The sequence below is a fragment of the Myotis yumanensis genome, unplaced genomic scaffold (assembly GCF_028538775.1).
Source record: "Myotis yumanensis isolate MYYU_CA2020_CCGP unplaced genomic scaffold, mMyoYum1.0.hap1 SCAF_5, whole genome shotgun sequence".
Classification (NCBI taxonomy): Eukaryota; Metazoa; Chordata; class Mammalia; order Chiroptera; family Vespertilionidae; genus Myotis; species Myotis yumanensis.
Genome location: NW_027223756.1, coordinates 88,316,661 through 88,387,680, shown reverse-complemented (window position 1 = coordinate 88,387,680; position 71,020 = coordinate 88,316,661). Strand labels below are relative to the sequence as shown.

Sequence of the window (71,020 nt, the reverse complement as noted above, 5' to 3'; positions counted from 1 at the left end):
TGAGTCTTAATTTCTAGCGAGCTCCCATGATGCTGTTCCTTCTGATTCGTGACCTACATGAGTACCAGGCTTTTCCTACAGAAAACGGGTCAGCAAACTCAATAAAGGGCCAGATAGCAAATATTTTAGACTTTGCATGCCATAGGGCAGTGGTTCTCAACCTTGGCTGCACATTAGAATCACCTGGGAATCTTTTTAAAATCCTGATTTCTGGGCCCCATCCTCCGGAAATTCTGTTTCTTTGTTACTAATGTTGTGGCCCCACCCCATAACAAAGAAACAGAATTTCTGGAGGATGAGGCTCAGAAATCAGGATTTTAAAAAGATTCCCAGGTGATTCTAATGTGCAGCCAAGGTTGAGAACCACTGCCGTAGGGTCTCTGTCAAAACTACTCAACTCTGGCCCCAGCTGGTTTGGCTCAGTGGATAGAGCGTCACTCCTGTCCAGGACACGTACTTCCGTTGCAGGCTCCATTAGCGCCCGGACATGTGTGTGTCTCACATAGATGCTTCTCTCTCTCTCTCTATCTCCCCTCCTCCCTTCCACTCTCTTAAAAAAATCAATGGAAAATTGTTCTTGGGTGAGGATTAACAAAAAAAGAAAAAAAGACTACTCCACTCTGCCTTGTACCTTGCAAGCAATCATAGATAATATATAAACAAATGGGCTTGGCTGTCTTATGGGTGCTAGCATTAGACTTTTATATAATTTTGATCTGTCACAGGATAGTCTTCTTTTTAAAATTTCCCCAACCATTTAAACATGTAGAAACCATTCTCAGCTCAAAGGCTGTGCCAAAACAAGCTCTCAGAGCCTTAGTTTGTAGCCCCTGGTCTAGGTGCTGAATTCTAGACAATATTGTGTGTCATTAAGACCTGGGACTCTGAGGTGGATCCTCTGTATGAACCTTGGCTACCACTTATTAGCAGCTTCCCTTTTTCATGGTATTTTTTTTTTTTTTTAACAATCTTTTGTATTTCTGTGGGGTCTGCTGTTATTTCTCCTCTTTCGTTTCTGATTTTGTTTATTTGGGTCCTTTCTCTTTGTTTCTTAGTGAGCCTGGCTAGAGGTTCATCAATCTTGTTTATCCTTTCAAAGAACCAGCTCTTGGTTTTGTTGATCTAGCAGCTTCCCTTTTTAAGCCTTGGTTTTGCCATCTGTACAATAAGGAGTTACATTACCTACCTTGTAAGTGTTGCTGTTGAAAGTTTGATGAGATGATGCATATAAAAGGCTTAGCCCCATGCCAGGTACATAATACATCTCAGCTGTTGGTGTCATTGTCGTAACACTAAGATCCAGGAAGTGAATTGGCGCATTTAAATCCCTTATTGTTTTATCCAGTTGCAGCCCAGACTCCCATAACCAGAACACTTGGTAGGTCATGAACTTGAGAGGGTGTGTCTGGGCATGGTTTTTGCATGGTGCCAGCCCTCCCTAAACTAACTGTATGCATTTGCCAGGGCCGAGTAACCAAGTGCCATAAACTGGGTGACTTACACAGAGAAATTTATTCTGTCACGGTCTGGAGGCCAGAAATCTGAGATCAAAGTGGGCAGGGTTGGATCCTTCTGGGGGCTCTGAGGGAGAATCTGCTCTATGCCTCTCCCCGGGCTTCTGGGGTCTGCTTGCAATTGTCATTTCTTGACTTGTAGAAGCATCACCCGATCTCTCCCTTCATCTTCACATGGTGTTCTCCCTGTGTGGGTCAATATTATTCCTTCTTTTAAAAAATCTATTTTTATTAATTTCAGAGAGGAAGGAAGAGGGAGAGATAGATAGAAACATCAATGATGAGAGAGAATCATTGAATAGTTGCCTCCTGCATTGGGGATCGAGCCCACAACCCGGGCTTGTACTCTGACTGGAAATCGAACCATGACCTCCTGGTTTATAGGTCAGTGCTCAACCACTGAGCCATGCCTGCCAGGCCAAATTCTCCCTTCTTTGAGGACACCAGTAGTCATACTGGATCAGAACCCATGATCAAATTCTGAGGTCCTGGAACTTAGACTTTGACACAGTTTTTTTTTTGAGAACACAATTCATAACCTGAACTCTCCGGCATCCCAGGCCACCCCGTCTGCTTGTTGCTGATCATGCCTGTAGAATTATACTGGGTTTGGAGTCAGTTAAAGGACATCATAGGAAACACATGGATTCTGGAGCTCACCCAGGGCCTGTGTCCTCAAACTGTGGCCCATGGACTCCCCACATCAGCCGCCTGGAGAGTTTATGAAGAAGGCAGATTCTTTTAAAAAATATATTTATTGATTTCAGAGAGGAAGGGAGAGGGAGAGATAGATAAAAACATCAATGATGAGAGAGAATCATTGATCGGCTGCCTCCTGCACGCCCCCTATTGGGGATCGAGCCTGGGCATGTGCCCTTGACTGAAATTGAACCTGGGGCCCTTCAGTCCATAAGCTGATGCTCTATCCATTGAGTCAAACCAGCTGGGGCAAGAAGGCAGATTCTATTTTTTTATTTTTTTTATTTTTATTTTTAATATTTTTTATTGATTTTTTACAGAGAGGAAGGGAGAGGGATAGAGAGTTAGAAACATCGATGAGAGAGAAACATCGATCAGCTGCCTCCTGCACATCTCCCACTGGGGATGTGTCCGCAACCCAGGTACGTGCCCTTGACCGGAATCAAACCCGGGACCTTTCAGTCCGCAGGCCGACGCTCTATCCACTGAGCCAAACCGGTTTTGGCAGAAGGCAGATTCTAAAGTCCAGTGTCAGCCCATTGAATCACAATCCCCTGAGCCCATGTCATGGTCTCCTCGGATCCAGTGTGCGGCTGGGAAGGCATGCATTGAAGGACTGTTGATGACAACAATCCCCACCCAAAGTCATGGCCACAAGGCCCTCAGTGATACCTGGTGGCTGCTGAAACCACTTACAAGAGAGATAACCTAATCAGATACTATCAAAGTCTTTCCCCAAGTCACTAAGGAAGCAAGGCTAGGTAGCTGGCTTTATCAATATTAAAATGAGAGTAGCCAATCTTTTGTTTGACTATTATTATCCATATAGCAATCTTATAAGGCTGATACCCCAGAGAGGGCTAATTGGAAGTCCTCTGATACTGTGATCTTCACGGGGAAGATAAAACCAGGGAAAATGCATACCTCTCCCTTTGGGTTCCTGTAGCTTTTTATTCATCTCTTTGTGATGCATTTGTCATATTGTAATGATTTATTTACATGTCTCTATCCCCCACTAGATCTGAACACCTTGAGTGCATCTCATTCTCCCCAGCACCCTACTGTGGTCCTGGAACACAGTAGGTGCTCAATACCTGTTCTGCCCTAGGACTGAGAGGAGGTTGTTCTGCTGAGGAACTTCCTCAGGGCTGCCTTTATGTCCTTGTTCCTTAGACTGTAGATAAATGGGTTCAGCATGGGGATGACCACCCCGCACATCAGGGCAGCTGCCTTGTCCTTCTGGGAGGAGGTGAGAGATGCGGGATGCAAGTACACGGCGAAGACGGTGCCATAGAACAGTGACACCACGGTGAGGTGGGAGCCACAAGTGGAGAAGGCCTTCCATTTGCCCTGAGCAGAAGGGATCTTGAAGATCACCCGGAAGATGCAGGTGTAAGAGAGGAGAATGCATGAGAGCGGGCTGATGCCCATGAGAATGCCAAAAGCAAAGATCACCAGCTCATTGGTGTGGGTGTTGGAGCAGGAGAGCTTCAGCAGGGGTATGAGGTCACAGAAGAAGTGGGGGATTTCAGAGCCTGCGCAGAAGGTCAGCTGAGCCATGAGGCAGGTGTGCACGAGTGACTGGAGGTTGGTGACCAGCCACGGCCCACCGACCAGCAGCCCACAGACACGGGGGCTCATGATGACCAAGTAGCGCAGAGGGTAGACAATGGCCACAAACCGGTCAATGGCCATCGTTGCCAGGAGGAAGCTGTCCATGGTCCCGAACAGGTGGAAGGCATACATCTGGACAAGGCAGCCGGCGAAAGGGATGGCTCGGCTCTGGGACCAGAGGTTTGCCAGCATCTTGGGGACAGTGGTAGATGAGAAGAAGGCATCGACGAGGGACAGGTTGGAGAGGAAGAAGTACATGGGCGTGTGGAGGTGGGAGTCTGAGATGATGGCCAGGACGATGAGCAGGTTCCCAAAGACAGTGATCAGGTACATGGAGAGGAACAGCCCAAACAGGAGGGTACGATACTCTGGCTTTTCTGAGAGTCCCAGGAGAAGGAATTCTGAGATGACTGTTTGATTTTCTGGTTCCATGAGCAGTCTTTCTCTACCGGAAAAAAAAAGGGGTGGGTGGGAGGGTGGGAGAGGGAAGCAACATAAGCTGGGAGTCAGAGATGCAGGCCTAGTCCCAGTTCTCCATTGAGATCTGTAGGAATCTGTGAAAGTCCATGGGATCCTTACAGCAAATCTCTTTGTTCTGCTACCTTCAGTGGATTTCTGTTTCCCCAAATTAAACCACCCATGCCTGAAACAGTCTGAATCTCAAAGACCTGAGTGGTTTAAAGACAACTTGCATATTTTTCATAAACATCTCTGTGTCTCTTCAGAAGAGCAAAGATTTGTAAAAACAAAACGAAGTGGAACCAAACCTAAACTAGCACAGTTTTATTTTTTTTAGAATTAAAAAAATGTTTATTGATTTTAGAGTGAGAGGAAGGGAGAAGGATAGAGAAACAGAGACATGGATGAGAGAGAACCATCTATCAGCTGCCTCCTGCATGCCCCCTACTGGGGATTGAGCCTGAAACCTGGGCATGTGCCATGACAAGGAATCAAACCTGTAACCTCTTGGTTCATGGGTCAGTGCTCAACCACTGAGCCACACTGGCCAGGCAGCAATTGTTTTTAATGATGCCTTTTTATCAAAGCTTTCCAAAGCATTCAACTTGTGTTTCATAAAACCACATTTTCCTCTCCCTCTCTCCCTCCCTCCCTTTCTTTCTTCTTCTTGTAGTTCTTTCATTTAGGTAACATCTAATTAAATGATACAATTGCAACAGCAACTATAACCAGCATAACCGGGTTGAGGATTACCTAAAGCAATTCAACTCAACCGATGAGAGTAGAATGGCTTCAGTGAGCTGGCATCGAGTTTTCTGGCCCGTGCATGCTGTATGCTGGTACAGCAGTCAGTGTATTTTCAGGGGAAATGGAGACCATGGATGGACCCAGAAAGCTAGTTACATGGAGGTGTTTTTTAAAAAAAATATATTTTTATTGATTTCAGAGAGAAGGGAGAGAAAGAGAGAGATGGAAAGATCAATGATGAGAATCATTTATTGGCTGTCTCCTGCACTGGGGATTGAGCCTGCAACACAGTCATGTGCCCTGACCAGGAATCAAACTGTGACCTCCTGGTTCGTAGGTTGATGCTCAACCACTGAGCCACCCAGGCCAGGCTAACCAGATTTTTTGCAGAAAAAAAAATAACACATGGAGTTTTAAAACTAATGGCTTTAAATATATGCCTTGGAAATATATTGGCCATCAGCAGTAGCTTTGCAAGACAAGAAATTTTATATTTTCTCATGTTTTACACAGACTGTCACTATCAACTGAAACAGCTTTGCACTCTCAGTAAAACAACGGTTAAAAAAGTTTGTTCAAGCCCTAGCTGGTTTGGCTCAGTGGGTAGAGCATTGGCCTGTGGACTGAAGGGTCCTGGGTTTGATCCGGTCAGGGGCACATGCCCGGGTTGTGGGCTGGATCCCCAGTAGGGAAAGTGCAGGAAGCAGTTGATCAATGATTCTCTCTCATCATTGATGCTTCTGTCTCTCTCTCCCTCTCCCTTCCTCTCTGAAATCAATTTAAAAAAATATAAAAAAAGTTTGTTCAAATTGAAAACTCTGAGACACAGCCCAGACTGTTCAAAGGTAAGCCGTTTTTATAAAAAATGACAAAGGTGTGAGCAAATGCCTAATTGATAGAGAATAAAGTGTGCTATGTGCTTATCCCTGTAGTTGATATGATGACAGGAAAAGGGAGTTTATAAAATAGCATTCTGCTATAAACTAATATGAAAATAACAATGAATTGCTAAAGCAATGAATATGGGAGAGCATGATTTAACGAAATGCAAACACGTAGGTATGTTCTTACCATATTCTCATTTACCCATTTTAAATTGCGACGACCCTGATTGTATTTCCCCATCCATTTAGGAAGGGATATGGAGCTCATCCTAGGCTATCTATACTAATAATAAAAGGGTAATATGCTAATTAGACAGGGAGACCTCCTTCCGGACAAAGCCATGGCTGGGAGGGCTAAGGCAAGCTGCCAAGGCTGGGAGGGCCCATGGTAGAGCCCCAGCCGGATGGGCAGGGCCTCTGTCTGTGCAGCATTGATCACAGAGCCCTGGCAGGGTGGGCAGGGCAGGTAGGGCCTCCCGTGGGCAGTGATTGATCACAGGGTGGGCACCTCCCATGGGCAGTGATTGATCACAGGGCGGGCAGGGCCTCCGTGTGGGCGGGGATTGATGGCAGAGCCCAGGCCAGGTGGGAAACGCCTGCCTCTGTTCTGCCATTGATCACAGAGCCCCAGCAGGGTGGCCAGGGCCGCCCTCTAAGCATCATTGGTCACAGAGCCCTGGCAGTGTGGGCAGTGGGGGGAAGTTGGAGGTGACCAGGCCAGCAGGGTGGGGGCAGTTGGGGGCGATCAGGCTGGGGGGTTGGGGGGCAGTTGGGGGCAAGCAGGCTGGTGGGAGGGACAGTTGGGGTCAATCAGGCCAGTAGGGGTGACATTTGGGGGTGAACAGGCCAGCAGGGGGGGCAGTTGGGGGTGATTAGGCTGGCAAGGGGGGAAAGTTGGGGGCAAGCAGGTCGGCAGGCAGAGTGGTTAGGGGCGATCAGGCAGGCAGGCAGGTGAGTGGTTAGGAGCCAGCAGTCCCGGATTATGAGAGGGATGTCCGACTGCCGGTTTAGGCCTGATCCCTGTAAAACGGCAGTTGGACATACCCCGAGGGGTCCCAGATTAGAGAGGGTGCAGGCTGGGCTGAGGAACAGCCCTCCCCGCCCCCCCCAGCACAAATTTCATGCACCGGGCCACTAGTATATATATATAAAAGAAAGAAGTGTCAAAACAGGGGTTTTCAGGAAGATTAGCAGCACGACCTCCTCTTTGGTAACCCCAAGAGATCTCCAGCAAAGCCTTATGTTACTACTTAAGAATTTTTGGAGTTGGGTTTGAGGATTTTGTCAGGTGACGTTAAGGTTTCTCTGGGCTGCCTATACCACGTGAGCAGTCCTCAGTTGGTGACATGAAGTCCTGGGTTGCACTAGGGCAGTGGTTCTCAAACTTGAGCGTGCATCACTGTCACCTAGAGGCTGGCTAAGACAGGTAGCTGGACCAGTGCCTCAGAGTACCTGGGGAGGTGCTTGAGAATCAGCACTTCTAGGAAGTTCCCAGGGGTTGCTGTTGCTGGCATGGGGACCACTCTTAGAGAACCCCGCATTGGAGAAAGCAGGTTTGCAGTGTCTCTCCCATTTGTGCAGGTGTCTGCCAACCACAGACACTAAATGCCTCCCCCCCCCCCCCCCCCCCCCCGCCTCCCCCTACCCCCCCAGGACCTTGTACAGAGGCCTGGCCTCTGTGCCTTTGTCCACTCAGCAGGTATGGTATCAACCTCAGTCATTTCTCTCTTTCTCTCTGGCCATCCAGGAAGGAAAAGGGGTCCTCTTCCCAATCCCATCCAGTTTACTCCCCTTCTCCATCATTCACTGACTTACCAGTATGGTGTCACCAAGGGGATGGTCTCTCAGGCCTCCTTCTCCACTGGCTGCCAGAGGATCCTGAGGTCAGCACTAAACCCACAAAAAGGGCAGGGGGCGACGACTCCGCTGTGATGCTGGGGCCAATCTGATGTCTGTGAGCGAAAAGCATGTGTCCCACCCCCCAGCCTGGGGTAGGTGAGCAGGGAGTCAGGGACACAGCAAGGTATTTACTGTTTGGGGTCTCTTGGGGTCTCCAATCCCATGGCTCCTTGTTAAGAAGGAAGATGCTAATTATTTTGTTTCTACTCAAGTCACTAGGGGTTCACGCTCACGAAGACACCCTCCTAGTGGTCCCCCCCAGCTCAGACGGAGACCATGGCGGGCCCCAGGCAGGGTGGTCTGGAGGTCCAAGCGCACTCAGATGTCTGCATTCCAGGTGTTCTTTCATTCGTTCCATCACAATGGAAAATCCACGAGGAAAGGGAATTTATACTGTTGGGTTCACCAATGAGATCTCCTGGAAAGTGATAAACAATCAATAAATGTATGTTGAGTGAATGAATTTATCAAGTGTTTCTTGGTCACCTGCCATAGGTCAGGTGCTATGCTTGGCCCTGAGGGTTTGAACCATGTTCTTGTTAAAATTGCCTTCCTGTCAGTGACACAAAAGGGCTCAGTCTTTATTAACCTACTGTAGTCCCTACCACACCCACTTTGCATGGGAATGAGGGAATCTCTCTTCTGCTTTTGCCCACCAATTCTGATGGGTTTTGTTCTTTGCCGTTGGGGTGCCCACATCATGACTCTCATTTCTGTTTCCCCAGGAAGCCTCTGTATCTTCTAGAATCCTTCTATTTTTTACCTTCCCCTCCATTAGCTCCCTCCACAAGTCTTTTGTTTTTTAAAAATTGAATTTATTGGAGTGATGTTGGTTAGCAAAACCATACATGTTTCAAGTGTACAACTCAATAAAACATCATCTGCACACTGCATCATGTGCCTATCACCCCAAGCAAAGTCTCTTTCTGTCCCCATTCCCCCACCGCCACCTACTCCCATTCCCTTTCCCTCTGGCTGTTACTACACTGTGCCCGTGTCTATGTGTTTTGTATATATGTCTTTTGTTTAATCCTTCACCTTCTTTTATCCTGTCTACCCTTCTACCTCCCTTCTGACAGCTGTCAGCCTGTTCCATGTATCCATGTCTCTGTTTCTATTTTGTTGGTTTATTTTGTTCATTATATTTCACATATAAGTGAGATCATATGGTATTTGTCTTCCTCTCACTGGCTTATTTCACTTAGCATAATAAATCCAGGTCCATCCATGCTATCACAAAAGGTAAAATTTCCTTCGTTTTTACTTTTTGACGTCTTAAAAATTTCACTTTTAAAAATGTGTAATATTGACTTTGTTTAAGAAAGGATTCATGCCATGAAATAATGAAATGCCATCCCCCAACTTAGGCACTCCTAACCCTCCAGTTCTTAGCAATCTTTGCCCATTTACCTTTCCATTTGTTGATCTTTTTCTTATTAATTTCTAGGAGCTCTTTATATACGAGGTGAATTGGCCTCAATGGTTAATCCCTGTTAATGGTTTCTTATGTAACCTTCCAGAATCTCTACACACACACACACACACACACTTATTCTCCACTCCCTTTTGTACATGAAAGTAGCATACCATAATACTGTTCTACACCTTAATTTAGCTTGGTGATATTTTAATATCCTTAATATTTTTAAAGCTCCTTATTTTTCATTGAACAAATGGTACCATAATCCATGTAATTAATTTTCTATTGATGGTGCCATAATTTGTGCAACCAATTTTCTATTGAGGAATGTTTCCAGTATTTGCTAAAATGAATACTTTGTATACATAGTATTTCACATTATAGTTTTGTCACTTCCAACATGTTATATTAATGGAATCATACAGTATGTAGGTTTTTGACAATACTTGTCTTTTTTCACTCAGCATCATATTCTCGAGACCCATCTGAGTAGTGTTGCATATATCAATAGTTCATTCCTTTTTATGGCTGAGCAGTATCCATGGTATGAATGAACCATAATGTGTTTATCCAGCTATTCATTGAAGGTTGTTTTTAGTTTTGGCTATCTTATATTATAAAAGCCTAACATGCAAATTGACCAAACGGCAGAATGACTGGTCACTATGATGCACACTGACCAGGAGCTGCCCCCAGCCCGCAGGCCCCAGGCCAGCCGAGGTGGGTGTCAGAGGGGGTCCCCCCACCCCGATCGCCCCGCTGGTCACCCCACAGATCAGCCCTGATCACTGGCCAGGCCTAGGGACCCTACCCGTGCATGAATTTCATGCACTGGGCCTCTAGTTGAAAATAAAGCTGCTATGGACATTCGTGTGTAGTTTTTTTTGCATGGACATACATTTTCATACTTTTAGGAGTATGAATTCTGGGTTATATGTAAAGGGTATTTTTCACTTCATATGAAACTATTTATATGATAGAATATACAAAAATTCTTATATGTTTATAAGAAACTATATATAAAACTATATTTATTCTCCTCTCTCTCTCTCTCTCTCTCTCTCTCTCTCTTTCTCTCTCTCTCTGTTTCTCTCCAGCACCCCAAAGCCCATTTATGGCTCCCACATCCTTACTCTATCTCTTCTCCCCACTGATAACCACTTTCCTGGTTTCTAACAGCGTATGTGAGTTGTGCTTTTTCTTGGACTTTATTTAAACCCAGTCATATAGTATGTGTCCTTTTTTTCTGATGCCTTTGACCTAGCTTTATATTTGTGAGATTCATTCCAGTTGTTGTATTTAGCAGTATTTTATTTCTATTTACTGCTTTACAGTACACTTTGGTTAAGATATTTTGAGTTGAGGTTTTTTTTTTTCTTGGAATAAAGAATCCTGAAAATTGATATCCAATATTTAAGCGAGCTTCATAAATAATATACTCCAGAGATCTAAAACCCTACATCATAGGTGCTCAATAAACGTTCTCCAAGAGAGGTTGGCTCAGTCAGTTGGCTGAAAGGTGAGAGAGTCTGAATTTTGCCCATTTCATTGGACCTCTTTCTTTCTTTTTTTTAAAAAAATATATTTTATTGTTTTTTTTACAGAGAGGAAGGGAGAGGGATAGAGAGTTAGAAACATTGATGAGAGAGAAACATCGATCAGCTGCCTCCTGCACACTCCCCACTGGGGATGTGCCCGCAACCCAGGTACGTGCCCTTGACCGGAATCGAACCCGGGACCCTTGAGTCCACAGGCTGACGCTCTATCCGCTGAGCCAAACCGGTTAGTGCTCATTGGACCTCTTTCTATGGTAATGTACATTTTCCTCTGTATATGGCTGTGATCTCTGGGAACCTTGGGAGGTAAAAGAGTATAGTGGTTAAATTCAGACAAGCCTTAGTTCTGGGGTCCAGCCCCAGCGGGTCCAGGGGTTCCCAAAGGTGTGGACAGAGTCCGCGAAGAATGAATGACACAGAGGCAGTGTTCAGGTGATCATCATAGCCAGGTTCCTCTCTTTATTGTCATCTAACATCTGTATTTATACTATTTGGTCCCAATCCTATCCATTCTATACAAAAGGCCAGGGGGCTTCCCGTCTCCATTCAAAGGTTACTCTATTGTTCCACCAAGCTACAAGGAAGTAACTGAAGGAGGTCACTCCAAGCAAAGATCAAAGCGACCAAGCACCCCTCTGACACTCAGTTAAAGGGTTTGCTGATAAAAATCCTCACCTGGGGAAACAACCTGTCTTCTCCAAGCCAGGTTCCTCCCCTATTGTCCTCTTACATCTGCATTTATCCTATTTGATCTTAATCCCATCCATTCCATTCCAAAGGCTAGGGCATTTCTCATCTCCATTTCAAGGTTACTTGAAACATCCCTGCAGAGACTGCCTCAAGCAGCCAGGGTGGATCGGCTTCCAGCACCTTAGCACTCCCACTTTGCAGCTGTGACATACTTTGGAAGTGGGTAAATACAACGGAGCCTTCCTTTCCTCACCTGGGACAGGAGGGTGGCACGATTACTGGCCTCACAGGCAGGTTGTGAGGCTTAAATGGCACAGTGCGTGTAGAGCTCAAAGGGCAGCTCCTGCACACAGCAAACACTCAGTAAAAGTGCCTGTGGTTATGTCACGGTAGCTTCTAGAGCCCAGCGGGCTTGCCTGTGTTTCCAGCCCCTGGGATGTTCCCCCGGAGCGAAGCTGACAGTGTTGCATTTTCAAAGTCACAGCCATTAGTCAGATAGAGCCAAGAGGGACTGAAGTCCAGCTGGGGGCAAAAGGGAAGGGAAAGGCTATTCTGACCAGTCTGATGAACTGTGGCCAGTCCTATAGTCAGCAAGGAATTGATTCACTTGAGGCAAAGCAGAAAGTTTCAGATGGTGCCACACCTCAATGCGGGTTGTTGTGACTGATCCACATTGAGGAGCACTGAGCAAGCTGTCCTGGGCTCTCCTGCAGGTGGCAGGCGCACCTCGCCGTGAAGAGCTGGCCAATCGCCTGTGCCTCCAACTTGGTACATTTGCAGCTCTGGGCTTCTAGAGGCTGAGGATTCCCTCAGAGGAGATGCTAGGCCATTGCAGCACCCGGACACAGACAGTTAAGAATTTGTTGCTGTAATCGGGCATCTCTAGGCTTCCTCATCGGCTGCAGTGGGCCCAGCAGGGAGAGCTCTGGCTTTGTAAACAGACCACATTAGATAATCCTTGTTACCTACACGGTGCAGGAATGTAGGCACATGATGTCACCTCTCGAGTCTCTTTCCTTATCTGCGAAAAGGATTGATAACCATCGCTGTCTTCTCTCAGGATTGTTTCTGTGCACCCTTCAACCTCTCAAGTCTTGATCCTTTGTCCTGACTGAGTATCCAGTACACTCTTAGCACATCCCACTCAGGACAGCCCAGCCCTGTAGTGAATCTGCTCAAGGGAGAAGACAGGCATAGAAGCCAAAACACTCCATTACAGTAAAATAAGTGCTATAACTGAGTAAGTGACGAGGAGAAGACACTGGGTCTGGTCGCTGCTGTATTCACAGCTCCTGGAGGAATGTCAGTGCTCAACTGATATTTGTGGGATGAAAACAAAGGAGTGAACAGAGTTCGATAATGGAGGAAGGAGCAACTTGTATGACCTGAAAGGGCCAGGGACGCATCACAGAAGGGGTGGTGAGAGCCAGCACTTGAAGGAGAAGGGAGTGTTTGAGTATGTTTGTGTGTGTGTATTGTGTGGGCACATGTGCATGTGTGTATATGAGTGCACATGTGTTTGTGAATGTGCACATACGTGCGTATGTGTATTCTGTGGGCTTAGGTACATGTATATTACTGTCCCAGGGCTGCCAAAACAAGTTACAACAGACTGGGTGGCTTAAACAACAGAAATCTATTTTCTCAAGTTCTGGAGGCTGAAAGTGTGAGACGGAGGTGTTGACATGCTTGGTTTCTTTGGCGATGTCTCTCCGTGGCTTGTAGATACCGTCTTCTCCTGTGTCCTCACAAGGTCTCTCCGTGTGTGTTCTAATCTCTTCTTATAAAATTGACAGTTATATTGGATTAGGGCCCACCCTACGGCCCCATTTTACCATAATTACCTTTTTAAATATCTCGTCTCCAAATTCAGTCACTTTCTGAGACCCTCGGGGTTAGGACTTTAACATATGAATTTTGGGAGGACACAATGCAGTCCAAAGCAGTGTGCTCAGGAGTATATACATGTGAATGTGTACTTATGTGTGCATGTATATGTATGCATGCATATAAATGTGTACACGTGTGTGTCTGTATGTGTCAGAACATTCCAGGCAGAGAAAACAGAATGTGTGAAAAATAATGCTGCATTTGAAGAGTCTTGCACAGTATAGTTTTCTTTTACTCTTGGCCTGTATGCATATTTATTTGTGCATAGTTGGAAATGCATGGGAGATATCATTTTCCTCTGAGCTTTCCTCTACCCAATATTCTATGATCACTCTCCCCTCTATGGCCACACATTCTTCATAAATGCCACTTCAATGGCTGCTTAATATTCCATGGAGTGCAGAAATCATGGTTTACTTAACCTTTTTTGTTTTGTTATTCCTCACCCAAGGATATTTTTTTCCATGTTAGAGAAAGTGGAAGGGAGGGAGGGGAACACACACACACACACACACACACCACATACACACACACACACACACACCACACACACACACAGACATTGATGTGAGAGAGACACATCAATTGGTTGCCTCCTGCACACTCCCCAACCAGGGCTGGGGATTGAACCTACAACCCAGGTACCTGCCCTTGACCTGGATTCAATCTGGTAACACTCTAACCACTGAGCACACTGACCAGGGCTACCTAACCTCTTGGTTGCTTTGAAAATTGTAGATAAGGCTGAATTAACCACTTACATTTTAAAAAAAAAAATATTTTATTGATTTTTTACAGAGAGGAAGGGAGAGGGATAGAGAGTTAGAAATATCGATCAGCTGCCTCCTGCATACCCCCTACTGGGGATATGCCTGCAACCAAGGTACACGCCCTTGACCGGAATCAAACCTGGGACCCTTCAGTTGGCAGGCCGATGCTCTATCCACTGAGCCAAACCGGTTAGGGGGGTATCTTATTCTTTTCATTGCAATGGTGTATTAAAATGCCATTCGTTTCTGGAGGTTAATTTTGTATCCTGCTACACTGCTGAATTTTTCTCCATTGTATTTAGCACTACTAAAAATAATGTTATATGATAAAAATCATATTATTGTGTCATTTATTAGTTTATGTCTTCCCACCAGAATGTAGGTTCCATGAGATGAGGGGCTTTGTCAATCACACTATTCTTGTTGTATAGCAAATCAGTGAGCTAGACAAGACACCTTAATGATCCAATTAGTTAGGAGTCATCTTTATTACGTGCAGGTTCAGAGCAGATTACCTCTGTCAAATTCTGAACAAACACAGGAAGGAGTATTTCCTTTTTATATCCTTTTAGTCCTTTGTGTAAGTTATTTTTTGCAGACAGCTTGTAACCTTGAGTACATATCATATCTAGCAAACACCTGTCATATCTATACAGACAACTTGTAACCTTGAGTACATGTCATATCTATACAGACACCTGGCATCAGAATCAGCATATCAGTCCCTTATGTTAGATGGCTAGCTTGCAAGGTCAGACAATTAAGTTTATCTTTTCTTTTATTCAAACTAAAACAGTTATTTTACAGAATAAGAGACTATCTAAGAATAACAGAGTAGTTCAAACAGCAGTTTTCCAAAGGAGGGATTACTATGCTTCATCCCCAGTACCTAGGACAGTATTTGGCATTTGACAAGGTTTGATATATTATTTCAGTGTAATGAATGAGTGAACACACCTATCAAAATAAAAATGCTTGTATCTTTGACTTAGCAATTCTGCTCTCAGAGAAATGTTTATATGTGTGCACATGGAGGCATACAGCAGGACACTGGTCATGGTATTGAGAGGCAGTGTGTGGAACTCATATTGGTGAACATTGAGATAACTTTGGTGGTTCAGATGTGAACATTTAACATTTTTATTGCATATTTTTATTTATATGCTTATTTCCTACTTATGGCAAGTGATACTATTATAATAGGTAACCGTTTCATTTTTAAAATATCAGTTTTACTGATATATAATTCATGCACCATAAAATTCATCCTTTGAAAGTATACAACTCAATGGTCTTAGGAATATTCAAAGAGCTGTGCAACTGTCACCAGTATTCAATTTTAGAACTTGTTCATCACCCCAAAAGGAAATCCCATACCCACTGAGCAGTCACTCTCCATTTCTCCCTCCCTCTCACCCCTCCAACCACTAATATGCTTCCAGTCTCAATGTTTGACCTCTGGATTGACCTCTGCTGAACATTGACCCCAGGCACCTCTGGCGGACACCACAGAGGTGCTATTAGACAGCCCCCTGAGTCCGAGGGAAAGGGCTGTCCCCACCTCGGTTCCTGTCATGCTTGTAGGAATGAATGCAAACAAGTGACTCCAGATCATTGCTTTGTGTTAAAGTGAATGTATTAAAAAACTAAAGTGTGCACATTTATTAAAAGAGCAACACAAGCACATCCATCACCTGGCTTATGAAGCGCAGGTGGGCTCTCTGCTAATCTGAAGAGTGAGTTGGGTGGGGGTTCTTGGCGTTATAAAACCTCCTGTCTAAAAAAATTCCTGTTAGATATTCTGGTATAGATTAACTCTGAAGGTCTCTCCCCTTTTATCTGTAATGGTTTCCAGGAATTTATGAGAAGCACCTGGCAATGAAATCCTGAGACTGTGGGCTTCTCTGTCCAGCGGTTCTCAACCTGTGGGTCGCGACCCCTTTGGCGGTCTAACGACCCTTTCACAGGGGTCGCCTAAGACCATCCTGCATATCAGATATTTACATGACTATTCATAACAGTAGCAACATGACAGTTATGAAGTAGCAACGAAAATGATTTTATGGTTGGGTCACAACATGAGGAACTGTATTTGAAGGGCCAGAAGGTTGAGAACCACTGGTAAACAGTGGGACGAGCTAAGATTTCGCTCTTCCTCCCCCCTCCTCCCCTCTCCCTCCTCTCTGCTATCGTATAGTTGGTTTCAGGGTGATTTAAATTATGTATTTCCAGTTGCATTAAGGTTACTCCTTGTCTCCCTCCTCCCTCCCCCTCCTCTCCTGCATTTTTTTGTGAGGAGAGGTTTTAACCCTTTGTTCTCAAGACAAGGCCCTGCTACAAGTGGCCGGCAAAGCCTTTGGGCTTTAACTTTCTTCTTTCAATTTCCCTATTCCAGTAGTCCCAGGATTTTCCTAAATTTTCATTATCCTACAACAATTTCATAGAAAATGTGTTCCCCCCTCCCCCCCACTTAGCATAATGTTTCCAAAGTTCATCCATGCTGCAGCTCATATTAGCTTTCATTCCTTCTTAATTGCAAATACTATTGCATTGTCTGGGTAATTGCCATGTTCCTAGTGTCCTTTTCAATAAAAAATAAAACTGCTTTAAAGAAAAATATCAATGAAATGATAGTACAGTGATATGTAGATATGGATGAAGGCAGCATGCAGAAGGCCAAAGTTTGGGAAACTGTAATATAGAAACCCCGTTTGGATTCATATACAGTCAACATGAACAACCAGGGGTGTGTCTTCTGAGTGGGCAAACGTTCTTTTAATTTTGTGGTTTAAGTGGGTGGCCCATTCATTCAGTCTTCCCACCAATGCTGGTTTCACCCACTTCTCCAGAGGAGGAAAATGCTGGGTGTGGCCAGGAAATGCTCAATATCTGTTCCCTAGTCTCTCCCAACCCTCCCCTCTCCTCAACCTGCCCAAAGGAATAGGTGTGTTGCCTTAAACCCGCCCAGGATGGTGTAGAGTGGCTGAATGATACTTCGTCTGGACACAGCATCGTTCTAGCCAAGCACCAGGGGAAGAATCTCCTTTCTCAAGTTAAGTCTCATATCAAAACTTAACATGATCTCACTTATATGTGGAATCTAAAACAGAGCACACAAAACAAAATAAAAACAAAAACAACACCCTGCCCCAAACTCAATGAGATCAGCCTTGTGGTTACCACGGGTGGAGTTGGGTGTGGGGGAATTGGAGGGAGGTAGTGGAATGGTACACACTTTCAGTTATAGGATAAATAAGTTCTAGGCGGTAGTGTATAGCACAGTGACTATAGTGAACAGTGCTGTATGGGATATTTGAAAGTTGCTAAGAGAGTGGATCCTAAGAATTCTCATGACAAGAAAAATACCTCTTTTTTTTGGTATGTATATGAGATTATAGATGTTAGATAAACTTATTGTGGGAATTATTTCACAATATACGTAAGTCAAATTATTATGCTGTACACCTAAACCTCCACAATGCTGCGTGTCAAGTATATTTCAATAAACCTGGAAAAATGTTGAAATGCTAAAATGAATTAGCATTGATTTGTATCACGCCTGAGAAATTACATTGTATTCTAATAGCAACAGATTAAACCTGACACTCATTTACATAGATTAGATACTACTGTGTAGGTCTACTTCCTTTATTTTAAAGCCAATGGTGATTACACCTGTAGCCCTCAGTGTGAAGTCAGGGAAACAAAAGACTACCCAGTTACTATATTTCTTTGTTTTAAATAAACTATTTTGTAATACTTTTAGATTTACAGAAAAGTTGTAACAACAATACAGAAAGTTCCTGCTCTATTCCTTTGTTGTTAACATCTTACTTAACCAGGTACATATTAGTATATTAAAACTCACATTGACGTGATACATCACATAAACAAATTGAAAGAAAAAAACCACATGGTCATATCAATTGATGCAGAAAAAGCATTCGACAAAATCCAACACCCATTTTTGATAAAAACTCTCAGAAAGGTGGGAATAGAAGGATCATACCTCAACATAATAAAAGCCATATATGACAGGCCCACAGCCAACATCATACTCAATGGACAAAAACTAACACCATTTCCCCTAAGAACAGGAACAAGACAGGGATGCCCACTCTCACCACTCCTGTTCAACATAGTACTGGAAGTATTAGCCATTGCAATTAGGCAAGAAGAAGGAATAAAAGGCATCCAAATTGGAAAAGAGGAAGTAAAACTGTCCTTATTTGCAGATGACATGATATTATACATACAAAACCCTAGAGACTCCATCAAAAAGCTACTAGACTTAATACATGAATTTGGCAATGTAGCAGGATACAAAATTAACCCCAAGAAATCTGAGGCATTTCTATACACCAACAGTGAACTTTCAGAAAGGGAGATCAGAAAAACAATCCCATTTACCATCGCACCAAAAAAATTAAGATACCTAGGAATAAACTTAACTAAAGAGGTTAAAGACCTCTACTCAGAAAACTACAGGACGTTGAAAAAAGAGATAGAGGAAGACATAAACAGATGGAAGAACATACCATGTTCTTGGATTGGTAGAATCAACATCATTAAAATGTCCATACTACCCAAAGCAATCTATACATTCAACGCACTTCCCATTAAAATACCAATGGCCTTCTTCAAAGATCTAGAACGAACTCTCCAAAAATTCATCTGGAATAAAAAAAGACCCCGAATAGCTGCAACGATCCTGAGAAAGAACAAAGTAGGTGGGATCTCAATGCCAGATATCAAGCTGTATTACAAAGCCACTGTTCTCAAAACTGCCTGGTACTGGCACAAGAACAGACATATAGATCAGTGGAATAGAATAGAGAGTCCAGAAATTAGCCCGAACCAATATGCTCAATTAATTTTTGACAAAGGAGGCATGAACATACAATGGAGCCAAGATAGTCTCTTCAATAAATGGTGTTGGGAAAATTGGACAGACATATGCAAGAAAATGAAACTAGACCACCAACTTACACCATACACAAGAATAAACTCAAAATGGATAAAGGACTTAAATGTACGACAGGAAACCATAAAAATTCTAGAAGAATACAAAGGCAACAAAATCTCAGACATATGCCAAAACAATTTCTTCACTGATACAGCTCCTAGGGCAGTTGAAACTAAAGAGAAACTGAACAAATGGGACTACATCAAAATAAAAAGCTTCTGCACAGCAAAAGAAACCATCAACAAAACAACAAGAAAACCCACCTCGTGGGAAAACATATTTGCCAACGTCATATCTGATAAGGGCTTAATCTCCAAAATTTATAGGGAACTCATACAACTTAACAAAAAGAAGATAAACAATCCAATCAAAAAATGGGCAAAGGATCTAAATAGACACCTTTCAAAAGAGGACATTCAGAAAGCCAAGAGACATATGAAAACATGCTCAAAGTCACTAATCATCCGAGAGATGCAAATCAAAACAACAATGAGGTACCATCTCACACCTGTCAGAATGGCCATCATCAACAAATCAACAAACGACAAGTGCTGGAGAGGATGTGGAGAAAAAGGAACACTTGTGCACTGCTGGTGGGAATGCAGACTGGTGCAGCCACTATGGAAGGCAGTATGGAGGTTCCTCAAAAAATTGGAAATGGAACTCCCATTTGACCCTGTGATCCCACTACTAGGAATATATCCCAAGAAACCAGAAACACCTATCAGAAAGGATATATGCACCCAGATGTTCATAGCAGCACAATTCACCATAGCTAAGATCTGGAAACAGCCTAAGTGCCCATCAGTAGATGAATGGATTAGAAAACTGTGGTACATCTACACGATGGAATACTATGCTGCTGTTAAAAAGAAGGAACTCCTACCATTTGCAACATCATGGATGGAACTGGAGAGCATTATGCTAAGTGAAACAAGCCAGTCAATGAAGGAAAAATACCACATGATCTCACTCATTCATGGATAATAAAGACCATTACAAACTTTTGAACAATAATAGATACAGAGGCAGAGCTGCCTCAAACTGATTGTCAAACTGCAGTGGGAAGGCCAGAGAGAGTTGGGGGGCAGGAGGGAGGGGAGTAAGAGATCAACCGAAGGACTTGTATGCATGCATATAAGCATAACTAATGGACATAAGACACTGGGGGGTAAGGGAGGGTAGTGGTTTGTCAAGGGCGGGGGGGGGGGGAAAGGATACTTATGTAATACCCTTTGTAATACTTTAAGAGGAAAAAAAAAAAAATAAAGTGTGGTCTTTGGCAAAAAAAAAAAAAAAAAAAAAAAAAAAAAAAAAAAAAAGTAATGCTAATACATTAGAATCATTAAAATCATATATTATAAAAAAAAAAAAAAAAAAAAACTCACATTGACACAGAACTACTTAGCTAAACTCTCAAATTCAGAGTTCATCAATTTACCCACAAATGTCCTTTTTCTGTTCCAGGATCCAGCGCAGGATACCATGTTGCATTTAGTAATGTTTTTTAAAAATATATTTTTATTAATTTCAGAGAGCAAGGGAGAGGAAGAGAGATAGAAATATCGATGATGAGAGGAAATCATTGATCGGCTGCCTCCCGCATGCCCCTACTGGGGACCCAGCTCGCAACCCGAGCATGTGCCCTTGGCGGGAATCGAACCAGGGACCTTTCAGTCCGCAGGCCGATGCTCTATATACACAGCCAAACTGGCTAGGGCAGTAATTTTTTTTTTTTGTCTCCTCTAATCTATGACAATTTCTCTGTTTTGTCTTTGTATCTCATGACCTTGACAGTTTTAAAGAGTACTGGTCCCTTATTACAGTGTTCCTTAGGTTTGTTTGATGTTTCCTCATTGTTAGAATGGGGCTATGGAATCTTGGGAAGAAAACATCCCAGGTTGCCCTAACCAGTTTGGCTCAGTGGATAGAGCGTCGGCCTGCAGACTCAAAGGTCCCAGGTTCGATTCCGATCAAGGGCATGTACCTGGGTTGCGGGCACATCCCCAGTAGGGAGTGTGCAGGAGGCAGCTGATCGATGTTTCTAACTCTCTATCCCTCTCCCTTCCTCTCTGTAAAAAATCAATAAAATATATTAAAAACAAAACAAAACAAAAACATCCCAGGTAGTTATTTTTTAAAAACTAAATTTTTAGCCTTTGCCAGTTTTTCTATCATTGCCCTCTTTCTGTCCCACGCTCCAGTCCCGGGTACCGCATTGGGTTGGATTGTCACATCTCCCTGTCCCCTTCATTTTGGGTTAATTTCTCATAAGCTTTCCTTATTTTTCATGACCTTGACAGTCTTGTGGAGGGCTGGCCAGGTACTATTAGATGTCAACCAATCTGGTTGTCTGATGTTTTTCTCATGATTAGACTGAGATCCTGGATTAAAAAAAATTAATAACGTTGAGAAGGAAAACAGGGGGGCAATGTTGGGGGCTTACAGCCTCGTTCAGTAGCTAGTTGAGCAGTAATCTTACTTCCCCATTCTAACTGACTTGGGTGGAGCTGCAAAGCCCACCCCCAGGGGCCCGCCACAAGAAGATTATATGTATTAACGCCCTCCCCCTCCCTCATTGGCAGTTCAGGATTTGGGTCAAAGTCCCCTGGACTAGCAGCGCTGCCTAATAAAGGTTTTACTTTCCTGATTCCTCTGGGGGCTGGCTGTCGTTCTCTGGGCCATTTGCCACAACATTCTCACATGTCAGAAAACAATGAATTGTCCACCATAAATGGGTACCTTGTATGGCATCTCAATAAGCTTTAAAAATACCTGTTTGGAAAGAACACCCCAAAGATGAATCACATTACATCATATTATTTAATCACATCATATCAGAGAATACGTGAAATCCACATGATGTTAACTTCCTCCACCTGGTTAATAATTCATTGGTTTTTTTTGTATGATATTATTAATTTTAAAAAGCTGTGATAAAGTTTTTTAACTTTAAAATTTAAAAAAAATTATTTTAAGTTTTTTAACATAAAATTTTCCATGTTAACAATTTTTAGAAATATATTTTTTATTGATTTCAGAGAGGAAGGGAGAGGGCGAGAGAGATAAAAACATCAATGATGAAAGAGAATCATTGATTGGCTGCCTCCTGTACACCCCACAGCCCTCAACCTGGGATTGGGAATCAAACCGTGACCCCCTGGTTCATAGTTTGACGCTCAACCACTGAGCCACACCATGAATATTGGTGATTTTTAAGTGTACAATTCAATAAAATGAGTGACACTTGTGACGTGCAACCAACACCACTTTCTATTTCTAAGACATTTTCATTTATAAGGATGAAGAGGTAGAGGTGAGAACCTAGAGGTCAAGTTAAGACTTTCCCCCCTTATCTAAAAAGCAGTGCAAGACTTTCAGGTGCACAGCAGGTCAGATTTTCATTTTAGAATGACACCTGCTGTAGTTGGAGAATGACTTGGAGAACAGATGCCGTGAAGTGAATATAGGGCCTCACATTCCTGGCCCCTCCCCGGCCTGGGAGAGACCTGACAATGTGCTCGTGGTGCTGTACTGACTCTGTGTTGGTATTTTATATTTTTCTTAAGAGGGACTCCTGCACCAATTGTACAGGTTCTGGACCTGCCCCTCATTTATCCTTAAAAATAAACTTTCAGGATAAATTTATAAATCCTTACTAAGTAATTGAGGGGAACCCTCACTCAGGGAAAAATTAAGCCACTGTGTTACCTGTTGAATCAGTTATGGTTCTTGGTGGTGAGCCACTCTGGCCGACTTAAGCAAAATGAGAATTTGCTGGAAAGATATTAGGGCAAGGTTAGCACATTTTTCTGTAAAGGGTCAACTTTGCAGACCATATGTTGTTTCTTGTACAGTGTAATGAGCCATTGACAATATGTAAATGAATGAGCATGACTGTGCGGCAATAAAGCTTTATTTATAAAAATAGGCTGCAGTCTGGGTTGAGTGAGTGGGTCATAATTTGCTGACTCCTGTATTTGGAGACTCCAAGGTCGTTGAGTGTTTGGAGCACAGGTTTGCATATGGGTGAGTCTACAGGACTCAGTATATGCATCACTCCAGATCTACTCAGTCCTGTGTACTCATCCCTGCCTCAGCCACTTGCCCTGCTATTCCTATGGATAAAGCCCCAATTGCTGCCATGGCTATTACGGCACCATAGGTGAGGAACTTGGGTTTATTGCTTAAGAACTTGGTGACTCTAGACAAATTGTTCTCTCATGAGGGGGTTGAACTGGATCAGGAATAATGTGCCTATGCTTCCTGGGGTGCTGAAAGGAGAAAGACTTTGAGGCTAGTTAGACCCTAGTTGAGTGGAAAAGAAAGTGTGATTGATTAGTTATGTCTACAATGAGCACCTGGATAGAGAGAGGTGGCACACTTGCTAAATGTTGTGATCCTGTAACTAGCTGATCTCCCAGGTCCCTTCTGAAAAGCTGCAGTTATGTGTCTGGATACTTCTTTGGGAATATCCTGGAGATGGAACCATCATGTAAAATATAGTCCCTGGCATGGAAGTGTGGCCTGGAACTTTACAAATGCCTAACACATCGGCTTTTGTGAAAGAGACAGGATGAGATCCTGATTCTCTGTTCACGATAGACACACCAGGGAGACAGCTGGCCAGCAGACAAAAGAAGCCAAATCCATAATGCCTTTCACATCAGCCTCATGGTTTAAGTTCATAGCAAAGATTCCAACATATAGTTTTAGTTTGACAACTGTTTATTGAGCATCCATTTTAACCATCAAAGATTTGTTCCCTGCCCTCAAGAAATAGTGATAGTCTCGTCCTAGCAAGAGAGCAGAATTAACTAGGAAGACTATGAGGAATGACTTTCTGGAATAAGGAGGGGTGGAAGGTTGTGGAAAGTAGGTGAAGGGAGAGAGGGGGCACTCCAGCTTGGGGAAGTATGAATAAAGGACATTAGTCTTGTTGGAAGGGTGAATTCATGATGGGGGGAAGTGAGAGATGAATTTAGCTGATTGCTGGTTGGAAGTGGAATTATAAGGGTGTGAGATATCAGGATGTGGAGTGTGGCTTTGGTCTCTAAATGATGGGGTGCCATTGTGTTTTCCTGGGTGTTCTAGGAAGATAAATTATAGATGGTATGGAGCACAAACGAGGGGTGAGATGGTCAGGTGGAAAGGCGAGAAAGGATCCTGGTGTAAACGTGCAGAGATGTGAACATGTGAGGGTGGGACTTGAGCCTGGAGAATGACATGTTAGGGAAGAGAAGACAGATCTGAGAAGTGTTTCAGAGTCAGGCTGGGCTGGGCATGGTGGCTGGTGGAACAGGAAGGTTGCAAGAGGAAGAGTGTTATAGATAATGGCAGATTTCCGAACCTGGGGTCTGAGGTTGAGGGTGACAGGGAACGAGGATGGACCAGGAAGAAAAGACATCTTTAACTATGAGTTTTCAATGGTGGTGGATATGACCACAGGTTATATCATGGGAAAGGTCAAGGCTAGAGACATAGAGACATGCAGCTCAGAATTGGGAGGCAGTACATCTGATCCAGCTTCCAGCCCAGTGCTGGAATTCCATGGATGTAACCTTAAATGCTGGTTATCAAGGATTTCTAGAAGTCTTCCAGGGAGCTCCAATCTCCAAGGTAGGGAGAACTTTTATTAGGTGGTTCCTCTAAGTAGACAAGTTTTCTGATAGATCAAGACTTAGCAGGCAGTGGAAAGGGGGCGGGGATGGAAGCCAGACTTACTGTGTGGCATTTGACAAGCCATGTAACCTCTCTGAGCCTCTATCATACTGTCTACAAAATAATAGGGCAACCCTAGGGAATTTGCCATAGTTTCAATTTGTTATGATTCAGAGCGGTGAAAGTTGTAATCATAAGAATGAATGAATGGATAGAGTCTCTGGAGAAGGGCAGAATCCAGGGCCTAGTGGTGGAGGTGGGGCGGTGGGGAGGGGGGGGGGGCAGTGTTAATTAGGAGGGAGAGATCCAGAAAAGGAGAGGCATCTTTATTAGCCAGAGAGAGCCCATAAACTAGGAGAACAGTGTCAAGGCACCAGCTTGCTAGCCACGAGAGAGAACGATTCTTGCCTTACTGAATTTTTAGGAATTGGGAGGGAATCTCTGGAATGGATGTGGGCCCAGGAAGAGGCTACAACTCTAGGTGAGATTTAGAAGCCAGCAAAAGTTTGATTGAGATGGGAGGAGGTGAGTGAGCATTGGTTTATTAGTGAAAAATCTTGAGCTTCATCCAGTTACATTTGTATGGGCATAATTCATAAAAGCCAGAATGAGTTTCAGATAAGCATAGGAGCAGAAAGTCTGGTAAGTGAGTACCCTCTTGGTTGCGTTAATAGAGGTATATAGCCCAGCCTGAGGGAGGTGATGTTCTTGTTACAACCATGCCTGTCCTCAGTTTTAGTTGGATTAAGAAGGACCTGCATAAGGGATGTGATGAAAGGACTGAGTGACATTTACCTTTGAGGGGGGGAGGGAGGGAAAAGAAGATTTTGGGGGAGTAGTGAGAGCTGCCTTTTAAGCATCTGAGGGGGAGACAGAGCACCCGAAAGGATGCCCCTCCCTATCCTTTCTACATCTATTGCAGATAGAGCCGTTTCCGAAGGGTGCTTTGTACTTCAGGGTTCACTTTCTTCGCTTCCCCTTCCTGAACCACCTCTGCTTCTGCCATCCTCCGGGTTACCTGCAACAAGAAGTGTGGTCATCTTGGGGCTGGGCCTTGGGGGTGTTGGTGTAACAGGCTTATGGGGAGAAAATTAAAGAAGAAAGCAAATGGGTATTCCTGCCTTCAGACGGCTGACCTTTATTGTCTCATCTATGTTATCAGCTCTACGGAATCATTGGTTGGACAGACATTCTTGTTATGTGTTCTTTTCTAATCCACCATAAAACCATATAACCATTAGGAAAAAAAAGCTGGCCCAAACTTTTAACAGAAAATTTTATTTACAGAAATTTATCTGTCTGTTATCTAATTATCTCACATATTGTGGACTTTGGAGTTTCCTGCATTAAGGAGAGTCATTGCTAGGAGAAGGGCATCCTAGTTTCTGTGCTGGGACCTGGGTTGGATTTGGGGCTGGGAATAGGGGAAGGGAAAATGCAGGAAGGTTTGGAAGCGTCTCAGCCCACTCTGCTTTTTCCCTGCTCAGGTTGGGCAGGGATTCCAGGTACCTTGTCCCAACTCACCTCACTCAGAAGCTCCAGGATGGGTCCTTTCATCTCTGTGAACACATCAACCAGGGTCTGGATGAAGCAGGAGCCTTCTTTGTCATGTCTGTAGGAAAGGTACCCTGGGGATTGCAGAGAAGTGGGCTCAGGAAAACTCCAATGGAGGTGGGACGGTGGGGGTTTGTGTGGTGCAAGAGGGCCCGGAAGAGGGTGGATCCTGGAGGAGTGTCTCAGGGGTCAGGAGCAGTGGGCAGAGTGGGGCAGCAGAGGCCACTTGAGTCAGTTGGGAGCTCATACCCTCCACTGTGGAGTATATGTGGAGGGCGTCCGTATACGTTGGGATGGTTTGGGGACTGTCTTTTGTGATCATCTCAATGTTGCCTCCACCTACTGTTTCACCAGGATCCATTTGTTCTGAAACACCAAGAAGAGGAAAAGTCAAAGCCAGAGAGAAAGATGGGGGAAAGGAGAAGGTCATAAGATAAATGAGCAACACAAGACAGCTGGGGCTCTAGATCTGGGGTAGGACTGGATCAGGCACACAAACTCTGTGTTCTTGGCTCTGTCCCCACCTCCTCGACAGGCCTGCACGATGTACACCTTAGGCTTGGCTCTCAGGGCCTGGCAATTCTTGTTATTTAGAACCTCGAAGAGGTTCTCCAGCTCCACCATCTGCTCGTCTTCTCCTTCGAGTTGACCTTCTAGCCCATGTGCCATGAGCACCACGAAAGCACAGCTGACAAAGTCTTTCCGGGCATCGATGGCCTGCTGGAATTTTTCCAGTTCTTCCTGGAATTGCTAGAGCAAGAGGAATGGCCAGACTGAGGTGCATCCCTGGAGCCCACCTTCCGGTCCAGCCCTTCCTCCGTTGGCTGGGACTGGCTTCACAATACCTGAGCAGTGGGGTCTCTCTTTATGGTACTCTCAAATCCCAGCTGCTGGAACATGCGTTCCAGGGCCACCAGGTCCGCCTCCGAGCCTTCCCGGGCTTTGGTGACACACAGCGTCAGGGCTACTCGGGCACCTGACATGTCATAGGCCTCCTGAGTCGAGAGATGACAAAAATCATCAAAGGGGTAGAGAGGTCAAGGAGAAGCAGGAGAGGTGGTCCAAAGAGGGGTTAGGGTAAAATACCAGGTGCCCAGTAACACTCACATTTCAGATTAATACAAAAATGAGATTTTTTAGTGTAAGTAAGTGGAAACTTGGTTCTCAAACTTAATTTGTTTCGGAAGGCTGAGGAGCAATTTGTTTGAAAGCTGAATCATCTTTTACCATTAGACAATATTCATAGCACAATTTCCTGAGGTGTTAACAACTCGAGGTTCAGTGGTAAACTGACTAAAAACCCACAATCTCTCCTTTGTTTATTGCCTGAGATACCCATGACTGATCATACAGGTATCAGCATGAAAGGGTTGTCTGGTCAGGAACTGAAGTTTTGTTTGACAACCGAGACACATTTTTCCTGTGAACAACTTGTTCAAGAAACAAATCGTTCAAGATGGGAGATGTTTGAGAACCAAAGTTTGACTGTGTGTCCCAAATATTGCATGGGATATACTTATAAGATTATTTGTTGTTGATGTGAGATTCTAATTTGACTGGGCATTCTTTATTTTTTTTTAAATTAAATTTATTAAGTAACATCTATAATAATAAAAGAGTAATATGCTAATTAGACCGGACAGCCAAACGACCTTCTGGATGTAGCCAGGGCTGCAAGGGCCGAGGCAAGCTGCCGCGGCTGCGAGGGCCGAGCCCCTTGCACGAATTTTGTGCATCGGGCCTCTAGTTTGTTAATAACGTTATATCAATTTCAGGTATACAGCATTATAATTCCATATCTGTGTACTATATTGTGTGCTCACTACCAAAAATCTAGTTTGCTTCTAGGGGTCCAGCTCTGTTTTAGTCCTGTATGAACTTGGGAAAGTCACTCCTCCTATCTGAGCCGCAGTTTCCAAATACAGACAATGAGTGTGTGTGCGTGAAGGATTTTGAAGGTTCCTCCCAGTTGTCACACTTGGTGGCTTTGTCCCTTCATCCTTTTCATGTGTGCTCTGATATTACTTTCTCACTTGCAGAGGTCTCCACATTTCTGAAGCTAATCCTGAGATCCTATCTTATCCCATCTTAGGAAGAAGGATGTTTGGGTCAACATTTCTTTGCAGAAGAGAAGCATGATACTTCGAGAGCGATGTAGTAGGGCTGCCCCCCATCTCCGAATTGGGTTCCAGCTCTGAGTCTTTTTCTCCATTTGAATGGTTACAAAGCACCTTCTAGCTCTGAATTCAGGTCATGATTTCTCATCCTCTCCAGTGTCTCTGAAACATTAATCTCTTCACCTCCCCTCTCCTCAGAGGCTCCCACCCTTCTCCCCAAACCTGCACCCATCACACCTCTTCCAAAGACCGAGGATTGCTCATGTCTCCTCTGATTCTGAGTCCGGTTCTCAGCACGCTTGACTGATCCTGGGAGTTCAAGAGAAGAGAGTTTGAAGGTCTTCAAAGGAAGGCAGATGGAATCAGGGTACAGGCTAGTTTGTACATCTGGATTTTTGAGACTGAATAGGACCCACTGGTGGGGACTTGTTTCATGGTCAAATCTGAGCAAGAGACAACAGTCCATGAAGTATGTCCTCTCTACTGGGACACTCCAATGGTGTTTTCCACCCCTGGATGTTTCAGAACTCTTGCTAGGCCCACCCGTAATGCCACTTATATGGACATTTTCCTATCTCTCCCCCAGGACACTCACAAGCCTGTGACAGACTGCATTCATTACTGGACTGATGAGCAGGACAAGTGGCCTATGTATTCCCCTTTGCCACCCAGGAGCCGACTGGTTGAAGAGGCATCAACAAGGAGATGGGTTGGGTTTAAAATGAGAAAATCATCAAAGTGGGGAATACTACTTTGAAACACTGCCTCCCTCTGCCTTGAGCCTGAACCTTTAAGATCCTCACTCTCATCTGATCCCAGTTCTGTTTTCAGGCTGAATAGAATGACTTTTGCCACATTCTTGGTGTTTCCCCATCTCCTTGCCTTTTCTTACACTTCTTCCTCAGCCTAGAATGCGTCATTACTAGTCAAGGCCCTTCTCTGCCAATTTGGGTAGGCATCATGTCTGTCGTGTCTTTCCCCACCACTTACTCATCTATCTGCGTATCCATCCATTTATCTATTATTTGATCAGTTGATTGACTCGTCCATCCACTCACTTATCCACCCAATCACCCATATATCTATCTATCCAGCAAATGTTTCCTGGGTATCTATTATGAACTACACAGAACACACTATATAAGACAGACATGCCCCCTGCCCGCATGTAGCTCTGGTCTATGACATAAATGAACATTAAATCTTTCTCACTCTTTCTCTCTTACACACACACACACACACACACACACAATGGAACCAGTGCTGTAAGGAAAGAGAAGCCAAATACTACAAGGGAGAGAAAGTAGAAGGACAGAAGGAGCATGGATCCTGGAGCCAGATAAACCAAAATCAAGTTCTGCCTTGGCTCCTTCCCAGCTGTGTGACCTTGAGTATCTCACTCTCCTCTCTGAGACTCAGTTTTCCCATCGGAAAGAACCTTGAAAGAGCACTAGATTCTTTACAGTCAGAGCAAGCAAGGTAGGTTTAATGGTCCCTGTTAAGCCACTGAAAGTTGCCTCTGCCTTTTCCGGACTCCACAGCTCTGCCTGTTTAGACTTGCATTACAGCAGTGCTTTTTATTTTTATTTTTGTGGCTGAGCTGACAGCTCAGCTTTTAGCACTTGAAAGCCTGACTTCTTTATCTCCATCTCCATCAGAGTCACTGGTGCAGGAATAGGCACAGAGGAGGTGCTGGGGAGAATTTGTTGAGCAAACAAATAATAAACAAATAAACAAATGAAAGAAAGGATGGGTGGATGAATAGGTGAAGAACTGGCCAGAATATGCATTCATTCAGTGAGAGGGGAAGAGAGAGAGAGAGAGAGAGAGAGCAATATCTGCCAAATCACTTACTGACTCTAGAAGTAGCTGCTCCTTAAAGCCAGGTTGTCTCACCACTCTCTTAGTTGCCAAAAAGACTGGGCACCAAAGAGTGGTCAGGTCCACGTGCTGACCTCAGAGAGGGAGCTGATAGTGCAGAATCTTCCCAGGTTTCTCTGGAGAGGCCTGTCTGTAAATTGAGCAGCACAGCTGTCTGGGTCTTTATTGCCCCTGTTTTCTGTCACTCAAGAAACATCATGACACAAGGGACACACCCTTGATGAAGAAATGGACACAGACGCCCACAGATTGAGTGATGGCAAAGCTCAGCCAACACCCCTGGCTAAGGAGGCTGGGGTAGAGCACCCACACCAGCTAGGGCTTTTACACCAGTCCCGTCCCCCTCAAGAACGGCTCCTTCCCCCACCCCCACCCCGGTCCAGCTCATCTGGCTATTATCAACCCATCATTTCCATCATCATGCCCACTTTCATCTCTTCCACATTCAACAGTGCAGATAATACCAACTGCACTTGTTTATTCTCTCATCAAGTATTCAACAACCCAAAGAGACCAGCATTGTTTGCTCCCATTTTTCAGAAAAGATAACTGAGACTCATAGAGGTAAAATGACTGCCTAAGGTCGCTCGACCAGTAATTAGCACAGTGGCATTCAAACCCAGGAAGGTCCAATGGCCTCAACTGATACTTCACAGCTGATTCAGCTTCTCTCTTCTCTTTCTCATGACCTTCCTCCTCTATTCTTTTTCAGCCTTTATTTTATTTCACTTCATTTTATTTTAATAGCTTTAAAAAAATTCACGTATCTTACAACTCACTCATTTGAAGTGTACAATTCAATGTGTGTGTGCGTGCGTGCGTGTGTGTGTGTGTTTTCTATAATCACAGTTGTGCAACTACCACCACGGTCAATTTTAGAACCTTTTCATTATTACAAAAAGAAACTCTGTGCCCTTTAAAAATGTCCCCCAATCACCATCCAAATCTCTCAGCCCCTGGCAACCACTAATCTATATTCTGTCTCTATAGGTTTCCCTGTTATAGACATTTCACATGAATAGAATCATATAATCATGGTCTTAAGTGTTTGACTTCTTTCAGCATAATATTTTTAAGGTTCATCCATGTTGTAGCCTGTATCAGTATGTCATCCCTTTATGGGTAAATAATATTCTGTATAGATATACCTCATTTTGCTTATTTAACTATCCTTATATAGATATTTGGATTGTTTCCAACTTTTGGCTATTATGAATGATGTTGTTATAAACATCAGCATATAAGTCTTTGTGTGGATGTATCTTTTCATTTCTCTTGGGCTTCTATGTAGAAGAGAAATAATCAGCAAAACTGGAACATTCCCATAAAATGCTGCAGCTACTGTGAAAAACAGTCAAGATGATTCCTCAAAAAATTAAACACAGAATTACTATTTGATAAAACAATTCCATTTCTGGGTTTATATGATACCCCCCAACACTGAAAGCAAATATTGAAAATATTTTTGTGCACTCATATTCATGGCAGCTCATTGTTCACAATAGTCAAAAGGTAGAAGCAACCCAAGTGTCCACTGACAGATGAGTGGACAGAAAAATGTGGTCCATCCATGAATATTACTCAGCCTTAGAAAGAAAGGACATTCTGACACTTAATATGTGGGGAGCCGATATAGGGTTAAGCTTCAGACTGACCTGTTGGCAAAGTCACAAACAGGTCTCCCGAGTCTTAAACAACCCAATCCGAGAGGTGGCCACTGATTTACACGCGATATCATTTAAAAAATAAAAAAGGGGGAATTTGCCGGAAGCCAGTCCATCCTTGCTGCTTGACACAGTCGCTGCAGGGAAGAAACATCTGCACAGCATATGTTTCAAGGGACCTGGCGTATATGGCATACTGTTCTTAATATGTTTGCTACCCTTCTTAGCGCTATGTGTTTTAACCAAGGTCACCTCTCCGGGAAAGGTTGTTTCCCCAGGTGGGGATTTTTCCCTGGAGTTAGGGATTAACAGGACTAAGGAAGGGAATCAGTAAAACCCCTTAACTAAGTGCCAGGCGAGTAGTTAATCACTTTAACTACGAACAATCATGCTTAAGCTACATAATCTTTACTTAGGATAATCTCCTTCAGTTACTTCCTTGTAGCTTAACAGAACAATAGAGTTGTGACCTTGGAAGATAACAAATGCCCTAACCTTTGGAATAGAATGGATAGGATTAAAATCAAATGGTATAAATACAGATGTAACAGGAGAATAAAGGAAGAACCTCGCTATGCTGATCAACTGAACACTGTCTCCATGTCATTCCTTCTTCGCCGACTCCGTCCACACCTTCGGGAACCCCTGGACCTGTTGGGGCTGTAATACAACACAGATGACCCTTGAGGACATTATGCTAAGTGAAAGAAGACGGACACATAAGGACATATATTGTCTGATTCCACTTATATGAGGTCTCTAGACAAGTCAAATTCATAGAGAGAGAAAGTAGAATGTTGAGTGCTAGGGATTGGGGGAGGGGGGTGGGGAGTTACTGTTCCATGGGGACAGAGTATCAGTTTTGCAAGATAAAAAAGTTCGGTAGGTGGACAGTGGTGATGGTTATACAATAATGCGAACATACTTCATGCCACTGAACTGTAAACTTAAAAATGGTAAAAATGGTAACTTTTATATTACGTCTATTTTACTACAATAACAAACAAACAGAAAAATCTGGGACATTGTCATCCCCCCAAGTCTTCCTTTTGTTTCAAGGTAACTCAGGCACCGGACGGGGCAGTTTCTCCCCGAATCCGCATCTCTGCATCGACTTACGCATGTATAGCTGTCGGTTACTTGGCACCTGGCATGGCTCATAAATGCCTGGTGTTGTCAGAATTGACACTTGTGTTCCCTAACCCTATGGGTATAAACTGGGAATAACACTACCTCCGCCATTACAACTATAGTATGGAAACATCTAACATAAGTTTTGGGTGTGGAAGGGGGCTCAAGAATAGATGCTCAAGAAATCTTAGTGGGGCATGAACCAGAATGGTAAGGAGAAAAGAATGGTTCACCATGGATGGGAACAACTGTAAGTTAATTAATCAACTAATTAAATTGATAAATTATATCGATTATTACTAATTTAATAGATGCCTACTTTTATTACTTGATGAAATTTGAGTGTTTTATTTTCTTATAGTGAACTATCTTCATGGAGCTCTCATGGGGGATCCAGATAGCCCTAGAGGTTAAGGTGACCAGTGCTGAGGTAAGGGTACAGGGGGCTCTGGAAGCCTAGGGGATACCCTTGACCTGGCCCAGCACAGAAAGCAGAATGGACTATGTTCCCATTGTGGCTTGGCTGCAGGCTGATCATGAACTGTTCTAAGCCAAAATTGCCTTACCTGTTAAAACCTATTTTGAGAACTGTTCTGAGGATAAAACAAAATGATTACTGTGAGGTGACCTCACATCATCTGACCATTGGACAGGCTCTGGGTGAGACCATGGTTTTGGAGCTGTGGACACATGGTCTTCATGAAAACAGGTATCAGGGCAGTGTTTCTCTTCCATGGCTGCACGATGCAATTGCTTGGGGGGGGTTCTTAAAAATACAGATGCCTGGTTCCTCCTCCAGAAGATTCTGATTTAAGTTATCAAGGTGGGGTCCTGACAGTGGTATTTTATTTTATTTTATTTTTTATTTAAAAAAAATATTTTATTGATTTTTTTACAGAGAGGAAGGGAGAGGGATAGAGAGTTAGAAACATGAATGAATGAGAAACATTGATCAGCTGCCTCCTGCACACACCCTACTGGGGATGTGCCCGCAACCAAGGTACATGCCCTTGACCGGAATCGAACCTGGGACCCTTCAGTCCGCAGGCCGATGCTCTATCCACTGAGCCAAACCGGTTAGGGCGACAGTGGTATTTTAAAAAAAGGAACCCAGGTGAATGGAATGTGTTGCAAGGTAGAATGACAGAGAGAAACTGAATAAATAAGATAATTCAGATGGTGACACGTGTTTACAATGGAAATAGACAAGATGAGGTGATGGAGAACGACTAAGATGGTTGGGGTGGGTCTTGGGGGAAATTGCACTCAAACTAAGTCTTGGGAAGTGTAGGTGCTTACTTTACAGGGCTGCTTCTTCTTTCCTTTATACTACTGGTTCTCCAACTTGGCTGCACATTGGAATCACTGAGGGAGTTTTAAAAAATTAATGCCTGGCTCCCATCACTAGAGATCTGATTTAGTTGGGGCTGAGGCCATGCATAACATATATTTACCCTTGAAGCCATTACTCTAGGTTCATTCTGTCTATAGATTGGCCTATTCTTATTCACAATAACCAAATATGGAAGCACCCAGATGTGCACCAATGGGTAAGTGCATAAACAAAATGTGGTCTATCCATATAATGGGATATTATCCTATACAATAAAAAGCTAATATGCAAATAGACCAAATGGCAGACCATCTGAACAACCGGCCGCTATGACGTCAGCTGACCACCAGGGGTGTGTGCGGAACATGGCGGGTGTTGGCCGCGGCGGGATGGTGGAGCAGGTGAGCGAGGGTGTCAGACCAAGGCTCTGCGCCTTCAGTGGGTGGAAGTGAGGCCAGCGCCATCAGCACATGGGAGCAGTGGAGGGAGCAGGGCTGCAAGTAGACAGGGGGCTGGGGGCCGAGGTGGGAGGGGCCGGGCGGGGGTGCAGAGAATGGGCCGAGACCCGCCCCTGTGCTACCGCAGCCTCGCAGCCCACAGTTCCTTTCAAGGTGCACGAATTTGTGCACTGGGCCTCTAGTTCAAAATATAAAAAAGAATAAAGCTCTGATATATGCTATACTATTTTTTTTTAAATCCTCACCCAAAGATATTTTCCTACTAATTTTAGAGAGTGGAAGAGAAAGGGAAAGACAAAGAGAAACATCGATGTGAGAGAAACACATCGATTGGTTGCCTCCTGCATGAGCCCTGACCAGGGTCTGGGCCGAGAAGTAGCCTACAACCGAGGCATGTGCTCTTGACAGTAATCAAACCTGGGACTCTTTGGTCCGCAGGCTGAGGCCCTATCTACTGAGCCAAACTGGGTAGGGCCTATGCTACACTGTTGATGGATCTTGAAAGCATTATGCTCAGCTAAAGAAGCCAGACACAAAAGGCCACATAGCATGTGGTGTCATAGGATTTTTAGAAGCTTCAGGTGGCTGTGATGTTCACCAAAGCTTTCGAAGCACTGCCTTATACTATATTGCGTTTCAATCAGTAAAAGATTGATACCCAGGTATGGGTGACACTGTTCACAATTGCATTCAGCAATGACATCCCAAACCTGAGAGAAACTTATTTCTCAGGCAGATGTGGGTGAGGGTGCCCTGTTCCCAAGCTGCTCAGCCTCTCTGACTGTTCTGCAGAAAAGTGAGGGGGGATGCTTCATTGAACATGCACTTGCTTCCTGGGCACCACTTTTCTGTGAGTTTACAGGCATGGTTGGCATGTCCTGCTCTCACACACTGCCAGAGAATGGCATGTACCCAAGAGTTCATGCTCACCCCCTGGACACATGCATGAACTCATCTTTGCAGCAATTGATCCCTTTCCTTGCTCAATGCCTCTATTTTCATTTGTGTCACCAGCCCATGGTTCCCTTTGAACCTCACGTCCTGACCTCCGAGGCACCCTTTGCCTGTGGAGCTGCAGCAGTGAGAACTCATTGTGATGAAAGGAGGTGGTGTTGCTTAAAGATGTAGAAACTTCTTGTCATTCCAGGCTCCCTCGAAGGGTAAATAACCCAGGGCACCCGACAAGACAAGACTTAGTTGGTATCTCGTTCAACAGGATTTTATCAGCCACAGTCAGGGAAGACGCCCATGTTTACCAAGAGTTCCTTCCATTTCAGAACATCTTTACATTTTGCAAACCACTGAGCTTGCAATAGAACAGGGAGCACAGGCAAGCAGCGTTCGTTTCTCAGGCACCCACTCCGAGCATTTGAAGGATGGGAACTTTGGTCCTGATGACTGTGAGATTGCACGGAGAAAACAGGGTTAGAAAAGTTAAGTAAGTTGGCTCAAAAGTGGCAGCTCTCTGACTCCTGAGTCCTCTTATTTTCCTTCCTTTTGACCAAAGACTCAGATCAAAGAAAAATAAATTTTTTAAAAAAGGGCTTAGCTATTCTCTCAACTCCAGCCTGACAATGTCACATGAGCTCAGCAGAATAAGTGAGCCGCCCAAGTTGCTCAAGGTGACCTGAAGCAGGTTTGGAAACCGAAGAGTTCTCTCTCTGACCTTCTCTACAAGGCCTGGGCATAAATCTTTTATTGTAGAGTGTAAGGCAGTGGTCCGAAAGCTTTGCTTATATGACATCACAGTCATCTGAGGCTTTTAAAAATCCTGTGACAACACATAATATGTGGCTTTTTGTGTCTGGCTCCTTTAGCTGAGCATGCTTTCCAGAACCATCCATAGTGTAGCATATGTCAGAGCTTCAGTCTTGAATAATATCCCATTGTAGCCCTAACCGGTTTGGCTCAGTGGATAGAGCGTTGGCCTGTGGACTGAAGGGTCCCAGGTTTGATTCCGGTCAAGGGCATGTACCTTGGTTGCAGGCACATCCCCAGTAGGGGGTGTGTAGGAGGCAGCTGATTGATGTTTCTCTCTCATTGATGTTTCTAACACTCTATCCCTCTTCCTTCCTCTCTGTAAAAAATAAACAATGTGTATATTTTTTTAAAAATCCCATTGTATAGCTAGACCATGTTTTGTTTATGCACTCATCCATTGATAGGCATTTGTGTTGCTTCCACCTTTTGGTTATTGTGAATAAGAATAGACCGATCTATAGAGACAGAATGAAATCCAGAGTCGTGGTTGCAAGGACTGGTAGGAAAGAATGGACTGTTTAATGGGTATGGGGTTTCCATTTGGGCCAGAGAGAGTAGCCAAGCCCCCCATTTCTTTTCTTTTCTTTTCTTTTCTTTTCTTTTCTTTTCTTTTCTTTTCTTTTCTTTTCTTTTCTCCTTTCTTTCTTTCTTTCTTTCTTTCTTTCTTTCTTTCTTTCTTTCTTTCTTTCTTTCTTTCTTTCTTTCTTTCTTTCTTCCTTCCTTCCTTCCTTCCTTCCTTCCTTCCTTCCTTCCTTCCTTCCTTCCTTCCTTTCTTTCTTCTTTTCTTTCTTTCTTTCTTTCTTTCTTTCTTTCTTTCTTTCTTTCTTTCTTTCTTTCTTTCTTTCTTTCTTTCTTTCTTTCTTTCTTTCTTCCTTTCTCTTTCTTTCATTTTGGCATTTTCTGGCCTGGTCCACTCTGGGGCATCTATGTTTCAGTTGCTTCCATCTACCAATTTGCTGTAGATGTGAGTGTATTTGTATGTGATTGTGTGTATGTGTGTAAGTGGGTACAGGTGGAAGGGATGCAAATAAGTGGGCAACCTTCACTGTATGGCAAGCAGATAATTGAGCAGAAGGCATGACAGCATAATGGTCAAAGACATAGGCTTCAGAATCAGTATATTTGGGTTGTATGCTTTACCTCAGTAACTTGAATTATAAAACCTTAGTGGCTCAGTGTTCTTGTTCTGTAAAGAAGAGATAGAAATTCTCACCTTATTTGAGTGTTGTCAGGAGTTCAAAGTACTTAGAAAAGTGTCTGTTATTTAGAAAGAACTCTAAATCACTTCCTAAATGCCTCTTGGATTAATTCTTTTCTCTTCAACATCACTTCCTAGTTGAGATGGCCAACATCCATGACCTGGACAGCAGCTGCAGACTCTTCATTAATCTTCACCAGCTGGTTGGTGACCTGGACAAGGCCCTGCCACACTCAGGACACCTGCCTCTTCACTCCACACAGGAAGATTGGCTCTAGTCAGCCGGCTGATGTTTTGGAAACTGTGTGGTGAGTGCACTGCATGTCTTCTTCATGATGAGGGTGAAGGAAAGAGAGGATGGAGGTGGCCATGAACTGGTACTATCAATAGACTGAGCCAAGTCTCCTGGGAGGGACCTGGTTCAAAATGCTGAGGGATGCCATGATTTAATAGCAATGAATGATGGCTGTTGTGCTGTTAATGAGGCATGAGATGAAGATAAAAGACTAATGATCATGTATTAATGACATGAACTAGCAGAAATGGCAATTGTGCTTACTCTTCAAAAGAAGTCAAAAACATGTTTTCATGTTCAGAAATGGATGAGCAAAGAGATGGGAACAGATGAGTGAGATAGAATCCCAGCCAGTGTATGAAAAGGTGCCTGGGTGGAAAATTGCTACTGGAAAAATTGCTACTGGATTACAATAGAATTGCCTATGATTGTTCAAACCCTGAAACATCTCTGGCTCTAAATCTACCCTAGGAGGAAGTGAACTTTGAACTCTGCACCCTCCCTCCCCAAGGTTTCATCTCTTATGCCCACTTAAGATGTATTTTTGGAGAGGGGTGGACAAGGAAGACCCTCCAGAAGCAAAGCCAGAAGTCATGGAGGATAGTGGTCAAGGAAATTTCTCTAAAAGAGAAGAAATGAAGTAGAAAAGTAAAACTTTAAATCCACCCTTAGCTTATCCAAATTCTCATCATGCCTAAACATGCATATCACACATGACACTGAGAAAATCTCTTGCATCCTGAGAAAACTACACAAAAAAAGTGTATCTGGTCTTTTCTTAAACTGCTCAATAGTTTTGCTTAACACTAAACTCTAAATAGATTAAATATTGGGGCCTGTGATAGGCAGCTTCTAACATTGCTCTCTACGGTCCCATCTCCTGGTTTTCTCACTCCCATTGTGTGACCTGCTCACCTTGAATGTGGACTGGACCTAGTGATATACTTCTTTTTTTGTTTGATAAATATATTTACTAGATTTTATTTTTAACTTTATTTTTGTTATTGATGTTTATAGATGTCCCCATTTCTCTCCCTCCCCACCCTTTGCCCATCTCCACCTAGCCCTCACCCCCTTCCCTCTGGTCATCACCACACTGTTGTCTGTGTCTATGAGTTATGAATATATGTTCTTTGGCTGTTCCCTTCACCTTCTTTCATCCACTTACTAGATTTTAAATGGTGAGATCAAATCATGGGATTATCCTCTGCTTCTGAAAATAGAACTGCTAACTGAGTAAGTCCCTGGAGGCTGAAAGGCTAATACCTTGACAGGAATTAATTATTCTTTCATTCTTTTTTTTTTTTTTTTTTTGCTAATCCTCACCAGAGGATAATTGTTACCATTGATTTTTTTTAGAGAAAATGGAAGGGAGGGGGAGAGACAGAGAGAAAGAGAAACATTGATGCGAGAGGGACACACTGACTGGTTGCCTCCCACATGCACCCTGATCAGGGTGGGGGATCGAGCCTGCAACCAAGGTATGTGCCCTTGACTGAAATTGAACCCATGACCTTTCAGTCCACAGGCTCAAGCTCTAACCGTTGAATAAAACTGGCTAGGGCTCATTACTCTTTCCTTCTGAGAGCAGCTGCTCCATACAGAATCTGGCTTTCCCCACATAAGGACCACTCTTTCAATTAATGTGACTGCTTTGTCCAAGCTGAGCCTCTCCATCTTGTATGTATCCTCATTAAGCCTTCTGTTACTTGTTGTTTTTCTCACTCCACTGATGTATTGATGTCTGTTTCATTGCTTCTGGTTATATTTCACTGAGTCTTTCATTAGAAGTGTCCCTTCTATTTATCTGGTGAACGAAGTGACTCACCTCTAATGAATAGAATATGACAACAGTGACAGGAGGTATCTTCTGAGATTAGATTACAAAAAGCCAATGACTTTGGCTGTGTTCTCTCCCTGGTTTGTCTCACTTGCCTTTTTTTTTTTTTCTGGTGCAAAAGGAAAGAGGTTTATTCAGGTGACAACCTGGGAGAATAGTGGACTCTCGTCTCAAAGATCATCTCCTAACTTGCCTTGGTTTTCGCATGTTGAGGACATGAGCTGCATGTTGGGGAGGCCCATGTGAAAGGAATGGAGGGCAGTCTCTGGCCAATAGCTTGTGAGGAGCTGAATCCGGTCACACCCTTGTGAGTGAGGCTGGAAGAGCAACCTCCCCCAGTCAAGCTTTCCAGTGAGACCACAGCCCCACCTGCTATCTTGACTTCGGCTTCGTAAGAGGACTGAGAGATAATAAGTGTTGTTTCAAGCCACTGAGTTTTTGGATAATTTCTTCATAGCAATAGATAATACAGGCCCATATGTTGCTGACTTCTTAAAAGAAAACAATGTACTTGCTTTGCTGATATTTTGCAGTACTGGCACCTACACAGGACCACAGTGAGGAACTACTATTTTTCCTCCACCAATTAGAATGTTGAACATAATAACCAAACTTTTGTGGGTTTAGCTTTTAAATACATGTCAAATATTAATATTATTATTGTTATTATTATTATTATTTTTAAATTCTTTATTGTGGAAAGTATTATATATGTCTCCTTTTTCTCCCATTGACCCCCATTGACCTTTCCCTGCCCGCTCCTGCCCCCCAGCACGTGTCCCCACCCCGCTATTGTCTGTGTCCATTGGTCATGCTCATATGCATCAAATCTTATTTTTGAGAGCAAGTTCTCTGAAGGTGAGACTCTTGCAAGTTAACAAAACAAAATACGTTTTAAGCTTTCAAATTTATTCCTGTTTTTTTTTTTTTTTTTTTTAAACCATTACAAGAACTGAGCTACAATTGACATATAACATTGTGTCAGTTTCAGGGATACAGGAATACCTCATCTTATTTACTTATTTATTTAAATTTTTACTGAATTTACTGGGGCGACATTGGTTAATAAAATTATATAGGTTTTGAATATAAAAATGACTAGAAGGAACCAAGAAGGCAGGGTAAATAAACACCGGTACTTGCTGCCTCTCACAATCACATCAAAATTACAAGTAAAATACAGAACAGCCATCATTCAGAACCACCTGAAATCTAGCAGAATGGAAGTTCTACAACTAGAAACGTAAAGAAGAAAGCACAGAGAGACTGGTAGGAGGGGCAGAGGTGAAGAATGGCTAGCTCGACATCGCGTTGGTGTTTTTTTTAAAACCGGGAGAGATATTGTGACTGCAGATGCCTTTGTGAGGAGCAAGGAGTCCCAGACCCACACCAGATCCCATAACACAGGGTTTCAGTGCTGGGAAGAGAAGTCCCGGTAACTTCGGGCTGTAAAAACCAGCAGGGATTGTGGCTGAGTGACACGGAGGATACTGGAGACCCAGGGAGTTCCTCTTAAAGGGCTGGCAAATGAATTACTTGGACTTGATACTTCTGGGCTCCAATGCTGGGGCAGAGGCTTGAAAGGAACTTAGGACATTCAGAGAGGAACTGGATTGTCTGGCATGGGGGCAGAAACTCAGGGGCAGCTTTCTCCTAGATGGGGGTGCTTGCAGGAGTCATTGTTCCTGTGCTGAGACCTCCTCTGCCACAGAGTTGACTGGCAGCCATATCTGAGTTTCTATCGGCCTGGCTTACACTGTTTGCCTGGTGATTCCCTGAGACCCCACCCCATCCAATTTGCAGCTGCATCAAAGCTGTTTGCAGTGGCTTTTCCATATGAATGGCTTGTCCTGGTTCAGGCTTCAGATTTCCTAAAATCCCTTAAACAAGCAGCAGCTGACATCAGCATGCCCCATATGTATCAATAAGAGGCCCAAGACTTGGCACTAGCACCAGTCTACCTTGCTTCACAGCTGGGCCTCGTCTGAGGGCTTCCAAGCCCAATACAAGTAGCAGACATCTGAAGATCATTCTGTAGCTTCTGCTGGGTAGCCCCAGACAGTGGCTGACTTTGCACCTCCTGGGAGGCCTCAGAGCCAGTGCTCCCAGTGGATAGCTTCAGACCACAGCAGATTACGACTCTACATATCCACAAGTGACACACTCAAGGGGCAGACTCAGTGAGCACCAAAGCCCCACTGAAGCAAATCCTGATCTATAGGGGCATCTCCTGCACAGTAGCTCTCCCACTGTAGTCACAGCTGGTCCTCACAGCCAATTGACCTGGAGGCCAATTCCTCCCAGTGACTCCAATAGTAATCAAGGCTCACCTACAACAAGACTGTGCACACAGCCCACACAGGGGTGCACCTAGAGTGCCCAGCTCAGGTGACTGGGGTGTCTGAGCCACTGGACCCTACAAGACACCTACCACAGAAGGCCAATTCCAGGAGACATAGCAGCTCTACCTAATGTGTAGAAACAAACATAGGGAAGCAGCCAAAATGCAGAGACAAAGAAACATGTCTCAAACGAAAGAAATGGAAGCAGGCAAATTACTGGATACAGGGTTCAAAACAATGGTTATAATGTTGCTCAAGGATCTTAATGAGAGCTTCAGGGACTTAATGAGAGCTTCAAGGGAATTAATGAGAGCTTCAAGAGACTAGTAAGACTTTCAAGGATCCTAGTGAGAATTTCAAAGACATGAAAAAGGGCCAATCAGAAATTAAGCATACGCTAACTGAAATAAAGAAGAATTTAAAGGGATTCCATAGTAGATTAGAAGATTCTGAGAATCAAATCAATGATTTCAAATATGAGGAAGGAAAAACCACCCAATCAGAAGAGCAAAAAGAAAAAAGAATCCCCAAATATGAAGATAGTGTAAGGAGCCTCTGGGACAACTTCAAGTGTACCAACATTCACGCTACAGGGGATGCCAGATGGAGAAAGAGAGAGAGAGAGAGCAAGATATTGAAAACCTATTTGAGGAAATAGTGAGAGAATATTTCCTATACCTGTTGAAAGAAATAGATTTACAAGTCCAAGAAGCACAGAGAGTAGCCTTGGTGTATGACCTCTTTGGAGAAGTGTCTATTCAGATCCTCTGCTCATTTTTAAATTGGATCTCTTAAAAAATTATTTATTTATTTTTTTAGTGTTTTTTTTTTTTTTATATATAGAAATTTTGGATATTAACCCCTTGTCAGTTGTATCATTGGTGAATATGTTCTCTCATTCAGTGGGTTGTCTTTTCATTGTGTTCATGGTTTTCTTTACTGTGAAAAACCTTTTTTTAAAATTTTTAACATGGGACGTTTCACAAATTTGTGTGTCATCCTTGCACAGGGGCCATGCTAATCTTCTCTGTATTGTTCCAATTTTAGTATATGTGCTGCCGAAGCGAGCACTGAAAAACCATTTTAGTTTAATGTAGTCTCATTTGTTTGCTTTTTTTCCTTTGTTTCCCTTGCCTGTGGAGGTAGATCAGAAAAAATATTGCTACAATTAATATCAGAGAGTTTACAGCCTATTTATAAGGAGTTTTATGGTTTTGTGTCTTACATTTAAATCTTAAATCCATTTCAAGTTTATTCTTGTATATGGTGCAAGAAAGTAGTCTACTTTCATTTTTTTTTGCATGTATCTGTCCAGTTTTCCCTACACCATTTATTGAATAGATTTTCTTTAATCCACTGTATCTTTTTTGCATCTTCTGTCACATACTAATTGACCATATAGGCATGGGTTTATTTCTGGGCTCTCTCTTTTTTCCATTGATCTATATGTCTGTTTTTATGCCAATACTATGCTGTTTTGATTACTATGGCTGTGTAGTATAGTTTTATATTATGTAGAATGATACCTCCAACTTTGTTCTTCCTTCTCAATATTGCTTTGGCTATTCAGGGTCTTTTGTGGCTCCACATACATTTTTGGAATATTTGTTCCAGTTCTATGAAAAACGCCAATGGTACCTTGATAGGGATTGCGTTGAATTGATAGACTTCTTCCAGTAGTATGGACATTTTAATGATGTTAATTCTTTCCATTTATGAGCATGCTATATGCTTTCATTTATTTGTATTTTCTTTTCTTAAAATCTTTATTGTTGAGAGTATTAAAATGCCTCTCTTTTTACTCCCATTGCCCCCCTCCATCCAGTTCCCATCCTACCCCAGGCCTTCATCACCCTACTGTCTGTTTCCATAGGTAAATATGCATATAAGTTCTTTGGTTAATCTCTTTTTGCCTCTCCTCCCCCCTTCCCTCTGAGACTTATCAGCCTGTTCCATGTTTCTGTGCCTCTGGTTCTATTTTATTTTGCTCATTAGATTCCTTGTTCATTTATTTTGATTTTTAGATTCAATTGTTGATAGATATGTATTTATTGCCATTTTTTTGTTCATATACTTGACCTTTTTCTTCTTCTTCTTCTTCTTCTTCTTCTTCTTCTTCTTCTTCTTCTTCTTCTTCTTCTTCTCCCTCTTCTTCTTCTTCTTCCTAACTGCTTTTCTGTTACTCTTTTAAAAATTCTCTCTTAGTCTTTAACCTTTGACATTTTAATTATGTGTCTTGGAGTGGTCCTCTTTGGGTTCCTCTTTTTTGGGACTCTCTGAACTTCCTGAAGTTGTAAGTCTATTTCTTTCACCATGTATGTTAAGTTTTCTGTCATTAATTCTTCAAATACATTTTCAATATCTTGCTCTCTCTATTCTCCTTCTGGCACCCCCATAATGTGAATGTTGTTACACTTGAAGTTGTCCCAGAGGCTCCTTACACTATCTTCATATTTGGGATTCTTTTTTTTTTCTTTTTGCTCTTCTGGTTGGGTGTTTTTGCTTTCTCATATTCCAAATCATTTATTTGATTATCAAAATCCTCTACTCTCCTATGGGAGCCCTATAAATTCTTCTTTATTTCAGTCAGTTCATCCTTCATTTCTGACTGGTCCTTTTTCATGTCTTTGAAATTCTCACTAAGATCCTTGAAAGTCTCACTAAGTCCCTTGAAGCTCTCATTAAGATCCTTGAGCAACCTAATTAACCATTGTTTTGAACTCTATATCTAGTACAGTGTCTCCAACTGGTGATCTGATGACTACTGGTGGTCAGTGAGGTCCAAAAGGTTGGTGACTGCTGATCTGGTAGTTTGCTTGCTTCCATTTCATTTAGTTCTTTTTCTGGAGATTTTTTCCGTTCTTTCATTTCATGTTTCTTTGTCTCTGCATTTTGGCTGCTTCCCTATGTTTGTTTCTACACATTAGGTAGAGCTGCTATGTCTCCTGAAATTGGCCTTGTGTAGTAGGTATCTTGTAAGGCCCAGTGGCTCAGCCTCCCCAGTCACCTGTGCTTGGCACTCTAGGTGCACCCCTGTGTGGGCTGTGTGCACAGTCTTGTTGTAGGTGAGCCTTGATTGCTGTTGGCGTCACTGAGGGCTAATGACCTCCACGCCAATTGGCTGTGAGGACCAGCTGCGACTACAGTGGGAGAGCTACTGTGCAGGAGACACCCCTATAGATCAAGACTTGCTTCAGTGGGGCTTTGGTGCTCACTGTGTCTGCTCCTTGAGTGTGTCGCTTGTGGATATGTAGAGTTGTAATCTGCTGTGGCCTGAAGCTATCCACTGGGAGCACTGGCTCTGGGCCTCCCAGGAGGTGCAAAGTCAGCCACTGTTTGGGGCCACCCAGCAGGAACTACAGAGATATTTGCAGATGGTTGTTACTTGTGTTGGGTGTAGAAGTGCCCAGGCAAGGCCAAACTGTCTTGGGTTACTTATTGATAGATAAGTGCTGCTTATTTGAGAAATTTTAGGAGAGTATGAAGCCTGAACCGGGACAAGCCATTCATCCAGAAAAGCTGCTGCAAACAGCTTGGGTGAGGCTGCAAATGGAATGGGGCAGGGTCTCAGGGAATCACCAGGGTGGAGCTAACATTGTGAGCTAGACTGATGGAAACTCAGATATGGCTGTGTCAGCTCTGCAATAGGTGAGGTCTCAGTATGGGAACAATGACCCCTGCAAGCACCCCTGTCTGGGAGAAAGCCACCCTTTAGTTCTTGTTCCAATGGTAGACTATCCAGTTCCTCTCTGTATGCCCCTGGATCCCCTCAAGCTGCTGTCCCAGCTCTGGAGCTCAGAGGGAGTGAGTCCATGGAAGTTCGTGTCCTGGGTCTTTAAGAGGAACTGCTTGGGGCTCCAACTGCCTCTGTGTCACTCAGGCACTTTCCCAGCCCGAAGTTACGGGGACTTCTCTTTCCATCTCTGAAACCGTGGGCTGGAGGTCTGGTGTGGGGCTGGGGCCCCTTACTCCTCAAGGGAGTCCTCTGCAGCAGCGATATACCTCCCAATTGAAAAAAGCCACGCATGGGTGTCAGACCAGCCTGTTCCAGGCATCCACTCTCCTACCAGTCTTGGTGTGCTTTCTTCTTTACTTCTCTAGGTGTAGGACTTCCATCAGCCAGATTTCAGGCAGTTCTGAATGATGGTTGTTCTGTATTTTAGTTGTAATTTTGATGTGGTTGTGGGAGGATGAAAGTACCTCTGTTTATCTAGGCCACTATCTTGGGTCTCTGTGTATTTGTATCTTCTTCAGTATCATATAAATTTCTGAGTACAGGTCTTTTACCATCTTGGTTAAATTTATTCTTCATTTAAAAAAAAATACAATTGCACACGGGATTATTTTCTTAGTTTTATTGGTGCCATATTTCAGATGAGAGCATTTTTTTTAGCAATAAAGTATTTTTAATTAAGGTATGTACATAAGACATAATGCGAGTGCACACTTAGTAGACTACAGTATTGTGTAAATGTAACTTTCACATGGACTTAGAAACCAAAAAATTTATGTGATTGTGATATTCACTTTATTGCCATGGTTTGGAACCAAACTGACAATATCTCCAGGGTATGCTGGTAGAACCTAGTAATTTGATAAATTAATGTTGCAATAAAATTGCCATTGTAGCATTAGCTAACCCTTCTGTCATGTTACATGATGAATCATTTCTTTCAGTGGTGGGAACAATTAGGATCTAGTATCTTAGCAAGTTTAATGCGTATAATACAGTTTTGTTCTCTATAATTACTGTATGTGTGTTAGATTTTTAAGACTTATTTATCTACTAGTTGCAAGTAAGTACCTTCTAATAACATCCTGAGTTTTTCTTGAGCAAAAGAAGCTCACTCGCCTGGATGATTTGGCTCAGTGATTGAGCATCAACCTATGAACCAGGAGGTAATGGTTCAATTCTTGGTGAGGGCGTGTGGCCGGGTTGCTGCTTGCTCCCCAGTAGGGAGTATGCAGGAGACAGCCAATCAATGATTCTCTGTCATCATTGATCTTTCTATCTCTCTCTTCCTCTCCCGTCCTCTCTGAAATCAATAATATATATATATATATATATATATATGTATATTTTTTTTTTTTAAAGAGACGCACACTCTATTCCCAGAGAAGAAATTCTTTAATAGTCTGCCTGGAAAGATTTGCCATTTGCTAATGACCAGGGACTGCTCAGTGTTAACTCTTCTCATTTTATCATAGGGATTTTATTTATTTTTATTTTCTTGGTCAATCCTCTCCAGAGGGTATTTTTTCCATTGATTTCTAGAGAGTGGAAGAGAGGAGGAAGAGGAGGAGAAGGAGGAGGAGGAGGAGGAGGAGGAGGAGGAGGAGGAGGAGGAAGAGGAGGAGAGAATCATCAATGTGAGAGAGACACATCGATTGGTTGTCTTTTACACAGGCCCCAACCAGGGCCGGGGGTTGAGCCTGCAACTGAGGTATGTGCCCTTGATTGAAATCAAATCTGGGACCCTTCAGTCCTTAGCCAGTGGTTCTCAACCTGTGGGTCGCCACCCCTTTGGCGGTCGAACGACCCTTTCACAGGGGTCGCCTAAGACCATCCTGCATATCAGATATTTACATTACGCTTCATAACAGTAGCAACATTACAGTTATGAAGTAGCAACAAAAATAATTTTGTAGTTGGGTCACAACATTAGGAACTGTATTTAAAGGGCCAGAAGGTTGAGAACCACTGCCTTAGGCCAACACTCTATCCACTGAGTCAAACTAGCTAGAGCAATTTCATCATAGGGGTTTTAAATCATTACTCTCCTGTTTGATTCCCAATGCTTTGTTTGATGTGTATGGGGCAGATAACTTACTGCTTGGTTTACTGGCGAAAGACTGCCATTGGACTTGTGGGAGGGAACGTCTCATCACCCAGAGGTCCTAGAGTTTGAGGTAGAAGTATTTATGATGGGACTGTGTCTCACCCTAAATAGAAAAACTATTTGCTCTGAAGTAACCACTCCTATCATGTTGCTGTATTTAATTTTATGTCACCTGAATCTCCCCTCAATAAAGAACATTGAGCATGTGTTTTACCACTTATGGAGACGCCCTTCTATATCAGGCACTGAGGTAAATGACATACAGCATTGTCTCAAGGAATCCTGACAGCAACCTGGTGAGAGAGATACTTCTATTACCCACAGTTGTATCGGTGAGAAAACAGAGGCTCAAAGAGGTTAAGCAAGTTGCTTAAGGTAACACAGCTAGGAAGGGTCGAAGGGTCAAGCAAGCCCAGGTCTACTTCTTTCCCCGATGATGCTGTACTGCCTCCTCTGCCAGTCTCTTATTTTCCAGGAAAACTGGAAAGATAATAAGGAAGCCAGCTAAGTGACAGTGAAATAGATGATTACTAAGGAATCTTTGTATTTCTTTTTTTTTGAAATTTCAATTACAGTTTTAATATTGTTTTCTATTGGTTTAAGATATACAGCGTAGTGCTTAGTAAAGTGTTCCCCCTGATATTTCCAGTACCCAGCTGGCACCATACTTAGTTATCAGAATATTATTATTATTTTAAAATGTTTTTATTGATTTTAGAGAGAGGAAAGGAGAGGGAGAGAGAGAGAAACATCAATGATGAGAGAGAATCATTGATTTGTTGCTTCCTGCACGCCCCCTCCTGGGGATTAAGCCCACAACCCAGCTCATGCCCTGACCTGGTGGACGATCAACTACTGAGCCACACAGGCTGGGCTATTACAATATTAATGATTGTACTTTACATCCCTGGGACTATTTTGTAACTACCAGTTTGTAGTTCTTAATCCCTTTACCTTTTCCACCCAGACCCTAAACCCCGCCCCTCTGGCAACCACCAGTCTATTCTCTATGAGTGAGTTTCAATTTTGTTTCTTTGTATTTCTAAAATGGAAAATTAAATAAGGCAATGCACAAATGTATGGACCTTATTTGGAATTGTGCTTTGAAGAATATGTTTTTTTTTTTATTACCTAACTGAACTATGATATTTGATGTTATTAAAAAACTAGAGGCCCGGTGCATGAATTTGTGCACCTATGGGGTCCCTTGGCCTAGCCTGCGGGATCAGGCTGAAACTGGCTCTCTGAAATCTCTGAGGAGTCCCAGATTGCAAGAGGGCGCAGGCCAGGCCGAGGGACCCCACAAGTGCATGGTCAGGGCTGGGGAGGGATGCGGGAGGTTGGCTAGCCAAGGAGAGACCAAAGGAGGGCTCCAGGGTGTGTCCAGCCTATCTCACTCAGTCCCAATTGACTGGACCCCAGCAGCAAGCTAACCTACTGGTCGGAGCTCTGCCCCCTGGTGGTCAGTGCATGTCATAGTGACTGGTCGACTGGTTGACTGTCTGCCCCCTGGTGGTCAGTGCACATCATAGGGAGTGGTTGAGCAGCCTTAGCATATCATTAGCATATTAACGCTTTGATTGGTTGAACGGCCAACTGGACACTTAGCATATTAGACTTTTGTTATATAGGATTATTGTTTTTGTTGGTGTGAAAAAAATAAGGCAATGCACACAGAAACACTCTGCAAATTTAAAGTTAACTGTTTATTAATTCATGTAACAAATGTTTACCCAATGTTTGTTATATGCCTGCTCCTACAGCTTAGCATAGTGGCTGGATTCAGTGGATGTTACTGAATGACTAATTGAATGACTTTGTGAGCCCCTTCATACAAATATTTAAAAATTATTTTAAAACTGCATCAGTATAACTTATATGTGGTCCCTAGAGTAGTCAAATCATAGGGAAAGGAAGTAGAATGGTAGTTGCCAGGGGTTAGGCAGGAGGATGGGGAGCTAGTTTTTAATAGAACAGAGTTTCAGTTTTGCAAGATAAAGAGTTCTGGAGATGGATGGTGGTGATGGCTGCACAACAATATAAATGTACTTAATGCCACTGAACTGGACACTTAAAAATGATTAAGCCCTAGCTGGTGTGGCTCAGTTGGTTGAGCATCGCCCCATGCACCAAGAGGTCGCTGGTTAGATTCTGGGTCAGGGCACATGCCCAGGTTGCAGATTTAATCCCCAGTAGGGGGCGTGCAGAACACAATTAATCTATGTTTCTCTCCCTCTCCCTTCATCTCTCTAAAATCAATAAAAAAATATATTTTAAAAAATGCTTAAGATGGTAAATTTTATGTTATGTGTATTTTACCACAATTAAATATATTGATAAAAACCGCATTGGTATAAAGATAAATATAATTTTAATATTCAGATTATTATACAATTATTAATGTATATAATTATACAATTATATTGCATGACAAACTATGTATATTATATAAATAAGTTATAGTTCCATGTTATATATTCATGTTTCTTCTGACTTTAAAAGAAATTAAAATGCCTGGTCGGTGTGGCTCAGTGGTTGAGTATCGACCCATGAACCAAGAGATCACTAGTTGGATTCCCAGTCAGGGCACATACCCAGGTTGCGGGCTTAATCCCAGCAGGGGGCGTGCAGGAAGCAGCTGATGGATGACGTTTCTCTCTCATCACTGATGTTTCTATATCTCTCTCCCTCTCCCTTTCTCTCTCTAAAATCAATAAAAACATATTAAGAAAAGAGAACCTAAAAAAAAATATTAAAATGAAAGCATTTGTGCGAGCCCCTCCATTAGTGTCTACTGTGGCTGGTGCAGAAATTGGCCCTGGGAAGTTGGCAGCAGGGCGGAAATGCATTTCTTTTTTCTTTCATTTTATTGTTGACACAATTACAGATGTCCCCATATTCCTTCCAGGAAACGCATTTCAAACATTGGCATGCGTCAGACTTCCCTGGGGCGCTCATTAGAAGTGCACAGCCCCAGCTCTGCCCATTGGAATTCAGATTCTGTAGGCCTGGAAGGTGGCCCAGGAGGTGTTCTCAGGAGGAAGGTACCTGGACCATTCCTTGGGGGCAGTGGCATATCCCCAGGTGGGGGCACCCCACACTTTTTAAAGTCCTGACTTGACCCCTCATTTGATGGGTGGCTTCTGAAATCTTTCCATTGTGTGGAGCCCATTTCTTCATCTTACGTGTGGGGATGATGACACCCACCTTATGGTATCATTGAGAGGCTCCCAGGGTGCCCACAACTCAGCCTGGGGCAGCAGCTGAGACCTCAGCTCTGAGGCAATGAAGGGGGTTGTGCAAATGCTGTTGGGGAACACTGGGTGACTGAGGTGACACATGGGCCGGTTCAATCAGAGGTAAGACATTGTCCAGAGGGGAGCATTTGCATCCCCATGCGAGGTTCCTGGGAAGAATGGATGGACAAAGATTCAGGCAAAGTGACAACTCCCAGCCCCAGAAAGGACCTGCAAGAGGCTCAAAAGTCAGTAGGTGGAGGCGGCAGCTCTGTGTCCTGGAAGGATATATGGCCTGCACCAATGGGCTCCTTTCTCTCTGGCTTTGAACAGGAGGGAACACTGACCAATGGAGAGAGGGGATATTGCCAGGCTGCCTGCTTCTGACTACTTCGTCCCTTCGGACTTAACAATAATTAGTAGCTTGGAACTGTCCCTACATCCTCCCCACAATAATTAGTAGCTTGGAACTGTCCCTACATCCTGCCTATGCCTTCGCAAATATAGGCAATTCTCATTATTCACTGTTGTTATAGTCTATAAACTTGCCCAAATAAGCAACCATTGCTCCCAGCGGAAATACTGTAAGGGATAGATTCCTTTGTCATAACATTTTTGTCAACTGCTCAACATATAACTTTGTTTTTGTTTGTTTGTTTTTTTAAAGATATATATTTTCTTTTTTTAAAAAAAAATTGATTTCAGAGAGGAAGGGAGAGGGAGGGATAGAAACATCAGTGATGAGAGAGAATCATTGATCAGCTGCCTGCTGCACGCCCCCCCCACTGGGGACCGAGCCTGCAATCCAGGCATGTGCCCTTGACCGGAATGGAACCTGGGACCCTTCAGCCAACAGACCGACGCTCTATTCACTGAGCCAAACTGGCTAGGGCCATAACCTTGTTTTGTGTGTTTCTGTTTAAAGATGCCTTAGTTAATACACACTGTTCAAAAATATATTATTATTGTGAGTCACTAATATTAAACTTAAGGCCAACAGAATTGTAACTCATGGCCAAAGGAAGCTTGTCTAACACATCATTTTCTCTGTGAGGCACATCACAGCCTTTTTGCCTAAGGGATACCATAGAGCACTTCAGAAACATGCTAAGGAAACATTTAAACAGCAAAATTACCAACGAAAACAACAAAAATATGAAAAAACATGGCACTAGGTAGACCTCAAAAATGAGGCTTGGTTTTAAAAAAATTATAGTTGATATATATCTGCTTCCTGTTGGTAGGTATCCTGATTGGTACAGAGAGGAAGAACATTTAAAAAAAAAAATATATATATTTTATTGATTTCAGAGAGGAAAGGAGAGGGAGAGGTAGAAACATCAATGATGAGAGAGAATCACTGATTGGCTGCCTCCTGCATGCCCCCTACTGGGGATCAGCACGTAACGTGGGCATGTGCCCTTAACCAGAAGTGAACCTGGGACCTTTCATCAGTCTGCAGGCGGAAGCTCTATTCACTGAGCCAAACCAGCCAGGGCAGGAAGGACATTCTTGACCCTCAGGAGCCCCTGGCGACCCTCAGGCTGTGAAGTCCCTCTTGAGATAAGGAAAATGGCTGTGATGCCTAATGGTTCGGAGTCAGAGATGGTTCATTTGAACCCCTCAGCCCTACTCCTTCTCATCTCTGTGATCCTGGGTAGGAGGCTACTTATTTTCTGTGTATTTCCTGTCCAATGGGCAGAATTAACGCTACCTTCACGGTTGTTAAGGAGACCAGTGAAGATCCTGGTGATCCCATGGCCGATGCTTGCAGTGTGGAGCAAGGGAGAGTGCAGACCCAGCTCTGGTCCCACTTCCTGTCTGGCTCTGTGACCCTGGGCAAATGAGTTCACCTTCCTGGACTTCATTGCCGTCTCTGTAAAATGTTGGCAGGGCTATGTCGTGTCCATGTGACTGGTTGGCTCTGCCAAAAGGATAATATTTGTGAGAGCCATTCTCCGCATATACGTGGTCAGTTCCACGAGGGAGGGACCATGCCTCTGTTGGTCCCCAGTGTATCCTCCGCACTGAACACAGCCTCTAGAGCACAGTTGCTTAGGAAATATTCGTGGCTCGATTGAACATGGTCTATCCGACGTATGCCACACCCGGAGACCTCCCCATGGGGAGCAGATGATTATGACAGCTTGGTGTGATGGGAGGGTGTCCACAGGCTAGGAGAACAGAGAGGAGAAGCTGGATGGGTGGGTGGTTGCAGCTGGTGGGCTTCCTGTAAGAGGCCATGCTGTAACTGTATCCAAAAGGATGATGTTGGCTGCACTTGGTCTACTTGTGAGCTCCCTGAGATCAGGGGCCACAGCACTCTTGTTCACTGTTGCACTCTCAGTGCCTGGCTCAGAACCTGAAACTTTGTAGGAGGGAAAAAAAAAAGAAAGAAAGAATGAAGGAAGGAAGGAAGGAAGGAAGGAAGGAAGGAAGGGAGGGAGGGAAGAAGGAAGGAAGGAAGGAAGGAAAGAAGGAAGGAAGGAAGCAAGCAAGCTATGGATTTTGAAGGAGCTGTCTTCACCCTCCTCCCCCCTCCCCCCAAGCCCCTCTTGCTAAATGGAGCAAAGGGCAGTGGAACTCAGCCCCAACTTTGCACTTGAGCTGCTTGGGGGTCTGGGAGCATACGTCTCCACTAGAGAGGGGGCTTCAGGGGAAGCTGCTTGACCTCACTGTGCCTGTTCCCTCAACTGGAAAATGAGGGTGGTAATGACTCAGTGCACTGACGGTATTGAATATGCAGTCACCATTCCACAGGCCTCCCACACGGGAACTCATCTGTCCTTACAAGCCTTTGAGGCGGTGCTGCCATTCTTCCTGGTTACCGGCAGAGCCACCTGAGGCCACATAGCTTGGAAAGCCAGGCTCTGAACCCCCAGAAACCTGGTACCCAAATCCATCCAGTTGACTTGCAGGATACACCGCTCCCAACGTGCCGTAGGGTAAATGATAGACAAACAGGAGATGTCGAATAAATGTAATGATTGTTCTTTTTAATTATAATTATAATTCCGCTAGAGGGCGCTCGGACGGAGGGTGAGCCTGGGGAGAGGGAGGGTCACCAGGCTGAGAGTTTCCCAGGGGAACCTGCCATGGGGTGGAGTGTGTGTGTGTGTGTGTGTGTGTGCTGGGGGGGGGGGGGGGGGTGTAGGGGGTGCGCCTGCTACTTGGCTGCCTTGCTGTCCTCTATTGGCTGCAGCGTTTGTGGGTGGGTCCCGCTCTTTGGCTGCGTCTGTGGGTGGGTCCGGGTCTTTGGCGGCGTGCGCGGGTCCCAGTCGTTGACCAGGCACTGCGCCTGCTGGTAGTTGACGTGCGGGTGCCTCTGGCGGAGGCGCAGGCGCACCACGTTGTAGTCCACCTCGTGCCCGATCCTCTTGCAGTTGAGGCTGCGGGTGAGGTTCCTGTGCGTGGTGTGCAGATCCTCCAGGTTCTTCTCCACGTTCGAGATGTGGCGCTGCAGCTTGTCAGTGCCCTGGGGAGCGGGCGGGCCAGGTTGGGGGACCGCCCAAGAGGAGCCAGAAAAGGGGTAGGGGGAGGTGGGGAGGAGGGAAGAGGAGGGAAGAGGAGGGCAGGCACATTTGGGCCAGATGTGCGTGTGAAAGGAGCAAGCGAAAGGAACGGTGGGCCTCGGATGGGGGGGGGGGGGGGCACACCTGGGCCAGAAGAACAGTAACCAGCGACAGGGCGGGGCTGAGAGAGGAGCCGGATCACGAGTGAGTGGAGCGGGGGCGGGGGACAGGGGTCGAGGGGACTCATTTGGGAGGTCGTGGAAGGACTGACCACTCGGGTGACAGGCTCTTCCCTGGGCCGTGTCCCTGGGGCAGAAGCCTTACCCAGGGGAATGAGAGGGGCGTACCTGGGTGAGGCGCGCGGCCTCCGGGAGCTGGGTGCCCACGTGTCTCTGGTACACGCGGACCAGGGGTCGGTCCAGTTTCTCCCGAGTCTCCAGATGAGTTTCGGACAGAGGACCCTGGCGAAGGGCGGGGCGCGGAGCCGTGAGGCCCTCTATGTGCGCGCATCCCCGGCCTCCTCTCCGCAGACCCTGCGCCCCCAAACCGCACCTTGATGAGGCCGCGGGTGATGTACATCTCCTGGTTGAATTTCGTGCACCGGTGGATAGTCCCCCTCATCAGTCCTACGGTCATGTTCATTCTTTCCTGGGTGGGTGGGAGCGCAGGGGGGCGGTCACGCCGGCTCCCCCGTCCGCTCTCTTCCCGTGCCCCGCTCTGGACCTTGGTCCTCTCCCACCCTCGCCCCGAGCCACCACCTCCGAGCTGCACCTTCAGCTCCGTGGTCTCGCGCATCTTTTGGGCCAGCGAGGAGCACACGCCATCGCTTATCTGCAGCTGCTGCTCCCGGATTTCCTCTTCATTCTTGGCCATTTCTTGTAAGGCGTCCTTGGACTCCATCAGCAGGCGCTTGGCGTCGTTCAGCGCCGCGGCGCACTCTGCAGGAGGGTGGGACAGGCGTGGGTGCCAAGCCCTCCTCCCCCCCCCCCCGCCCCCTTTTGTTTGTTTATTTTGTTGTTGTTGTTGTTAATCCTCACCCGAGGATAGTTTTCCATTGAATTTTTTTTAGAGAGAGTGGAAGAGAGAGGGAAAGACAAAGAAGCATCCATGTGAGAGAAACACATGGATTGGCTGCCTCCTGCAGGAGCCCTGATCAGGTCCCGGGCTGGGGGAGGAGCCTGCAACCAAGGTACGTGCCCTTGACGGGACGGGAATTGAACCGGGGTCCCTTTGGTCCGCAGGCCGAAGCTCTATCCACTGAGCCAAACCGGCTAGGGCTGCATCCCTTGCTTTATGGCGGCCTTGGGCGAGGGGGCTTTCCTGAGGGCCTGGGAGAAGGTCCAGGGGAGGGGCTGGGGAAGTGAGGAGAGGGCGTGGGAAGCAGGAGTGGGCCGGGTGAAGAGCTGTTCCAGAGCGGGGCTCAGCTGGAGCCTGGCTCTCAGCCCTCTTGTTTGGTCCAGGCCAGTGATGGCAAACCTATGACACGTGTGTGAGAGGTGACACGCGAACTCATTTTTTTGGTTGATTTTTCTTTGGTAAATAAATATAAAAAATATAAGTCTTTGTTTTACTATGGTTGCAAAGATCAAAAAATTTCTATATGTGACACGGCACCAGAGTTAAGTTAGGGTTTTTCAAAATGCTGAGAGGCCGAGCTCAAAAGGTTCGCCATCACTGGCTCTAGGGGCAGTGGTTCTCAACCTTCTGGCCCTTTAAATACAGCTCCTCATGTTGTGACCCAACCATAAAATTATTTTCGTTGCTACTTCATAACTGTAATGTTGCTACTGTTATGAATCGTAATGTAAACACCTGATATGCAGGATGGTCTTAGGCGACCCCTGTGAAAGGGTCGTTCGACCGCCAAAGGGGTCGCGACCCACAGGTTGAGAACCGCTGGGGACAAGGCTCCAGGAAAAGGGGCAGCTGAGAAGTGGAGGGGAGTGGGTGGGCACCCCCTACAGTGGACTCCTTTCTGAGGGGCCTACCTGGTGTGTACACGCCCACGGGGTCTGAAGGAGGCGTTTTCTGACCCTGAGTGCTGGGGGTGGGGATGCGGGAGAGGTCCACCCAGGAGTGGCGGCCGGCCAGCTCCAGAACCTTGTCCAGGGGCTTGTTCATTAAGTCCACAGCTTGGAGCCTCTCCTTACAGCAGAAGGCCAGGGTGTCTCGGCAGGAGGCCAGGGCCTGGGGACAAGGAGAGGGAGAGAGGCTGAGCTGAGGGCAGGAAGTGTGCTGGGAGGGAGGGGGTGGCTGGAATGGATTTTTCTGCTGGAAGCTGAAAAGCCTTTCTGCCTCTGAACTGACCCTCTTTGGTTCTAATTGCGACTGAAAAGAAGCGATTTTCAAGTCCAAGTTCAGACACCCCACCCTCTCACCCTCTGTCCCGGAGCCTTCATGACCCTGGGAGTGGGGAGAGTAGGAGCAGCAGGGCCTGGTGGCAGCTTCCCTGTCCTGGGTGTCCATTGCTTAGGTTCTGTGTCTGGCTTTGCCCTGGCACCCTGAGAAAGCACCGCCCCATCGACTTCCCTATCTGGACAGTGGAGAGGGAGCCCCGTTTCCATCTTCCTGTGCCATCCTTTTCCTCCTCAACTTGCATTAGCCTCATCCCTAGCCTCAGAGTCGCACTATCTCTTCTCTAATGAGTATCAGGAGCCTTCTGCAGTCCTGAGTCCCTCTCTCTGATCGACTGCATCTGGACCTTCACCTCATCCAAATCCTATTTCCACCATTATAAAATAAAGCATATATCTATAATAATAAAAGCATAATATACTAATTAGACTCGGCAGCCGAACGACCTTCCAGACATCCTTCCGGACGACCTTTGCGAAGCTGTGGCTGCGAGGGCTGAGCCCCTTGCACAAATTTCGTGCATTGGGCTTCTAGTGTGTGTGTGTGTGTAGATATATATCCCATCTAATAATAGACAAACATGGTACTTGACCATACATTCACTACGCTTCCCGTTGGTTAATCAGCGAGATATGCAAATTAACCACCAACAAAGATGGCGGTTAATTTGCATATGTAGGCACGCAGCGGTGGTGGCGGAGGAAAGACTGAAGGCGGCTGGAGCAGCGATGGCTTGAAGGCGGCTCCGGCTGGAGCGAAGGCCTGGGTCCCGGGTGCCAGAGGAAAACTGGTGCTGGCAGCCAGGGGAAGGGAAGGCCTATTGCACGAATCTTTTCATGCAACAGGCCTCTAATATATATATATATATATATATATATATATATATATATATATATTCAGCCTTAGAAAAGCAGAAAATCCTGCCATTTGTGACAACATGGATGAAATAAGCCAGATGCTTAAAGACCAATGCTACATGATCTCACTTACTGGTATATATGGAATCTAACATAATCAAACTTATAGAAGCCAAGAGTAGAAGGGTGGTTGCTAGGGGCTGAGGGGAGGGGGGAATGGGGAGAGGTTGGTCAAGCGGTACAAAGTTTCAGTTATGCAAGATGAGTAAGTTCTGAAGGGCTAGTGTATAGCAATGTGCCTATAGTTAACACTACTGTGTTTTATGATTGACATTTGCTTACAGGGTGGATGGTAAGTGTTCTCACAACACAGCATAGTAACTACGTAAGGTGCTGTACACCTTGATTGTGGTGATTATTTCGAATGTATACAGACACCAAATCTCAGGTTGTACATTTTAAATATATGTACAATTTAATATATATACATATTTATTGATTTCAGAGAGGATGGGAGAGGGAGAGGTAAAGGAAGAGGAGAAAGAAACATCAATGATGAGAATCATTGCTTGGCTGCTTCCTGCATGCCCCCCACTGAGGATGGAGCCCACAACCCTGGCATGTGCCCTGACCAGGAATTGAACCGTGACCTCCTGGTTCATAGGTTGATGCTCAACCACTGAGCCATGCCAGCCAGGCTATATGTACAATTTAAAACTGTTAATTATACCTCACTAAAGCTGGGGAGAAAAGGATACTTGACCTAAAACCACAATCCTGCCCCTGGCTAGTCCTGTGCCTGGGGTGGGGCCATCTCTCTCTGAGCCTCAGTTTCCCCACCTCCAATAAGAGACCTCGGTTCCTGCTTCACAGGCGTGCTTACAGGAGCTGACTCAAGGACTGCACGGGGCTTGGCACAGAGAGGGTGTCCATTGTTGTTCTGAGGCCCAACTCCACCCCGCAGAGCAAAGCGGAAACCCAGTGAATGTCAAGTCAGAGTGAGTGGTGGGTGGGCTGAGAGGTTTGTTGTTGTTGGTCCCTAAGGTCAGAGCGGTTCGCTCCTTAGGCAGCCAGGGGTACCCCTCCAGCCCTCTTCCCTGGGTCCCAGGTATTCCCGACCTTGAGCATGACCTCTGATTTTTCCATGTCTTCCTCCATTTTCCTCTTCATGCTCTTTAACTGCTCTTTCTCCCAGGTAAGCATACTGTCAGCTTTGTCAGGGATCTGGAAAGCGAGGAGGGACTCTCTCACTCCCAGGAGGGGCCACAGGAGAGTTCTCCTTCCAGGGTGGGAGAGGTTTGCCAACCTCATAAACTCTGGGTTGCAGGGATGGCGTCGGGGGGGTCTCTCTGAGAAGACTTTATCCTTTCAGGGGGGCTAGAGAGTGGGGCTGGGTATCTCCCTTTTACAGGTAGGAGTCCAGTGAGCTAGGGCTGGGGGTCCCCCTTCCTTGGCGATGGTGTTACACACGGCCCCCCCACCCCCCACCTCCCTGGCCAGTGAGGAATTTTATTATAGGGATGATGAGAGCTTGCCTTTTTGGGGTCTTACTCTCTGAATTTCGGGGCTGGAACTAGGAAGACCACCCTGTGAGTGGGGTGACATCCCTCCTCAGGGAGGCTGTAATGTTCCCGCTTTGGGGTTCAAGTCTAGGGTTTCACTTGGGAGGGAGATTTCATAGGACTGGGACTAGGTAGGGGCTCTCTCTCCCTGGCTGGGATTAGCTCTTGGGTGTGGGGGCTGGGAGTCTGAGGGTCTCAACCTGTAGGCAGGACCTGCTCCTTTATTTTCCCATGAGGCCTGGGGAGGGTTTCTCACTCACTGGGGCTGGGGACAGTTTTTGTTTGTTTGTTTTGTTTTTGTTTTTATAAACATTTTGAGGAGAGTTTCATGGGTTGGGACCAGGACACCACCCACTCTTCTCAGCTGCATCTTTCACTGGGCGTGGCATTGAGGGTCTCATGACCACAGGCAGGTTTCACCCCGGGGCCTGGGGGCTGGGCGGGTGACTGCATGCCTGGGTTGGGGGTTGTGAGTTTCACTGTTTGGGAAGAAGTTCATCTTCCATCTTCTCTCCCTCAAGGGGGGACTGGGATACATCCCATCTGGGGTAAGGGGACTGAGGATCTCATCCCCAAGGGGGAGGAGGGGGTGCTCTCCCTCCCTGGGGCTGGGGATCAAGGCACCTCATCTTGGGGGTGTCCTCATCTTCTTGGGCCCTTGCTCACTGGAACTGGGTCCCGGGATGGGTGCTCTCTCTGCGGGGAGGGTTTTTCCAAGGGCGAGCTAAGCAAGGCTTCGGTCTTGGCGACTGGGCTTGGGTGGGGGAGGGGTCTCCCACCTTCTCCGACTCGGGCCGGTAGCCCCGCAGCTTGACGCTCTGCTGGTTAATGAGCAGGCCCTTGCGCACCTCGCTGAGCCTGTGGTCGGTGGCCTGGCGCTGGCGCTGCAGCAGCTGCAGCTGCCCATTGATCTGCTGCTGCGCGCGGCCCAGGCGCGCGGCGGTGAGGCGCGCCCCGCGCGCGTGCGCCTGCACCAGATCCACGGTCTGCAGGGCGCGCGCGTCGCGATTCAGGGGCAGCGGCAGGCGCGCGTGCCAGGCCGGCGGCTTCATCTTGCTCTTCCACAGCGTGACGCCCTCGCCCGGCGGCGGCGTCTCCAAGGTGCCCCCATCTTGGAGCAGCTGCACGTGGAAGCGCCAGGGCTGGATGTAGGCGGCCTTGCAGAGGTGGCGCGCCACGTTGGGGTCCCACACGCTGTCCTTGGGTTGCCACATGGCCACGGCCTCCTGCCCGCAGCGGTCGGTCAGCTGCTGCGCCTCCAACATCTTGACCTGGGCCTCCTCTCGCCATTCCGGGGCCCCGACGCGCGAGCTCTCGCTTTGCTCAACCGGGGGTAGCAGCACGGGCATGGCCCCTGCTTGGTGCCCTGCCTGGGCCGCGTCCTCCACGGGGAGAGGCAGGGACACTCAACTACACGCACTTCTTTCCGGTGCTGAAGCGGGAGTGAAGCAGAGTCCTCATCACAATGACCGCGGTGACAGGAGAGCGCGTCGGAGTTCCAGAGGTGGGGGAGGGAGAAGGCGGCAGGGAGGCGCTAGATGGAGCCTTTGGAGCTCTGCAGAGGTGGCTTGGAATCCTAGCTCCTTGAGAAAGGACCTCATTTTACCCGCCTCTCCCTGTTACTTCTTCTTCTTCTTCTTCTTTTTTTTAAAAAAATTTTTCCCCTTTATTTCTTACCCTGCAGCAACACGGGCCTTTGTCCTACTCTTAGGACACGCTAAGCTCTTCCTCCCTTCAAAGGTTTGGATTTGCTGTTCCCTCTGCCTGGCATACTCCTTTCCCTGTTCCTCCCATGGCTGGCTGGTGCTCAATCTTCAGAACCCAGCTCAAACATCGCCATCTTCAAGGGGTCTTTCCTTAGCAGTATATCTAAGCCTCGCTCTCTCCCATCACTCAGGATTTCTAGCGCCAGAAACAGAAAAGATGACCTCACCATCAGAATCAGAGTAAAAAATTCAAAGAAATACAGAGTCCTGTCTGAACTTCCTGTTCCCATGGAGGGAGAAAAACTGTTTCCCACTGAGACTCATATGGGGAATCCCTCCACCCTAGGAGGCAGGCCAGAGTCTGGGGAAGAAAAAAGGGACAACTACTCTCTCTTACTCCCCCCTCTGCACCACCCCCCTAATTCTCCACCTCCTTTCCTCTCAGCAGTGGCTTCTTTAGTTTGGTAGGTGCCTCAAACCATGGTCAAGATCCTAGAGCCAGACAACTTGGGTTCAAATTATAATTCTGACCTTTGCCATCTGTGTGACCTTGGGAAAGTCACTTGACTTCTCTGTGTCCCTTGTCTCCTTACCTGTCAACTAGGATAATGGGATTGTGGCATGGGTTAAATGAGTTAATCAGAGCGAAGTGCTTAAACAGCTGACGGAGAGTAAGCACCCTGTAAGTCAGTGGTTCTCAACCTTCCGGCCCTTTAAATACAGTTCCTTATGTTGTGACCCAACCATAAAATTATTTTCGTTGCTACTTCATAACTGTAATGTTGCTACTGTTATGAATCGTCATGTAAATATCTGATATGCAGGATGGTCTTAGGCGACCCCTTTGAAAGGGTCGTTCGACCGTCAAAGGGGTCATGATCCACAGGTTGAGAACCGCTGCTAAGTGCTTACTTTTCATTTTTATTCCCTGAATGAGTAGATGAATGAGCTTTTCTAATACCAGGAGATGCACAGAGGGTTTCACAAAGAACCAGGGAGATGGCTTACTTGGGACAACATTCAGCACTCAACCGTCCGTCTTGGCTTTATTCATTTAGTGCTTCCGTTTTCCCAACTGGAGCATTTCACTGTCTTGGTTCGCTGCCTGGCGTTTGGAGTATTTCTATTGGGTAGTGTTGTGCCAAACTACCTTGTGCTCTTGTGTCCGATCTACACAAAGATGATTTTGGCTTCAACATAGGTCTGTGGTGAACTTCATTATGGCTATGGGTGGAGGTGTAGTCTGCCCTAGTCTGGTTTTTAATTGGTTCAATGTATTCATGCCATCAAACCCCAGTGTATACCACCATTGTCCGAGCATTGAAATCAGTATATGCCACTGCCCATGGTCAGTCCACCAACTTCTCACTTCCATCTTCCAACCCCAGTTTGTATCAACTTCTAAAACTCTCCTCTGGTTCCTAGTTTCGATGGTCCATTTTGGACATTTTTCTCTAGTTTGACTCTAAGCCTGTGTTTGAGGACGAGGCAAACCACCTTCTGCTTTCAAACCCTGCTGATCACAGCTTGGGCTGGCAGGTTCTATAGACTGAAAGTTTGTGTCCCCCCCCAAATTCATATGTTAAGTTCTAATGCCCAGTGTGAGGGTTTTAGGAGGTGGGGCCTTTGAGAGGCAATTAGGTCATGAGAGTGGAGACCTCATGAATGGGATTATCACTCTTATAAAAGAGACCTCAGAGAGCTCCCCTGCCCCTTCAGCCATGTGAAGGCAGTGAGAAGACAGCTGTCTGTGAACCAGGAAGTGAGTGGGTCCTCACCAGACACTAAGTCTGCTGGCACCTTGATCTTGGACTTCGCAGCTTCCAGATCTTTGAGAATTAAGTTTCTGTTGTTTCTAAGCCACCAGTCTGTGGTATTCTTTATAGCAGCCCAAACAGACTAAAACAGCAGGTGCCTGGAAGGAACCATAGTAGGGCTGGGATTAGCTCTCAGTCTCTCCAAGAGATTTAACTGCATGTGGCTGAACAGAAATGACACTCAAAAAAAAAAAAAAATGCTACAGGAATATATATATATATATGCCAAATCTGGGAAAATTTTTTACTATTACAAAAACTCAAATGCCTCTCTTAAGCTAACAAATAAGCCTGTTTTCATGCTGTGAAAGTAATGTATGCACTGAGTCTGTGCTGCCTAGCCTAGTTCCTGGCATAAACCCAGAAAAATGAAGAAAAGAAAAATCACCTGCAATCTCATCACCCACAGATATCTATTCTGAACATGTTTTGATTTCACTCTAGCTATTTCCTGAAACTCCCCTTCCCCCATATACAGGGGTGGGCAAAAGTAGGTTTGCAGTTGTTTGTATAGAAGATAATACAACAATTAATAAATAATAACACAAGAACAAACTCTGTGTTTCACATACTCACAACCATAAACCTATTTTTGCCCACCCCTGTGTGTGTGTGTGTGTGTGTGTGTATTTATACACATCTCCCTCCTCCCAATATACTAATGCTCAAATATGTCTAACTCAGACCAATGGGGAATAATATTTGTGAAATTAGCTCTCTGATTTTTATAATGAAGGTCGTTTTACAGAAATTCCTTTGTGCGGCCAGCTTTGCTGGGACCACCTATTCTATGTTATGAGTATTACAAAACGGGGAGCAGAATTCTGTCCTTGGATTAAATAGAATGAAACTGCAGGATGTATGAGGAAGAAAAACCTAAAACTTCTAGCTTTTCTTTCCTTTTTTTCCGTTGTTATTGCACGTTGATGTCCTTCATTCTGAAATCTTGGCAGGTAATTATCAGAGACCCCTTTTCCGGTTCCCTGATGTCTTCCCTTCTGGGGCACCAGGTCCTACTTTTAGTAGGCGCCCCCTTTCTCTTGGAGATAATCACATCAGTTGGTCTCTCATTCCAGGGGGATATGACCTAGAATCCGTTTTGTCTTTGAGAAATGAGGTCGCTTTCCTAGGGGAGGTGTCAGGAGAGAGTGGGAAGCCCCAGGCTGGGAGGGGAGGTTCTTCCTGGCTTTTACCAGTCCCTCTTGCAAAGACGGTAACCCTGCTAGCTGGTGAGGAATAAGGACTGGTCTGTATGGCTTTTGTCCCCATCAGTCCCCTAAAATGGTTCAGGCAAAAGTTAGTCATGTCCTCCTGCAATTCACAAATTCCATAGTTTCTTTTCTATTCCATTCAACTTGACCTGTAGGTAGAATTTGAAATTGTTTACTAGCTGAAACTTGAATCTCCTCCCCTGTACCCTTTCACACTTTTCCCTTTTGCCTCTGATCTTGATACTTCACTGGCTGGTTGTCTGCCAGCCACCCCCTCACATATAGTGTTCTTCATTCTTAAAGATGGCTCCCAGGGGCCCCCATCTTCTGGTCTTCATGCCCTGTGTAATCCCCTCCTTCCCTTTGCATGTAGGTTGGATCTAGTTCTAACTAATAGAATGTGACAAACATTAAAGGATGCTCCTTCTAGGATTGGACTATAAGACAGTGGTTCTCAACCCATGGGTCGCGACCCCTTTGGCGGTCAAATGACCCTTTCACAGGGGTCGCCTAAGACCATCCTGCATATCAGATATTTATATTACGATTCACAACAGTGGCAACATTACAGTTATGAAGTAGCAAATGAAAATAATTTTATGGTTGGGTCACAACATGAGGAACTGTATTTAAAGGGCCAGAAGGTTGAGAACCACTGCTCTAAGAGATCATGGTTTCTACCTCGCTCTTTCAGAAATGGAAAGACCATGTGGCAAAGAATTGAGGGAGCCTCTGGCCATCAGCCAGCAAGGACCTGAGGTCCTCCGTCCAATATCCTGTGAGAAACTGGAGCCTGCCAAAAACCACATGAGCGAGCTTTGAAGTATACCTTTTCCCAGTCCAGCCTTCAGATGAGATAACAGCCCCAGCTGATGCCTTGTCTGCAACTTGGTGAGAGACCCTGAGCCAGAGGACCCAGGTAGGCCATGACCAGATTCCTGACTCACAGGAACCCATAAAATAAATATTTGTTGTTTTACGCTGTTAAGTTTTGTGATTGTTATGCACCAATAGCTAAGTAATATATTAGGTTCCCATGTTCTATTAGGACATGTTCCCATGTCCAACTTCTCATTCCTCACCTTTCCCCTGGAAAAGCTCATCCATATTAGTGGATTTAGATGTTACTTATTAGATTAGGGCAACTGTGGCTTTACGACCAGTGGGTAGGCAAGTGCCAAGTTTAGAATAGCATCCAAGTTCCTACATAATCGGCAGAATATCAGTTCCTTACCACCTGGCTCCTGCCCACCTTTCCTCCCCCATATCCAAACACTGTGTCCTTAGATCATTAAGGATCAGCCATGCTGGTGCTCAGACACACCAAGTTTATTTAATCTCATGGGCTTTGTGCTTGCTTCCCCCCTCGTCAATGTTCTGAATTTTCATATGGCTTACTCCCTTTCATCCTTTAGGGTTTTTTTTTTTTGTGTGTGTGTTTTTCTTTGTTGATTAAGGTGTTACATATGTGTCCATATACCCCCATTGCGCCCCCCTCATGCCCTCGCCCCCCTGTTGTCTGTGTCCATTGGTTGGGCTTATATGCATGCATACAAGTCCTTTGGTTGATCTCTCCCCTTTACCCCCACCCTACCCTGCCTTCCCTCTGAGGTTTGACGGTCTGATCGATGCTTCTCTGTCTCTGGATCTGTTTTTCTTCATCAGTTTATGTTGTTCATTATATTCCACAAATGAGTGAGATCATGTGATATTTACCTTTCTCCAACTGACTTATTTTGCTTAGTATAATGCTCTCCAGGTTCATCCATGCTGTTGCAAATGGTAGGAGTTCCTTCCTTTTTACAGCAGCCTAGTATTCCATTGTGTAGATGTATCACAGTTTTTTTTTTTTTTTTTATTAATGGGACTCTTATCTCCCTTAGTCCTCACTGAATCTATGCTGCCTAGCCTAGTTCCTGGCGTAAAGCAGGCCCTTCATACTTATTTTTTGAATGACTGAGTGATGGTGGCTCTGCCATACTTGGACATAGTCCACGAGTGGACTAACTAAGACTCTCTGCTGCTTCTGCCATGGACATTTGTGGTCTTTGCAGATGTAATTAGTTATTACACCAGGTTATACTGCAGCAGAGTGGAACCTTAATCCAATGATTCTTGTTCTCATAAGAAGGCTACATGAAGACACGGAGACATACAGGGAAGATGGCCACATGAAGAAAGAGGCAGAGACTGGAGTGATGCCTGTATAAGCTGAGGAACAACAAGGATTGCCGGCAACCACTAGAAACTGGGAGAGGCAAAGAAAGGATCCTCCCTTTGAGCCTTTGGAGGGAGCAGGAGTCTGCCAACACCTTCATTTCAGACTTCTGGCCTCCAGGTTTGTGAGAGAATAAATTTCTATTGTTTTAAGCCACCCAGTTTGTGGTAATTTGTTATGGAGGTCCTAGGAAACTAATATAATGACATCTGTCTCTTTAGTCGGAGGTCCCTTGCCTACCCCTGGCCTGTCTCTCTATGGGGCATTTCCTATCACCTGTGCACACTGAAAATACCTCTTCAGTGCACCAAGAGCAGAACCAGAGAGAGACAGCTGTGTTCTCTCCTGGTGTTCTGAGCTCATCATCATTTTCTTCTTCTTAAAAAAATATATTTTTATTAATTTCAGAGAGAAAGGAAGAGGGAGAGAGAGATAGTAACATTCATGATGAGAGAGAATCATTGATTGGTTTCCTCCTGCACGTGCCCCACCCCCACCCTCCCCTGGGGATTGAGCCCACAACCTGTGCCTGTGCCCTGACCGGTAATTGAACCGGGTCCTCCTGGTTCATAGGTCGATGTTCAACCGCTGAGCCACACTGACCGGGCTGAACTCATCTTCTATATGTTAGTTTCCCACCTTAATCTTAACGCTCCTGTCATTTCCTGTTGGACCCTCCTTTATGTCAAATCCACCTGCCAGATTCCTGGAAACAGGGAGCCCATTGATATGGTCCACACAGATCCCTCCATTACCTGGGGTGCAGAGCAGGTTGGAGATGGGTGGAGGGTGGCCTTGGGGATCCACCATAAAATCTCTTTCCTAATGGTTGATTGATTGAGTTATTTGACAAACATTACTGAGCTCCTGCTCTGTGTCATCACTGGACTTAGAACCAGGAGCCAAGAGTGATGAGAGACCAAGTCCCTTCCCTTATGGAGCTTCTCATCCAGTGGGGGAGATGGAAAATGAGAAACTAAAATAAGCCACCAAGTAATTGGGTGAAGAGCAGGCCACTGCAGCCTGTCCATGGCCACTTCTCAGGTGCAGAATGCTGCTTCCGGTGTTGGCTGGCCCATCGGCAGCCTACCATGGCTGGGCGGGAAGAGGGCAGCCCTGTGAAGGCCACCCCACTCCGCAGCAGCTCCTTAGGGTGGACGTTGGTGGGAGCACAGGGGTGCGGGAAGCCATACCACTTTTCTGGCATCCTGTGCCAACATATCTGTTGGGAAAGATGCTTTTGATGCTTACAAACTAGCACAGAGGTTGAAAAATCAGAATCTGGAAGGCTGATTTATACTGGGATTCTGGCCCAGACAACATACGGTGTGAAATGTTTCTCTTATTGTACAAGTGTGATCAGCCTTGCCTTTCTATCATACATTCTTGCACAGAATAATATCAGATTTGGAAGCCTGCCTTTGCAAATCTTATTTTATGGCATCATAGGACGCTTTATAGTGACCACCCCAGCACTGCTTCTCTTTGTTATAAAAGGCTAGGTCATTGGTTGGGCCACGAGGCCACAACAGACACTTATAAAGCCATTTCTTATAATGTTGTGCTTTCAGAAATGAGTACAGTGTTTCACCAGAATGACATGAAGATTCCAAACAGCACATACTAATATGTGTTTACTACATTTTATGCTAAAGCAAAACCACTGTTAGTTAATCCAGGTCTCTTTCAAAACCCCGAAGACTATGACCATCTAATGGGCTATGACAAACCATTCACTTTTATATGGAAGAAACCAGTGAAAACAAACAAGTTAAAGATGAAAAATGAGTCTACTGTTTTGATATTTGTGCTTGACTGTGATTTATGTTCCAATGTATAATAGTAACATTACTGTGACCTTTGTTTCCTGTTAAAAAATAAAATAAAATAAACCACTGAGATCATGTCTGATAGAAGTAATTGCTTAAGGTGCAATAAATCATCATCATCAAATAAATACCATCATAAGCAGGACAACAAACTGCCAAAATGACATGATTCTATTTTAAAAAAACATGGTAAAATATACATAGCATCAAACTTACCATCTTAACCATATTAAATGTACAGTTCAGTGGCATTAAGTACATTCACATTGTTGTGTAGCCCTCACCACCATTCATCACCAGAACTTTTTCATCTTCCCAGACTGAAACTCTGCCCCATTAAACACTAACTCCCCATATCCCTCCCCTGGTCCCTGGCCATTCCACTTTCTCTCTCTGAATCTGATTGCTCTAAGTGCCTCATATAAGTGGAATCACACAGTATTTGTCCCTTTGTATCTGGCTTATTTCATTCACTCAGCATAATGGCCTCATGGTTTATCCATGCTGTAGCATATAGGCATGATTCTAATTTCGATAGAAAAAATATCCTTACCTAAAAGTAATCCAACGTGTTAGTGAAGGTTATGAATGGGATTTGTTTGAATTTTTCTTTATTTTTCAATTTTAGTTTACACTCAATATTATTCTGTATTCATTTCAGAAGAACAGTATAGTGATTAGATGACAATCATGTACTTTATGGAGTGGTCCCCTAGCCCCCCAATATTTCAAGTACCCACCTGGCCCCATATATAGTCATTACACTATTATTGACTAGATTCCCTATGCTGTAATTTACATCTCTGTAGCTATTCTGTAAATACCAATTTCAACTTAATCCCTTCACCCTTTTCACCTAGCCCGCCAGCTCCCCTCCCCTCTGACAACTGTCAATCTGTTCTCTGTAATTATGAATCTGTTTCTATTGTTTATTTATTTTGTTCTTAAATTCCATACGTAAGTGAAATCATATGACATTTATCTTTCTCTGACATTTCGTTTAGCATAATATCCTCTAGTCTATCCATGCTGTCACAAAAGGTAAGATTTCATTCTTTTTTATGGCCAGGTAATATTCCATTGTGTATATGTATCACAACTTTTTTATCCACTTGTCTATTGATGGACACTTTGGTTGTTCCCATATCTTGGTTATTGTAAATAATGCTTCAATGAACATAGGGGTGCACATATTCTTTTGAATTAGTATTTTAGGTTTCTTTATACTAGTATATACCCAGAAGTGGAATCGCTGGGTCATAAGGCAGTTCCATTTAAAAATTTTTGAGACACCTCTGCACTGTTTTCCATAGTAGTTACACCAATCTGCATTGTCACCAACAGTGCATAAGGGTTCCCTTTTCTCCACATTCTTACCAACACTTGTTGTTTGTTTATTTATTGATGATAGCCATTCTGATAGGTGTGAGGAATATCTCATTGTGCTTTTAATTTGCATTTCTCTGATGATTAGTGATGTTGAGCAACTTTCCATATGTTTATTGGCCATCTGTATGTCCTCTTTGGAGAACTGTCTATTCAGGTCTTCTGCCCACATTTAAATTTTTTTTTTTTTTGTTTTTTAGAGAGAGAAAGGAAGAGGGAGAGGGAGAGGAAGAGGAAGAGAGAGAAAGAGAAACATCCATTTGAGAAGACCAATTGGCTGCCTCCTGTAGGCCCTCCCACTGGGAATCAAGCTGGAAACCCAGGCATGTACCCTGACCTAGAATCGAGCCAGCAACCTTTGGTGCACAGGACGATGTCCAACCAACTGAGCCACACCAGCCAGGGCTCTTCTGTCCACTTTTTAACTGTGTTGTTTCTTTTTCTTTTTAAAATTCTTTATTGTTTAAAGTATTACAGATGTCTTTTACCGGGTTGTTTCTTTTTCTGGTATTTAGTTGTATGAGTTCTTTATAAATTTTGGATGTTAACCCTTTATGAGATATATCACTGGCTAATATGTTCTCCCATTCAGTAGGTTGTCTTTTTATTTTCTTGATGGTTTCCTTTGCTGTGCGAAAACTTTATAGTTTGATGTAGTCCCATTTGTTTATTTTTTCTTTTGTTTCCCTTGCCCGAGGAGATCCATCAGAAAAAATATTGCTATGAGAAGTGTCCAAGATTTTACTGCCTATGTTTTCTTCTAGGATTTTTATGGTTTCGAGTCGTACAAGTTTTTAATCCATTTTGAATTTATTCTTGTATGTGGTGTAAGAAGGTGGCCTAGTTTCTTTTTCTTTTTTGCATGTATCTGTCCAATTAACCCAACACCATTTTATTGAATAGACTGTCTTTACTCCATTGTATATTCTTGCCTCTTTTGTCATAGATTAATTGACCCTCTACATGTGGGTTTATTTCTGGGCTCTCTATTCCATTCCATTGATCTATGTGTGTTTTTATGCCAGTACCATGCTGTTTTGATTACCATACCCTTGTAATATAGATTGCTATCATGTAGCGTGATACTTTCCATTTGTTCTTCAAGATTGCTGTTGCTGTTCCGCGTCTTTTATGTTTCCATACAAATT

At 44.6% G+C, this 71,020-nt stretch overlaps 3 protein-coding genes, 1 non-coding gene and 1 pseudogene across 5 annotated transcripts; 1 reads left to right on the top strand and 4 right to left on the bottom strand.

Moving 5' to 3' along the window:
- Positions 1-3,317: 3,317 nt before the first annotated feature.
- Positions 3,318-4,259, bottom strand: OR1I1 (olfactory receptor family 1 subfamily I member 1). The gene has a single exon (XM_070414032.1). The coding sequence runs from the start codon at positions 4,257-4,259 to the stop codon at positions 3,318-3,320; it is 942 nt and encodes a 313-aa protein (XP_070270133.1).
- Positions 4,260-23,818: 19,559 nt separating this feature from the next.
- Positions 23,819-30,488, bottom strand: CASP14 (caspase 14). 2 transcript variants are annotated; one of them, XM_070414030.1, is made up of 7 exons: positions 30,295-30,488; positions 28,678-28,749; positions 27,169-27,318; positions 26,848-27,073; positions 26,573-26,689; positions 26,294-26,397; positions 23,819-25,787 (listed from the first exon to the last, which is right to left on the bottom strand). In XM_070414030.1, exons 2-7 carry the CDS (start codon positions 28,702-28,704, stop codon positions 25,683-25,685), a joined length of 729 nt encoding a protein of 242 aa, XP_070270131.1. In that variant the 5' UTR covers positions 28,705-28,749; positions 30,295-30,488; the 3' UTR covers positions 23,819-25,682. The 2 variants fall into 2 exon arrangements, with proteins under 2 accessions (XP_070270131.1, XP_070270132.1); XM_070414031.1 differs by lacking the exon at positions 28,678-28,749 and having other exon boundaries at positions 30,295-30,487.
- A 12,819-nt stretch (positions 30,489-43,307) lies between these two features.
- LOC139011993 (U6 spliceosomal RNA) lies at positions 43,308-43,414 on the bottom strand. The gene has a single exon (XR_011471782.1). It is a non-coding gene; the product is annotated as a U6 spliceosomal RNA (small nuclear RNA).
- Positions 43,415-54,585: 11,171 nt separating this feature from the next.
- Positions 54,586-61,054, bottom strand: TEKTL1 (tektin like 1). Its single transcript, XM_070414029.1, has 7 exons — positions 60,485-61,054; positions 59,263-59,367; positions 56,920-57,118; positions 55,703-55,869; positions 55,484-55,579; positions 55,279-55,392; positions 54,586-54,894 (listed from the first exon to the last, which is right to left on the bottom strand). Exons 1-7 carry the CDS (start codon positions 61,052-61,054, stop codon positions 54,586-54,588), a joined length of 1,560 nt encoding a protein of 519 aa, XP_070270130.1.
- Positions 61,055-67,748: 6,694 nt separating this feature from the next.
- LOC139011497 (transmembrane protein 70, mitochondrial-like) lies at positions 67,749-68,445 on the top strand (annotated as a pseudogene).
- The last annotated feature ends 2,575 nt before the right edge of the window (positions 68,446-71,020 follow it).

Coding starts and splice junctions, on each gene's coding strand:
- OR1I1 (XM_070414032.1), bottom strand. CDS start 4,259: ATGGAACCAGAAAATCAAACAGTCATCTCAGAATTCCTTCTCCTGGGA.
- CASP14 (XM_070414030.1), bottom strand. CDS start 28,704: ATGAGCAATCCTCGGTCTTTGGAAGAG. Junction 26,690..26,847: donor CGTGCAGGCCTGTCGAGGAG/GTGGGGACAGAG, acceptor TTGGTGTTTCAG/AACAAATGGATCCTGGTGAA. Junction 26,398..26,572: donor CATATACTCCACAGTGGAGG/GTATGAGCTCCC, acceptor TGCAATCCCCAG/GGTACCTTTCCTACAGACAT.
- TEKTL1 (XM_070414029.1), bottom strand. CDS start 61,054: ATGCCCGTGCTGCTACCCCCGGTTGAGCAAAGCGAGAGCTCGCGCGTC. Junction 57,119..59,262: donor AATCAGAGGTCATGCTCAAG/GTCGGGAATACC, acceptor CCTTGTCCCCAG/GCCCTGGCCTCCTGCCGAGA. Junction 55,580..55,702: donor GCGAGACCACGGAGCTGAAG/GTGCAGCTCGGA, acceptor CCACCCACCCAG/GAAAGAATGAACATGACCGT.